A 71,296-nucleotide genomic window follows, 5' to 3' on the forward strand; every position below is an offset into this window, starting at 1 on the left:
ATCATAGAAATAGAAAGTTCTGTTTGGCAGTGCTTCTCTAATGTTTGCCAGGGACATTCCAAAATGTCAATTCCACTGACTGTAGGCCACCACCGAGTCCAGGTTTCAACTGGCCAACCTAGCAGATTGTATGTACTACTTCTATTTGCTCAAGCCAATATATTAAATTCAGAATCTCAGGGAAGTAAACTCATATCAAGAAATGTGGTTAAGTCAGCTCTTCAATTTTACCTTAGATAGTCAAATAGCTTTAGGATTCATTCATAGCCATGCTCCCCAAACTCTGGCCAAAACTGATTGGTAAAGTCTCATAATTATTGTAGTGTATCAGTTTCCTCTCCCATCTCAGACTAGGTCTTGTACATCGTTACCTTGGACCTACTCTTGTTATGGTCCTGGAGGTACTTAGAGAAGTGGGAGTGGATCCTACAGAGGTCAGCATCCCACTGGGATGGCATTCTCCCAGGTGCAGTCATTGAAAGGTGTTTATTCAGAGAAAGGTGCCCTCTCTGGTGGGAAGATGGGTTTCCTCAATCAAAAAGGAGGTCATATGGAATTGGGGAGTTCAAAGTTTTCAGCCTGCCCAGGCGCAGTGGCTCACACCTATAATCCTAGCATTTTGGGAGGCTGAGGCAGGCAGATTGCTTGAGGTCAGGAGTTCGAGACCAGCCTGGCCAACATGGTGAAACCCCGTCTCTACTAAAAATACAAAAATTAGCTAGGCGTGGTGGTGTGGGCCTGTAGTCCCAGCTACTCGGGAGGCTGAGGTGGGAGGATCACTTGAGCCTGGGAGGTGGAGGTTGCAGTGAACTGAGATTGTGCCACTGCACTCCAGCCTGGGTGACAGTGAGACCCTGTCTCAAAAAAGCAAAACAAAACAAAACTAAAAAACCAAAGTTTTCAGCCTCACCTTTTCCCCCTCTCATATCTCAGGATCTCACTCCTTCTCCCACCAATGCCCTTAAGTTAGTCTTAGAGACTGGCAGGGGCAAGCATTTAATTGGCTCTGCCACTGTACAAGCCATACAACACAGCACTTGATGTCATCTTTGCCATATCTGCCATGAAACTAGAAGAAATTAGGGATTCCTTTAAAGTTGGCATAAAAGTGCTTTCATTTCCCACCCATCTTCTGAATTGAGTATTTAAGGCCTTCAATTTTTCTTTTCACTCTGTACACTCTCTTGGGCAGCACTGTCCAATACAACCTTCTGCAGGGATAAAAGTGTTCTCTACCTGTGCTGCCCTATAATATAGCAGTCACTAGACACATGCAGTTTTTGAGCACTTGAAATGTGGCTAGCGTGACTGAAGAACTGAATTTTAAATTTTATTTAATTTTAATTAATCTTAATTTTAATGTAAATAGCCACATGCAGTTAGTGGCTACCAGAGTGGACAGCGCAGCTCTAGGGCACCAAAAGGAGTTAGGTGACCCAAAATTTTTATAATCATTATTGTCATCGTCTTACCAATTTGCCAAAGCCACTTCCTCTCCCAACCCCTTGTCCTCCACTTGCACTTCAGTCCATGCAATAATGGTGTAATTGCGATGCCACCATAACTTAGAAATGAAATGTCTCCTTTTCCCTGGCAAGGAGGTTATCCATGCATTTCTCAAGTGTGAGAGCAACCTAGCCCCAGAATTCTATCTTCAGGGCCACTCTTGATATCTGTTACTCTATCAATCATTGATCTAGAATTGCACACTCAAATGGGGTAAAACTGTTAAGTGTTAACTAAAGGAGTCATTTAAAACAGTGTTGGCAGGAAAGCTAACATACCCAAGGGTTAGCGACAGTGAAGAGGCACTAACCACACCTAGGCACAGGGAAGCAGCTGACCAGACCTGAGGGGTAGCTCTAGCTATAGAAGCTGGCCTCCTGCTGGAGCTGGGGCCCTCTGTAGGTGATGCAAACAATCTCTGCACTCAGCAGAAAGGCTACCTGGGAATGGATACATCAGACCCACTCTCCTCCTGCTCACCACCCTCCTTCCGCCTTCCTGTGCCTTCCTTTAACAAACCAACCAGAGGCCAGAATGTGAAGAAGGTTGTTATTGCCATCCATAAAGTACAGCCTCCAGAGGCATAGAGGGTGGGTAAGGGTGGAGGGTGGTTCTAGAGTAGCAAACAAAACATTTCTCTGTTTGTGCTACTACAGTAGCTCACCCATGTTTGAACTATTAAGAAAAAAGTCTGGACAGATGAGGCCTGGACTCTGACCTTGTGCTGATTCCCCACAGAAATGCCACCTGTGAGTTCCTGATGAAGGCAGCTGGTCTTCCCTCTCCTGGAGCTATTTCCTAATGAAATCAAATGAGTTATAAACATTAATGATGACAAACACAGTGAGGAAAACTTAAGCAACCAAAGTGGGACAAATTAAAAAGGTGATTTTGAAAGAATCTTATAGTAAAACATAGTAACAGGCAGTTTTCTATGACATGTCTAGAGATGATTCCTTGTACCTACCCCACAAAAAAATCTTGTTATTGAAATCCTCTAAAATGCATTCTACACATCACTCAGCATGATACTCTGTAATTCTAAATAATTCTTTAATACAGGTTTGTATATGTAGTGTGTGAGTATGTGTGCTACACTTTTAGCAATATTGTAAGTGCTGTGAGGACAAGATTACGTCACCACAATTAGTAAATTCATATTTACTGGATTCCTGAGGGCGTTCTTGCTCACTGGAGCATTTCATGATGCTAGACACAGTGGTAAAGGCTGTGCCTGGGGCCCCTTGGGACTGTGGGATGGTGCATCGGGGAGACAGGCTTTGGGGGAGTCTCACCATGGAGTAGATAGGCCACAAAGGACCTCCTCGGCTCTTTTGGTCAGTCTGAGTTTCCCCCACAAAACAGCTTTCCTGGTACTCTGTGTCCAGATTCTGGAGCTGTCTGGCAGTTCTGCTAATCATTCACCACCTTTGGCTTCTTTCTCAGCTACTGTGGGCAGTGTGTCTGGTTTGGGATGGGTGATTCCTATCTTCAAAGTCCTGGGATCAGGATGTTCATGTTTTAAATGAACAACACGTAGCTTTGATGCCTGGCCAAGGAGGGGGACTGGACACTACAGATAGAAGGTTATTTTGGGGCTATTCATTCTGCATCCATATCATTTTCAGCCTCAAACATCTGGTGTTCCGGTGCACACTTCTGCCCTTCTCCTCCTCTGACTGTCGACACGCCTGTTCCAGTTGTCAGGAGTTAAATAGGGTAGCCAGAAGATGAATGGTATTTGTTTGTCCCCCACATCTACTGCGTCCCTAGACCCACTGTCCCAAAGGCAGTAGAAGTAATATTACTAGTGAACAAATTCAGCCCACTTGCATGCCTGCAGTCCATTCTAGGTAGAACTAGGTTACTCAGAAGCAGGCACTGGTTCTTTGCTGATGGTAAACACTTATGGGAGCATTGGAGTTCACTGCACCAGGGGCCACTTTTCCTCAGGGCAGTTCAGTGATTTCCCAGAGCAAAGGCAAGAATCAAAGAGAATCCCAACCATTTCTCCTCCCTGGTCTGCTCCATCACAAAGTCACACCCACAGCTTCCCTTGTACCTCCTCTCCCTAAGCATGCAGCTCTTTGAAGTTTTCTGGATGTTTTGACCACTAGCTAAAAGAAGACAATTGTGGGGTAATAAATACTCTCTTTTTATGCAACAACCCTGTTCTCTCTCTCAATTTAGAAAACACATTTCAAAGCCGTTCCTTCCTCTAATAGAAAAAAGGCTTTGCTAATTAAGAGAAAACTGGGATCAAAACCCTGATCTCCTAATTTCCAGTCAATCTTTTTTTTCCATTTCATCACCCTGTCTTCCTAAAGCTGGGTTTCTACAACAAAATGTCAACAGCGGTTATCATCAGGTTATGGGATTGCAAAGTGTTTCTTTTTCTCTCAGTTTTGGCTTCTGTATTTTTCCAGATTTTTCTATAAGGGTTATGCATTAGCTTTGCATTAGCTTTGCATTAGCTTGGATGAACTAGCTGCACTAACAAACAAATGCAATAATTTCCATTCCTTAATTTTAAAAAAGTTAATTTATTTTTATATTCATGCATAGTCCACAATGAGTGTTCATGATCTGTGTATAAGCCTCCTACAATGAGTAATCCAGGAAATCTGTCCCTTACGTCTTGGAGCTCCTCCATCCTCAACAAAATATGACTTTTAACTAGGCTGGGATATTCTGTATTAAGCCAGAAGAAAGAAAAGTAGCATAGAAAAGTATGTGAGGGAGGATTTTATGGATAAGAACAGAAAGTAATATATATCACTTCCTTCACACTTCATTGGCTAGGACTCAGTTACAAGCCTGCATCTAACTGCAAGGAAGGATGGCAAACAAAAGAAGAAAAAGAAACAAATTCTATGAATTGCTAGTCAGTATATGCCACACTTGTATATAGATTAAAAAAAGGTTGAAGTTAAAATGGAATAAGGAAGTCAAGTCCCTCTGGAAAGCAACCTTACGCTCTCTTCCCTACGGTATTTTCACATGCAAATCTCCATTCTCCCACTGGCAAAAAGTGGCCTCCACCCACCAGGGTATAGAGAGATTGGATTTTCCTGATACAATCATGTGTCACTTAATGATGGGGATATGTGCTGAGAAATGTGTCATTAGGTGACTTCATCATTGTGCAAACATCTTAGAGAGTACTTATATAAGCCTAGATGGTATAGCCTCCTACACACCTAGGCTAAAAGGAATAGCCTATTGCTCCTAATCTACAAACCTGTACAGCGTGTTACTGTGCTGAATACTGTGAGCAATTGTAAAACATGCTAAGTATTTATGTATTTAAACATACCTAAACATAGAAAATATACAGTAAAAATATGGTATAAAAGATTAAGAAAAATAGTATACTTGTATAAGGCACTTACCATGAATGGTGCTTGCAGGACTGGAAGTTGTTCTGGGTGAGTCAGTGAGTGGTGAGTGAATGTGAAGGCCTAGGACATTACTGTATGCTTTTATAGGACTGGCAGTGCAATAGGTTTGTTTATGCCAGCATTACTGTTACAGGACCAACAGGTTCATTTGCCCACTGTGCAGCAACAGATCAATATGCCAAGACAGCAGGGTTTGTAGCAGAGAAAGAGTTTAAGGATTGCAGGGCAGCTGAGTGAGGAGATAAGAGAAACCCTCAAATCTATCTTCCTGAGGAATTTTGGGCTGAAGTTTTAAGGAGATCATGGAGGGCAAGAGGCTGGAAAATTGAGGTAATTGATTGGTTGGGGTAAAGGTGATGAAACCATCAGGATGTAGAGACTGAATTCTTTAGTGAGTCGGTTCTTTGTGGGGTCTTTTGGACTAGCTGACGTCAGTAGTTTCACTGATATATAGGACCTGAAAGAATATCTCAAATGAAAAAAGTAATGTTTCACAATGCTCAAGTTGTTGCTTGTAGAGCAGTTAAGGAGAACTACAATCTAGGCTCTGCATGATTCTGGGGCAATAGACAGCAAAAAACTATGAGGAAGCAGGTCAGAGAGCAAGCTCACCTAATGATTAATGCTGAATGTGCTGCAAGCTTGGTTTATTTTTATTTCTCCCCCTTCCTTCTTCCCTGATTAAATTTATAAAATTTATATGGATGGTTTCATCACCACAAACACGTGAGTAATGCGTTAAGCTATGATGTTGGACAGCTATGATGTCAATACATGACAGAAATTTTTCAGGTCCATTATAATCTTATGGGACCATGGTTGAATATGTGGTCCATCATCATTATGCAGCACATAATTTTATTAAGTAAGTGTGAGAAATATTTGGATGAGATGGGATTAAGTGGGCACATACTTGGATGGGAGAGAGAGCTCAGAGGCAGCGCTGTGACCTAGGTGTAAACTCTCCTTGTCTCCACTGGGGGTGTCAGCACAGAGATGCTGTCTCTTTGCCCTACAGCATTGCTTGTATCCTGAGGACAGATGATACAAGATGTGGAGGATCAAAGTCAGCATGGTTCATGTTCTGTGATGAACTTCCTCTCCCCTAAGCACACTTATCACCCTCAGAGAAATTCCTATTCCATGTACCCTCTGTAATAAACCCAGAAATACTTGTGTGCCTAGGGATGCCTCACATTCCCCGTACCTTGTTCTCCACACTCTCTAAATGAAGACTTTCATATATTTTGGAAATTTGCCTCTTACCAAATATATGGCACCTTAGTCCATTTCTTGTTGCTTGTAACAGAATACCTGAAACTGAAAAAGAATTTATTTCTTATAGTTATGAAGACTGGGAAGTCCAACAACAAGGGTCTGCATCTGGTGAGTGTCTTCTTGTTGGTGAGGACTCCCTGAGGAGTCCTGAGACAGCACAGGGCATCAAATAATGAGGCAGCTGTGTGTGATAGCTCAGGTCACACGTCCTCTTTTTTTTTTTTTTTTTTTTTTTTTTTTTGAGACAGAGTCTCACTCTGTCACCCAGGCTGGAGTGCAGTGGCACAATCTCGGCCCACTGCAACCTCTGCCTCCCAGGTTCAAGCAATTCTCTTGCCTCAGCCTCCCAAGTAACTGGGACTACAGGCATGTGCCACCACGCCTGGCTAATTTTTTGTATTTTTAGTAGAGACAGTCTTCACTATGTTGGCCAGCCTAGTCTCGAACTCTGGACCTCAAGTGATCACCTGCCTCAGCCTCCCAAAGTGCTGGGATTACAGGTATGAGCCACCACACATGACCACCCACTATGTTTCTTATAGGGGTTATGGTTTCAGGTCTTACATTTCAGTTTTTAAACCATTTTGAATTAATTTTTGTATATGGTATAAGATGAGGGTCCAATTTCATTTTTTTACATGTGAACTTCCAGTTTTCCCTAAGACATTTATTGAAAAGACTATCCTTGCTGGGCGTGGTGGCTCACGCTTGTAATCCCAGCACTTTGGGAGGCCGAGGTGGGCAGATAACGAGGTCAGGAGATCGAGACCACGGTGAAACTCCATCTCTACTAAAAATACAAAATTAGCTGGGCGTGGTGGCGGGCACCTGTAGTCCCAGCTACTCGGAGAGGCTGAGGCAGCAGAATGGCATGAACCTGAGAGGCAGAGCTTGCAGTGAGCCGAGATTGTTCCACTGCACTCCAGCCTGGGCGACAGAGTGAGACTCCGTCTCAAAAAAAAAAAAAAAAGGCTATCCTTTCCCCACTGAGTATTCTTGGTTCTCTTGTTGAAGATCAGTTGAACATATATGCATAGGTTTACTTTCTGGGCTCTCTATTCTGTTCCATTGGTCTATGTGTCTGTTTTTATGTGAGACATAAAATGTTTTGATTACTATAGAGTTGGAATATAATTTGAAATCAGAAGTGTGATGCCTCCAACTGTGTTCTTCTTTCTCAAGATTGATTTGTCTATTTGGGATATTTTGTGTTTCCATTTGAATTTTAGAATTACTTACTCTACTTCTGTGAAAAATGCCACTGGAATTTTGATAGAGATTGTGTAGAATCTATAGATTGGTTTGAGTGGTATAGACATATTAAACATTTTAATTCTTCCAATCCACGAGTATGGGATATTTTTCCATTTATTTGTGTTTTCTTCTATTTCTTTCTTCAATGTTTTATAGTTTTCAGCATACAGATCTTTCGCCTTCTTGGTTAAATGTAGTCCCAACTCAAAACATCAAAACAAATAACCCAGTTTAAAAATGAGTAAAGAGCCGGGCACGGTGGCTCACGCCTGTAATCCCAGCACTTTGGGAGGTTTGGGTGGGCGGATCATGAGGTCAGGAGATCGAGACCATCCTGGCTAACACGGTGAAACCCCGTCTTTACTAAAAATACAAAAAAACTTAGCCGGGCGTGGTGGCGGGCGCCTGTAGTCCCAGCTACTCGGGGGGCTGAGGCAGGAGAATGGCATGAACCCGGGAGGCAGAGCTTGCAGTGAGCCGAGATCGCGCCACTGCACTCCAGCCTGGGGGACAGAGCCAGACTCCGTCTCAAATAAAAAAAAATAAAATAAAAATAAAAAAATAAAAATGAGTAAAGAACCTGCATTTCTGGACATTTTTCCAAAGAAGACATAAAAATGGCCAGTGGGTATGTTAAAAGGTGCTCAACATCACCAATCACAGAAAAATGCAAACAAAAATCACAAAGAGATATCACTTCACATCTTAGAAGAGCTATAATAAAAAAGACACAAGATAATGAGTATTTCTGAAGATGTGGAGAAAAGGTAACCCTTGTACAATATGGTGGAAATGTAAATTGGTTCAGCCATTATGAAAAACAGTATGGAAGTTTCTCAAAAAATTAAAAAAGGACTATCATATGATCCAGCAATCCCACTCCTTGGTATATATCCAAATTAAATGAAATCAGTATCTCAAAGAGGTATCTGCACTCTTATGTTACAATAATCAAGATACAGAAACAACCTCAGTTGGGGCCAGGTACGGTGGCTCATGCCTGTAATCACAGTACTTTGGGAGGCTGAGGCGGGTGGATCACTTGAGCCCAGATGGATCCACCAACAGATGGATAAGTGAAGAAACATATATATAATGGTATATCATTCAGCCTTAAAAAAGAAGGAGGTCCTGCTGCTTGCAACAATATGGATGAACCTCAGCCGGCGCGGTGGCTCATGGTTGTAATCCCAGCACTTTGAGAGGCCAACGGGTAGATGGCTTTAGGTCAGGAGTTTGAGACCGACCTGACCAATATAGTGAAACCCCGTCTCTACTAAAGTATAGAAAATTTAAGCGGTGTGGTGGCATGCACCTGTAGTCCCAACTATTCGGGATGCTGAGTCAGGAGAATTGCTTGAACCCGGCAGGCAGAGGTTGCAGTGAGCTGAGATTGTGCCAAAGCACTCCAGCCTGGGCAACAGAAAGAGACTCAGTCTCAAAACAAAAAACAAAACAAAAAAAAATGTAGTACACTTTAAATACAGTAGTCCCCCCTTACCTGCAGTTTCATGTTCTTAGGTTTCAGTTACTCACAGTTAACTGCAGTCTGAAAAGATTATAGTATTTTGAGAGAGAGAGAGAGAAATTACATTCACACAACTTTTATTTCAGCATCATTTTATAATTGTTCTATTTTATTTTGAGTTATTATTACTAATCTCTTGCTGTGCCTAATTTGTAAACTAAACTTTATTATAGGTATGTATATATGTATGGGGAAACCAGTATATGCAGGGTTTAGTACTAACCTATCCCAGGTTTCAGGCATCCACTGGGAGTCTTAGAAAGTATCACCCATGGGTAAGGAGGGGCTATATAGACATTAATTTTTATTAAAAAAAATGAATGAGGGCTGCTTTGCCTATGGAGTAGCCAGTCTTTTATTCCTTTGCTTTCTTAATAAATGTGCTTCCATTTAAAAAAAATAAAAAATAATGAATAAATAAATAAATGGGGCCAGGTACGGTGGCTCACGCCTGTAATTCCAGCACTTTGGGAGGCTGAGGTGGGTGGATCACTTGAGCCCAGGAGTTTGAGACCCAGCCTGGACAACATAGTGAGACCTCATCTCTACAAAAAATAGCTGGATGTGGTGGCTCATGTCTGTTGTCCCAGCTACTCAGCAGCTGAGGCAGGAGGGTTGATTGAGCTCAGGAGGTTGAGGCTGCTGTGAGCCGTCATCAAGCCACTGCACTGCAACCTGGGCAAGAGAGCGAGACACTGTCTAAAAATAAAAATAAAAATAAAATAAAAATAAATAAATGAAGACTCTTGCCTTGGATGCAACCCCTCATATGCATCTGGCTGCTACCTAGTGCCTAGAACTCTTTCTGCCTATATGTGTTAGACACATAGTAAATGATAATTAAAGAGAGAATAAAGTTGAGGATCTAATTCACATTAAAATATAAGCAGCTTGTTGGATCTACTTATCTCAACATATCTGCATTTTAATAAAAAATTACACCTTAACATTCCAAAGTTGATCTCAAAAGGTGACATTTTACGTTCATCTACTGTTCTGTGGAAAGATAATTTGGGGCAATTGAGTGGCTTTCTTTGTGATCCCCAAAAACTGTTACAGAAGAATGAAGAGGACAAGAGCTCAGTATCTATATATATGAGCACACATCCAAATGTTTATAAACTTTTATGTCTGGGAAGAATGTATTTGCTCTTAGTATATGACCCAACATATGAGTAAGGAGTCTTTTTTTGTTTTTGAGACAGTCTCGCTCTGTCACCCAGGCTGGAGTGTAGTGACATGATCTTGGCTCACTGCAACCTCCGCCTCCCGAGTTCAAGTAATTCTCCTACCTCAGCCTTCCGAGTAGCTGGGATTACAGGCACTCTTTACCATGCCCAACTAGTTTTTGTATTTTTAGTGGAGATGGGATTTCACCATGTTGGCCAGGCTGATCTCTAACTCCTGACCTTGAGATCTGCCTTGGCCTCCCAAAGTGCTGGGATTACAGGCTTGAGTCACCATGCCTGTCCGAGTAAGGAGTCTTAAAGGATGCATTAAGGTTTGTGAGTAACCCAGGTCTTCTCTGGATAATCTCCGTGCTCAGGCACCTCTCTTTTCCTACTCTGAGCATTGAACGGGGCAGAAGGAAGCAAGCCATGAGAGAGAGGGACAAGTGTGACCAGAAGGTCCTCAGGGGCCCAAAAGCAGAGCTCCTGAGAGCACAAATTCCCACAAGTGCATACTAAAAAATATTTATGTTTCTACTTTGGCAGAACTCGATTAGTTCCCAGTGTACTGGAATGAAATGGAACAATGAGACCCACCTCACTAAAAACCTAGGCTCCTGCCCAGAACTTTCCATTCTGTGAGAGAGCAGTGCGCAGAAGGAGATGATAAAAGTAGGTATATATAGACCCAAAACTCAAAAGGCCTGTGAGGGAGAGGAGAGCAGAGAGGTCCTGAGTATTGTTGTTCATGCCTCAGTCAGACAGGCCTCTATTCCATGGGAAAGTTCATTGGTCATTTTTACCTGGGGCTATTTCTTTTCTCTTATAGACTATATCAGGCCACAGTGGTCTCCAAGGGCATGATACTCAAAGGTTGTCTCCTGTATCCTTTGTGCCCTCCCAGGAATAAGCAAAGATGTGCCAGGCTGTGGAAAATAGCCTATGGAGGATTACTAAAGATAGTGACTGGCTCCCTCTTAACATTTTATGTGGTCTTCTGTCTTGATGGCGGGATGGTGCTAATGAGCAAGCAGGTGCCATCAAGGTTCATGTACCCCAAAGAGTGGCAGCACTCACCGTGTTCATCCTCCTGACTCTCAATGGCTGTGTGGACTTCATGAGCAAGAACATGCTGCCTCAGAGGTGTGTGGGCCTAGAGAAAGGTGCCCTGGTCCTGATCATCTACAAGCTCCTGCTGCTGATAGTGTCACATGTTAAAGACTCAGAAGGGGTGCAGCTGCACGTTCAATCTCTGCTCATCTTGGTGGTGTTCCTGCTGTTGCTGGTGTTGACTGCAGAGCTGTGGGCTCCCAACATGTGTCATCTCCAGCTGATGGAGACCTTTCTGATCCTGATGATGGGCTCCTGGCTGATGCAGGCAGGCTTTATTCTATACAGACCTGTCTCTGGCTATCCATGGCAGGACGATGACATCAGTGACATCATGTTTGTCACCACCTTCTTCTGCTGGCATGTGATGATCGATGCCTCATTCCTGTTGGGAATCTATGGCTTCTCTTTCTTTTGGTATCATTGTTTCAGACCCAGCTTGAAGCTGACTGGGCCCAAAGAAGCTCCGTATTACGCAAGCACTCCAGGACCCCTCTACAAGTTGCTACAGGAAGTGGAGCAGTCAGAGAAAGAGGACCAGGCTCTCCTCCTTCCAAAGAGCTCCCCCTGAGACAGCGCCTACAGTGGCTGGCACATCATCCACCTCATCTTCCTCCTGTGGGGTCCTTAGCCACGAACATGGCACCCTCTTTGGTCCCCAGTGAAGGGAATGGCCCTGAAGGACAGTAATTGGCCCCGACTGTTGTCCCTGTAGGTGGGCCTCAGATTGCTGAGTAGATAGGGAGAGAGAAACCTGAAGAGGGGGCACAGATGGAGTTAAGTGGGAGAGGAGGAAGAGGCCCAAAGGGGTAGGAATGTGGCCAAGAAATATCCATAGCGGGAAGAAAACAATCAAAGGGAGGCCTCTGAAAGGAGGAGGGTGGAGCCCAGCAGTGATGCCCTCACCAGCTGCCTGGCCCGGTTTTTACCTAAGGAATAAAGACTTCTCACAAATCAAGATTGCAGTGATGGGTATTTCTGTTGGCCAGCTAAGGTGAAACAATGTAAACAGATGGAGTACCATTCACTTAACTCACCTGATTGAAATAAGAAGCTCACATGCATTTTTAACTTGGGTGGATTAGCATAGTTTCAAATTCTGCACATAAAGTGAAAATTAAAACTGTTTACATCATAGTTTTTCAAGTCTCTATAAACCAAACTTTCACTAAATGCCACCACATCTCTTACTCCTGACCTCTAATCTAGACAAAGCAAAGTGTTTTTCTACTTGTTTAACCACCACTAGCCCCAGCAGCAGTTTACTAGATCCAGATTTACTATATCCTACACTTGAGCCTTTCGAAATAACACTCTCTACAAAACCCATTGGCAGTCACATTTTTACTACACAGTGTCATTCTACACTCAGCCATAAATTTCCTGCACCACTTCCACCAAAAAGTCCTCCTCCAGAAAAATTCTCATAGACTCCTTGGGTCTGGAGATCTTCAGCAACTCGTGTAAATCTGCGTTGCTATTTGCCCGTGCTGCTGATACACTCTCCTTTGTTCTATATCTCATATTGCTCCTCTCCAGGAAGTTTTGCCCCACCAACTACAAGGCAGGCTCCTGAACAGCAGGGAATTTATCATGTCCTAGTTACCCATTTCCGCTGCATGTTCCAGAAGAATATAACATTGTCCTCCACACAATTGATGCTTAATAAAGTCTCATTTGCTTCAAGCACCTCCCTTTCCTGTCTCTTCTAAATGTAGTGTCTGCTATGTGAACTCTCGGAGAGGCAGCCACAGGCTAAGACTGCATCACATAGCAGTGGGTCTGTGTATAAAACAAATTCCACTGACCTGTTTAGGAGATCAGTTTACTCTGCGTATCATCCTTTACTGGACCTCTATGAGGTATGCCCTGTTGGCTTCCCAGATGTCTCCATTTTACATATAAAAAACTGAAGACTTCCATGGGTGTCTGTGCCCAAAGACTCATGGCTGGCCCGAGACAGGATAGGAGCATACACTCTGAAAGTCAAGCCCCTGCTTCTGTTGTCTGGGCTCAAATGACTTCTCTGCAGAGAAAGGTGGAGGAGTGTGACTGATGTGGAAAATAAGATGGGTAGAAAGCAGGGGGCAAGAAGCCCCACTGTGCATGAATAGAACACTGCAATGATCCTCAGGCCTCCTAAAGAGTATGTGCACGTCATACTTTCTGTCTCCATCCTAGGCTGCCCTGGGTGTGCAGAGGATGCTGGGCTTCCATACCCCTGGCAGGGCTAATGTTTTGGGTACAGGTCAGACTGGAGCCTGACACAAGATGCTTCTAATCATTCTTGTTTCTTGGGTTATGTCTAATTACTGGGCTCTTTTTCATTATTTATCATCTGAGCTCTCATTTTTTATTGCTTTTTTTTTTTTTTTTTTTGAGACGGAGTCATGCTCTGTCATCAAGGCTGGAGTACAGTGGTGTGATCTCAGCTCACTGCAACCTCCGCCTCCCGGGTTCAAGCGATTCTCCTGCCTCAGCCTCCCAAGTAGCTGGGACTACAGACATGTGCCACCATGCCTGGCTAGTTTTTGCATTTTTAGTAGAGACTGGGTTTCACCATGTTGGCCAGGCTGGTCTTGAACTCCTGACCTCAGGTGATCTGCCTGCCTTGGCCTCCCAAAGTGCTGGGATTACAGGCATGAGCCACCACGCCCAGCCTTATTGCCATTCTTGAATACAGTCATGGTAAATAATGAAGAAACCCAGAAAACACTTCCTTATTGATCTTATCAAGTCATTCATATCCTAGTTCTAAACTGCTAAGCAAATCTCTGATAATTAGTGAATTTCTCCCAACATAATACCTCATAAAATATGTCTTGCAACTAATATACCTGCATTTGTAGAAACATATTTAAATTGAGTGTACTCCCCTCCAAAAACATTCCCAATATAAGTTTAACAAAATTCAGCAAACCTATTGTAAAATATACCCGAGAAAGAAACACTGAGACAACTCAAGCCTTTTTTTTCCCAGAAGAAAAAAATGAGGGAGAAAATTGCTTTGCCAGGTTTCATAGTCCATTGTGAAATTAATTCAAGAATTAAAACAGTGTGGTATAGGAGCAAGCAAGTAACATAGGTCCATAAATGAACATGGTATAGCTTAATAGAGGCTCCAGAAACAAAAATATGGAATGTGAGAATTAAATACATATTATGAATGGTTTCTTCAATTAATGTGAGGAATAACTGGCTTTTTATTTGTAAAAACAACAACTTTGTTTCAAGGTATAGGCAGGGTTTGTTCCTTGTAGATGCTCTGATATAAAATATGCTGTGCATCTCCCTCCTAGCTTCCACTGACTGCAGGTAATCTTTGGCATTCCTTGGCTTATACCTGCATCACTCCCGTATATGCCTCCATCTTCACATTGTCTTCTCCTGTGTGTATCTCCGTGCCTTTAATCTCCTTCTGCTTTTCTCTCATAAGGACACATGCCATTGGCTTTAGGGCCCACCCCAAATCCAAGGTGAGCTCATCTTGAGGTCCTTAACTTAATTATATCTGCAAATACTCTTTTCCAAATAAGATCACATTCACAGGTTCTAGCAGTTAGGACTTGGACCTATTTTTCTGGGTGCCACCATTCAATTCACTATCCTTTCATATATAAAGAAGTCTCATGTCCCATGTCCTACCTCCGTTTGGGGCCTAGAGGCAGTTAACAGCTCCAACTATTACTCAAGTATCCCTTATGGTTTCCTTATACTCTGTCCACATCTGTAAAAGAAATACCTTTATTTATGTATTTTATTTATTTATTTTTGGGACAGATTCTCTTTCTGTCACCCAGGCTATAGTGCAATGGTGCAATCTCAGCTTGTTGCAACTTCTACCTCCTGGGTTCAAGCAATTCCCCTGCCTCAGCCTCCTGAGTAGCTGGGATTACAGGCGCCTGCCACCACACCACGCTAGTCTTTTTTGTATTTTTAATTGAGATGGGGTTTCACCATGTTGGCCAGGCTGGTCTCGAACTCTTGACCTCAGGTGATTCACCCACCTTGGCCTCCCAAAGTGCTGGGATTACAGGTGTGAGCCACCGCGCCCAGCCCAGAAGTACCTTTATTAAACCCTCTTTGAACTATCCCAATTTGGGTTTCCATTTATTTCTAATTGAAACCCTACCTGAAACACCAGTAGAGGAATTACACCGCAGGCTGAAACCTTAGGAAGAGTTCACCCTCAGACGTTGGGAAGAGTGAAAAAAGAAAACTTTCACTACTGAATTTCACAAAAGTGAAGATCCAATGAAGGACACTTATTTGTAAACATGTGGTTAATTAATGGAGAAGATTTTTCACCTCCAATCAAAATGACCAAGGGATTAATTAATATATTTAGGAATCCTAAAGAGCTACTATTTTCAAGGAACTATGCAAGGATTGACAATAAAATAATGAGAAAATGCAAATAACAATATACATAATTATATTGTAACTATGGTAATGGATGAAAAGGATAATTAGATGGTTTGGTAAGCAGAATTCTAAGATGGTCCCCAAGATTCCTGCTTTTGGTATACATATTCAGGTTAATCCCCTTCCCTTGAGTGTTGCTGGGACCAGTTCATGTAAGGAAATATCAAATCTAAGCTTAGTTACTAATCAATTGACTTTGAATTAATCAGGAGGAAGATTGTCCTGGATGAGTCTGACCCATCCCTAATATATTTAGGATTCCTAAATATATTAATGAGCCCATTAGAAGAAGGTGAATCATCAAGGATTCACTCCTGCTGGCATGGAAGAAAACTCACAGCCATGTCGTGATTTGCCTATGAAAGCCATGTGCCAAGAACCAAGAGCAACCTCTAGAGCAGAAGACTCAGTTCACTCCTGTTGGATTCCTGACCCGTGCAAACTTTGAAATGGTAAGTTTTCATTGTGTATGTTCCTAAATTTGTGTTAATTTGTTACAAAGCAATAGGAAACTAGTAAAGGTGGTGTTAAATTTTAGTAAAGGTTTATCCAGCACTGTGAGCGTAGAAAACACTGTATCATACTGAGACTTGCGGCCCTGTAACTGAGAGATTATATCCAAAATGAAGTAGGTGTACAAAGAAGAGCTAGTACTATTCTTACTGAAACTCTTCCAAAAACTGTAAGCGGAGGGATCCCTTCCTAACTCATTCTACAAATCCAGTAGTACCCTAATAACCAAAATCAGGCAAGGATACAACAAAAACAAAAAGAAAATTACAGGCCAATATCCCTGATGAACACAGATGCAAAAATCCTCAACAAAATACTAGCAAACCAGATACAACAGCACATCAAAAAGTTAATTCACTGTATTAAATTGGGCTTTATTCCAGGGATGCAAGTGTGGTTTAACATACACGAATCAATAAATGTGATCCACCACGTAAACAGAACTAAGAACAGAAACCATATGATTATCTCAATAGATGCAGAAAAAGCATTTGATAAAATCCAACATCGACTCACGATTTAAAAAAAAAAAACCCTTAAAAAAATGGCTGGGTACAGTGACTCATGCCTGTAATCCTAGCACTTTGGGAGGCTGAGGTGGGCAGATCACCTGAGGTTGGGAGTTCAAGACCAGCCTGGCCAACATGGTGAAACCCCATCTCTACTATAAAAATTAGCCAGGTGTGGGATTACATGCCTGTAATCCCAGCTGCTCAGTAGGCTGAGGCATGAGAATTGCTTGAACCTGGGAGGTGGAGGTTGCAGTGAGCCAAGATCGCATCATTGCACTCCAGCCTCATGACTCCAACAGAGTGAGACCCTGACTCAAAACAAAAACAAACAAACAAAATCTAAACATGGACAGAACACATGTAAAAATAGTAAGAGCCATTTAAGACAAACCCACAGCTAACATCATAACAAATAGAGAGAAGCTAAAAGCATTTCCCCCTAAGAAGCGGAAGAAGACAAGGATGTCCACTCTCACTACTACTATTCAACAAATACTGGAAGTCCTAGCTATCGGGCAAGAGAAAGAAATAAAACGCATCCAAATTGGAAAAGAGAAAGTCCAATTATCTCTGTTCGCCGACTCATGATTGTAGACCTAGAAAACTCTAAAGACTCCTAGATCTGATTAATAACCTCAGTAGTGTCAGGATACAAAATCAATGTACAAAAATCAGTAGCATTTCTATACCTTAAAAATATTCAAGCTGAAAATCAAATTAAGAATTCAATTCTGGCTGGGCGCGGTGGCTCATGCCTGTAATCCCAGCAATTTTGGAGGCCGAGGCAGGTAGATCACTTGATGTCAGGAGTTTGGAACCAGCCTGGCCAACATGGTGAAACCCTGTCTCTACTAAAAATATAAAACAATTAGCTAGGCGTGGTGGTGGGTGCCTGTAATCCCAGCTCCTTTAGAGGCTGAGGCAGGAGAACTGCTTGAACCTGGAAGGTGGAGGTTGCAGTGAGCTGAGATCATGCCACTGCACTCCAGCCTGGGTGACAGAGCAAGATTCCGTCTAAAAAAAATAAAAAGAAGAATTCAGTGTCATTTACTATAGCCACACAAAAAAATAAAAACTAGAAATACATTTGATCAAAGAGGTGAAAGATCTCTACAAAGAAAACTACAAAACACTGACAAAATAAACTGTAGAAGACACAAATAAATGGAGAAACATCCCAACATCCCATACTCATATACTGGAAGAATCAATATGGTTAAAATGACCATATTACCCAAAGCAATCTACAGATTCAATGCAATTCTTATCAAATTACCAACATTATTTTTCACAGAATTAGAAAAGCAATCCTAAAGTTCATATGGCTCTAAAGAAAAGCCTAAATAGCCAAAACACTCCTAAGCAAAATGAACAAAGCCAGAGGCATTACATTGCTAGAATTCAAATTATACTACAAAGCTAAAGTAACGAAAACAGCAAGGCATTGGTACAAAAATAGATGCATAGATCATGGTACAAAAATAAAGCCACATAGCAACAACCAATTGATCTTTATTGATAAAGTGGAGAAAAATAAAGAATGGGGGAAAGAGACCCTAAATAGTGCTGGGTAAACTGGCTAGCTATATGCAGAAGAATGAAACTGGACCCCTATCTCTCACTATATACAAAAATTAAAAGGAAATGGATTAAATACTTAAATGTAAGACCTGAAACTATAAAAAAAAAAAACCTAGAAGGACACCTAAAAAAAAAAACTCTTCTGGAAATCAGCCTAGCCAAAAAATTTATGATAAAGACTCCAAAAGCATTTATGCAATAAAAATAAAAATAGACAATGGGACTTAAACTGAGATGTTTTTGCACAGCAAAAGAAATCAACAAGATAAACAGACAACCTACATAACGGGAGAAAATATTTACAAATTTTGCCTCCAACAAAGGACTAATATCCAGAATCTACAAGAAACTCAATTCAAGAAGAAAAAAATGAACAATTCCATTAAAAACGAGGCCAAGGACATGAACAGACATTTCTCAAAAGAAGAAATACAAGTGATCAACAAACACCCGAAAAAATGATCAACATCAATAATCATCAGAGAAATACAAATTAAAACCTAACCGAGATACCAACTCTCAGCAGTCAGAATGGCTTTCATTAAAACATCAAAAAAAAAACAAAACCCAGATGTTTCCTTTTCTTTTATTTATGTTTTTATTATTATTAGTTTTGAGACAGGGTCTCACCCTGGAGTGCAGTGATATGAATACAGCTCACTGTAGCCTAGAACTCCTGGGCTTAAGTGATCTTCCTTGCCTCAGTCTTCCTAGTAGCTGGGACCACAAGTGAGCATCAACACACAAGGGTATTTTTTATTTTTTATTTTTTGTAGAGGTGAGGTCTTGCCTTGTTGCCCACAGCCAGTTTCGAATCCTATGCTTAAACTATCCTTTCACCTTGGCTTTCCAAAATGCTGGGATTACAAGTGTGAGTTACCTCGCCTGTCCAAGAAATAACAGATATTGGTGAGGATGCGGAGAAAAGGGAACACTTGTACACTGCTGGTGGGAATGTAAATTAGTTTGACTTCTATGGAAAACACTATGGAGATATTTCAAAGAACTGAAAACAGAACTACCATTCAACCCAGCAATCCCACTACGGGCTATCTACCCAAGGAAAAGAAAGCATTATATAAAAAGACACCTGCACTCGTGTTTATTGAAGCACTATTTACAAAAAGCAAAGTAGTGGATCCAACCTAAATGTCTACCAACAGTTTATCAGAAAATGTGGTATATATACACCATGGGATACTATGCAGCCATAAAAAAGAACAAAATCATGTCCTTTCCAGCAACATAGTTGGAGTTGGAGGCCATTATCCTAAGTGAACTGACACAGAAGCAGAAAATAAAATATTGCATGTTCTCAATTACAGGTGGGAGTTTTCTCCATCTTTATGTCCATGAGTACCATTGTTATTAAACAAATGATACTCACGGACATAAAGAGAGAGAAAATAGACTCTGGGGACTCCAAGAGATGGGGGGTAGGGAGATAGGGTTTAAAAATTACCTCCTGGGTATGATGTCCAATATTAGGTGATGGGTACACTAGAAGCTCAACCCCCACCATGATGCATGTAATACCCTTGTCTGATATAACAAACAAGTACCCCTGAATCTAAAATTTAAAGAAAAATAATAAAATGAAGCAGATACTGTTGAGAAGCAGCAGCTTCACAGCCATTTACTTCTTGTGCTCTGGGTCTATAGTCATGAGGAAGCCTTTGTGAACTTAGGTTCCTGGGCCCCAGAAAGCAGATGACTTAGACAGGGCACATAAATATTGTAGACCTGAGATAGTGAAGGCAGAGGAGAGGATTGGGTGGGAATAATTAGCTTAACCCTTCAGGTAGTTGGTCATAATTGATGGCCAGGAGTTGCATTTATACGAGCTTCCCGTGGTCCTCTTAGAGAAACGGTAGACAGCATGTATTAACTAACTGATTTAAAGAGATAAACCTTTCCATCTTATTGGCTTAACACAATAGAAGGTTATTAATCCCTATACATAAAGTTGAATGCCAGCATTCCTAGTTGGCAGAGAGCCTTCCACATAGTCTTTCAGAAGTCTTTCAAAGACCCATCCTGTGTCTTTGCCCTTCTGCAGAGCCCCCCAGTTCTCTATGTTCAGCCAACAGATATGAAAGAAGAAATGGGGATCAGGAGGGAGGCCTCCATGGGCCATTCCTTGAAGTGAAATACAGCACTTCTACACACATTCCATTGGCTCAAGCTCAGTCTCTGAGAGGCTGGGAAATGTAGTCCCTGCCTGGGCAGCCCCCTTCCACCGCTCTACCTGTGGAAGGGAGTGAGACTTTTTGGTGGTCACATAGCTGTGTTTTCCACATGAAACTTGAAGTTTAGGGGGATTCCCAAACTGCAGAATGAAGAATCCTGAACAAAAGGAAGTAAAGGTTAACTCCTAACTAGGGGATGCATATTCTGGTTTGAAAGAAAAATGATCTTGGAAAAACAGATTCAGGGAGCTTGAGTTCTGTCCTCAGCCACGGGTTATGAGTCCATAGCATGGTCATAAGAGAAGACATAGGAATAACAGAGGTAGGGGTCAAGTGCAGTGGCTCACACCTATAAACCCAGCACTTTGGGAGGGCAATGGGGTGCAGATCACTTGAGGTCAGGAATTCAAGACTAGCCTGGCCAACACAGTGAAACCCTGTCTCTACTAAAAACACAAAAATTAGCTGGTGTGGTAACACATACCTGTAGTCCCAGCTACTTGGGAAGCTGAGGCAGGAGAATTGCTTGAATCCAGGAAGCGTAGGTAGCAGTAAGCCGAGATTGCACCACTGCACTCCAGCCTGGGCAACAGAGTGAGACTCCATCTCAAACCAAAAAAAAAAGGAATAACAGAGGTAAGGTGAGTATGTGCTTCCATCTTGCCAAAAGTTTCCATAAAAAAAGAAGTTTGCAGCTATTGAAATGCAATTGTTGAAAAGCACCTGAAACCAATTATACAAATGATGAAAACGAAGTCGTGGTTATGCAATGGAGGTATAAAGCTCACATTATACACAATTTTGAAGAGAAAAATTATGAGCTAGTGTGCCAGGTGAAATCAAGGATATATGACTCTTTTTTTTTTTTTTTTTTTTTACAGAGTCTCACTCTGTCGCCCAGGCTGGAGTGCAATGGCACGATCTCAGCTCACTGCAATCTCCACCTCCCAGGTTCAAGCAATTCTCCTGCCTCGGCCTCCCAAGTAGCTGGGATTACAGGCACCCACCACCACGCCCAGCTAATGTTTTGTATTTTTAGTAGAGACGGGGTTTTGCCATGTTGGCCAGGCTGGTCTCAAACTCCTGACCTCAGGTGATCTACCCGCCTTGGCCTCCCAGGTGTGAGCCACCGTGCCCAGCCAAAGGATATATGACTCTTGAACTAAAAAATTAGAATGTTGCTTTCCATATCTTTTATTTTTTTCTCTTTGTCTTTTCTTTTTCTTTTCTGATTTAATTTTTTTGCTGTGCCTCCACCTGAGTGCCCGGGCCAGTGGTGCAGGCGCAGGCAGCAGCAAGTTTTCCAGCTCTTACAAGCCTTGTTTTGGTAAGTCAGTGACAAATCCCAAGGCTTAGTAACCCTTACTTGAAACAAGATGAAAGTTTGAAACATGAGCAGATGAGCTATCTCTGACCTTGTTCTGATTTCCCTGGACCCACTCTATGTATGACCCTCTCAAGCCTCCAGCCTTCTGACCTTGTCTTCCTAAGGTGTACTTGGCTTTGCCGACGATGCCCCTCCTAAACAGAGTTAAATTAAAATATGCCTTTGAAAAACATCATAGTCTGTGGGAAAAATCCCAAGGTCATTAAGAAGTTTATAGTATAGTGCTCTAGATGCCATTTCTGATCAAACTTCTACCTCTTCAATGAACTGCTTCTTTCACTGAAACTTTAAAATGGATATTTCCCTCAATAGGTCATTCGATCCCATCCAATATCTGTGTAATCCAACATGGTAGTCATTAATCACACGTGGCTATTGAGAACCTGGAATAATATTGAGAATAATAATAATATTAAGATGATAATAATAATAATATTGAGAACTTGTCTAAATTGACATGGGCTGTAAGAGTGAAGTACACACTGGAGTTTGAAGATTCTGTATGAAATAAGAAATACAAAATACTTCATTTAGGCTGGGCATGGTGGCTTATGCCTGTAATCCCAGCACTTTGGGAGGCCAAGGTGGGTAGATCACTGGAGGCCAGGAATTTGAGACCAGCCTGGGTAACATAAGGAGACCCTGTCTCTGCACAAAATTTTAAAAATTGGCTGGTGTGGTGGTGTGTAACTGTAGTCCTAGCTATACAAGAGGCTGAGGCTCTTGAATAGCTTCAGCACAGGAGTTTGAGGCTTCAGTGAGCTGTGTTCGCACCCCTGCACTCCAGCTTGGGTGACAGAGTAAGACCCTGTCTCTTCAAAACAAAACAAAATAAAACAACTTGTGACTCATGCCTGTAATTCCAGTGCTTTGAGAGGCCAAGGTGGGTGGATCGCTGGAGGCCAGGAGTTCGAGACCAGCCTGGCCACCATGGTGAAACCCCATCTCTACTAAAAATACAAAAATTAGCTAGGCGTGGTGGCACATACCTAATCCCAGGAGTTGGGAGGCTGAGGCACAAGAATTGCTTGAACCTGGGAGATGGAGGTTGCAGTGAGCTGAGATTGTGTCATTGTACTCCAGCCTGGGTGGCACAACAAGACTCTGCCTCAAAAAAAAAAAAAAAAAAAAGTAATTCGTAACTTTTATATTAATTACATTTTGAAATAGTATTTTTGATATATTGGGTCAAATCTCATTAAAATCATTTTCACCTTTTTTATACTTATTGAATGTGGGGGTTGGAAAATTTAAATTTACATGTGACGTTTGATTTCTATGAAACAGAAGTAGCCTAAAAAGTAGTCTAAATAGTTCCCTAATGTGTGTGTGTGTGTGTGTGTGTGTGTGTGCATGTGTGTGTAGAGGTGTTGTGCCTTTAACTAAACAGTAAGCTCCTAGATGGAAATAATTTGTCTTTATACTCCTTTATAAGCCCTGCAGACTCAGAAGGGTCCACAGCAGTTAGGAAATCCAATGTTTACTGGGTTCCTGAGGACATTCTTGAGTACTCTGGCATTTCATGATGCCAGACAAAAGGCAGTGGTTGTACCTGGGGTCCCTCAGGAATGTGGGGCGGCAAGTGGGGAGGCAGGTCTGGGGGGAGTCTCGCCGTGGAGCAACTGGGCAAGGAGGGACCTCCTGGACGCCCATGGTCAAGCAACTTTTTGGAAACTCAGTTTCCCATTGTTTAGGAAAAACTTTTAAACTGTGTTTTTCCTCTACTCTCACACCACAGAATTCAACACGAAAGACTTCTGTAAGCAAATTTGGGGGTTTTCCTTCACACATATCAACTGGCAGACACCAGCAGGGTGTTGGTAATTAAATTCCAATACTATTTACCTGGAGATAGCGTCAGATCCCACAGAGTGAGGGTTCAATCCCCAAAACTGCCCCCTCCAACAGCAGTTGCAAGTACTGGCTTTCAGAACTTCTGACGACCAACTTTAAGTTGGGGTTCCCATAACCCTCTCTTTGGATTTGATTAATTTGCAAGAGCAGCTCACAGAACTCAAAGAAACACATTTGCCAAGTTACTATAAAGGATATTGCAAAGAATACAGATGAAGAAATGTGTAGCGTGAGGTATGGGGGAAGGGGCACAGAGCGTCCATGCCCTCCATAGGTGTGCCATTCTCTAGGAACCTCCACCTGTTCAGCTACCTGGAAGCTCTCCCAACACTTCTTTGGCTTTTGAGTTTTGTTTTTTTTTTTTTTGAGATGGAGTCTCACTCTGTCGCCCAGGCTGGAGTGCAGTGGCATGATCTCAGCTCACTGGAACCTACACTTCCAGGTTCAAGCAATTCTCCTGCCTTAGCCTCCTGAGTAGCTGGGATTACAGGCATGCACCACCTCGCCCAGCTAATTTTTGTATCTTTAGTAGAGACGGGGTTTTACCATATGTCCAGGCTGGACTCGAACTCCTAACCTCAAGTGATCTACCCACCTTGGCCTCCCAAAGTGCTGGTATTACAGACGTGAGCCACCACTCCCAGCCCTTTGGGCCTTTTAAGGAGACTTCATTGATTGTCCATGAATGATGCATGGACAACTATGTCAAAATGTGATTGGACAAAAAGGGTATGATGGAAATCCAGGAAGGCCTGTCTGTTCAGATTCTTCTTGGTCTCTCCATGCAGCATTCCTTCCTCCAGAGTATGGGGCACGACCCTCTCTGGAATGAAGGTCTTATGACCTGCAATCAGATTAGGGTCCTGCCTTGGGCAAGTGAAAAGAGAGGAGGAGAAGGTCAGAGAGAGAGAGTCTTTTTCCTGAGGTCTGCTTCTGAAGCCTAAAATGCTCCCAATATTAAGACAAAAGACTGTATCAGGGTTAAGGGAGATATGAGCTAGGAGCCATGGACAAAAACCAACATGTATATAATCATAATATCACACCCATGAAACAGCTTTCCAGGTACTTCGTGTCCACAGACTCTGGAGCTGTCTGGCAGTTCTGCTAATCATTCACCACCTTTGGCTCCTTGCTCAGCTGCTTGTGGGCAGTGTCTGGTTTGGAATGGGCGATTCCTATCTTCAAAGTCCTGGAATCAGGATGTTCATGTTTTAATGAACTATGTGCAGCCTTGATGTCTGGCCAAGGCAGAGGACTGAACATCCCAGACAGGAACGTAAGTGGGGCTGCATGTCCTGCATTCATGCCACATTCAACCTCCCATTGCTGTTGAGTCAGTGCTGCTGTTCTCCCTCCTCTTCTGACCACTGGTGCCCAGCTCTCAGCTGCCAGGAGCAGCTATAGAAATGAGTGTGAGAGCCGGAATAAGCTCTGCTACTTCCACCTTGTGTGGACCACAAACCTGAGATTCAAGAAGCAATATTAAGAGTAACCATTGTGATAGATGCCATATACTGCACCCCCCCCCCACCACATCACCAAAAAAGAGTGACCAAATGCATTTATTCTTGAGGCCTGAACACCATGACTGCCTGCTTCTCCCAGGACAAATCCAAGAACCAAGGAGAGTCCCTGAGATTCTCTTCTTTGTGATTCATTCAGAAGTACTGCTCTTAGATTTTCTCTTTGAATCTCCTTCCTCTGAGTATTCAGGTCTATAGTGCTTCCATGTATTTTGATAGTTCACCAAAAGGGAGAAGGAGACAGGAGACAAACATGCTCACCTCTGTGTCACAACATCTATGCCTTTTTATTTTCACTGTAGGAAAATAGATAAGGGTATGAAACTCAGGAAATCAAGAGAAAACTAGAACTAGAACCCAGATTCTGACTTCACATCAATGTATTTTCTGCTTCCTCATGCTGCCTTCTGAAGACTGTCTCTACACCTCACTGGTGACAATGGTCACCTCCAGGTTGTGGGATTACAGATTTTTTATTCTTTTGAGATGGAGTTTCACTTTTGTTGCCCAGCCTGGAGTACAATGGCACGATCTCAGCTCACTGCAACTTCCATCTCCCGGGTTCAAGCAATTCTCCTGCCTCAGCCTCCCAAGTAGCTGGGATTACAGGCATGTGCCGCCATGCCCGGTTAATTTTGTATTTTTAGTAGACACGAGGTTTCATCATGTTGGTCAGGCTGGTCTTGAACTGCTGACCTCAAGTGATCCACCCACCTTGGCCTCCCAAAGTGCTGGGATTACAGGTGTGGGCCACCACACCTGGCCTTACAGGTGATTTTTAATGTTCTTTTTGCTTATATAATTTATGTTGTATTGACGGGATGTGGAAAGAAACAAAACGGAGAGAAAGAAAAAGAAAGAAAAAAGAAAGAAAGAAAGAAAGAAAGAAAGAAAGAAAGAAAGAAAGAAGGGAGGGAGGGAGGGAGGGAGGGAGGGAGGGAGAGAGAGAGGAAGAAAGAAAGAAAGAAAGAAAGAGAGAGAGAGAAAGAAAGAAAGGAAGAAAGGAAGGAAGGAAGGAAAATAAAAGAAAGAAGAAGGAAGGAAGGGAGAGAAAGAAAGAGAAAGAAAGAGAGAAAGAAGAAAGAAAGAGAGAGAAAGAAAGAAAGAAAGAAAGAAAGAAAGAAAGAGAAAGAAAGAAAGAAAGAAAGGCAGGCAGGTAGGCAGGAAGGGAGGGAGGGAGGGAAAAAAGGCTGGCACAGTGGCTCATACCTGCAATCCCAGCAGTTTGGGAGGCAAGGCAGGAGGATCACTTGAGCCCAGGAGTTCAAGACCAACCTGGGCAACAAAGTAAGAATCTGTCTTTAAAAAGAAAAAAAGAAGAAAAAAACCTGATTCTTCTACAATGACTCTCTATTAATTCTATAAGAACATCTAAAAATTAAAGTTTAAGCAAAGTAAATTACTTCAGAAAGCAGAATTAAGTTTTGTTTTTATAGCCTACCTTCACATTCCACTCCCCAGCCACACCAGATCTCACAACTGCAAGAAGTATGAATTATTGCCACGCTCAACTGCAGAGAGAGAGATATCTAATTTTTCTGGCATAAAGTGGGCTTGAGAAAGTGTAAGGTAGGCATTTGGATGGGAGAGTGGGCTCAGAGGCAGCACTGTGCCCTGTGTGTAAACTCTCCTCCTCCGCACTGGGGGCGCCATCAGCACACAGGTGTTGCCTCTGCTTTATAGCATTGCTTGTAGTGTGAGCATGGATGATTACGCAGAGGACTAAGTCAGCAAGGTTCATCATCTGCGATGAACTTCCGCTCGCCTCAGCACACCTATTTGCCCTCAGAGAAACTCCTGCTGCAGGGACCCTCTGCAATAAACCCAGAACCACTTGTGTGCCTGGGGATGCTTCGCATTCCCTGTACCTTGTTCTCCACCATTCCCCTTTCTCAGGCTCAGAGGGCTGTTACCTAATACCTAGAACTCTGTCCTCCTAGATGTATTAGACATTCATCAAGTAATCACTGAGAAAGGAAGCTGGTGGCTATTTCACATTAAAATATCAGTGGCCAATACCAGCTCACTAGGGTGATTCCTCTCAGTGGTATCTCCATTTTCAGGACTCATCTTACTTCCTTGTATCAGTTAGGGATGGCTGATGGAAGCAGAGCAATGGGATATGGATGCCTGATAGAAACTAGACTACACATGGGATCTGGTGACAACATCTACGGAAAGCTGTTTTCTCTCTGCTGTGTGGGGGACCTGAAGTCATTTCAGGTTGAGGTGGCAGCAGTCAGCAAGAGCCATATTATATGAACGAGGGAAGACCAAAGACAAACCAAAACCAGAACCTACCAGGACAAACTGGAGACCACGTCCTCCTCTCCCTATCTCATACCTCAATGGCAGGCAACCTGCAGAAATAGCTCGGGGCAGCTCTAGGCCTGGCTGCTGCTCATCTGGGAGGTGAGCCCGCAGAACAGTGACACAATGCATGAGCTACAGCAGTACCCAGCATCCTACGCCTTCAGAGTATTCTTAGGTTGCTGCTTCACTTCCGCCTTCAGATTCTCATGTAAATTCCACCTGTAGACATACCTAATTTGGAACCACATTGGGAAGGAGATTCCGGGTTTCAAGCTCAGTCATGCTGACACTACTACAAAATCACCACAGCCCCTACAATCAATACCCAGGGGTGGCTTTTCAGATTCATCTCCTGGCCAGTAGAAATTTTGAAGTGGTGGTGGTTGGCAGAATGTGAGCGGGTAACGGGGGGATGCTGAAGGGGGTTTTCTTGGAGGTCTTCAAGATGTGTCTATCACAGATAAGTAGAAAAGCCAGATGGGTGCTAAATATACTATATATCCAAATGTTCAAAAGTATGTATCCCTAAAGAAAATGTCTGACTTTACAATTGGACCAAAATAATGTGTAAGAAGGACTGAAGCATACTCAAGAGTTTCTGAGTGTCCATGTTGTGCTAGATACCGTCATGGCAACCCACTCCATTTTCCTCTCCTTTTCTCCTCCAAGCTCTCAGCAGGACAAGAGGAAGGAAGCCATGGGACATAGGGATGAGTGTAACCAGAAGCACCTCAAGGGCTGTAAGAGGGTCCTCTGAAAGCCCATTCACCAACTACTTTGGCAGAAGCTAGTGCATTCCCAATGTACCGGAATGGAATGGAATGGAATGATAGGCCATATTCCACCGAATGTGTAGGCTTGTCTTGAGAAACATTTCCTCTTTGTGGGGGAGCAGTGGGTGCGGTGAGACGATAAAAGTAGGTGGAAGGCAGTTCTTTCCAAAGCCCAGCACTTGAAGTGGCTGCATAAAGTAAGGCTGTGCCTGAGTATCGCGCTTCTCTCCTTCAGTGGACAGATTGATGGTTCCATGGGAAACTTTATTGGTCATGTGTATCCAGGGCTGTTTCTGTTCTTATATGGACTGTATCAGGCAGTAGTAATCTCCAAAGCTATAATATTCACTGACTCTCTCCTGTATCGTTCGTCCCCTCCCAGGAATAAGGGAAGATGTGCTAGGCTGTGGAAAATATCCTATGGAGGTTTGTTGAAGGTGGCGACTGGCTCCCTATTGACAGTTTATGAGGTCAGCTGCATTAAAGGAGGGTTGATATTGATGAACAGGGAGCTGCCACCAAGGTTCATGTACCCCAAAGAGTGGCAGCACCTTACCATGTTCATCCTCCTGACTCTCAATGGCTGTGTGGACTTCATGAGCAAGAACATGCTGCCTCAGAGGTGTGTGGGCCTAGAAAAAGGTACCCTGGTCCTGATCATCTACGAGCTCCTGCTGCTGATGGTGTCACATGTTCAAGATTCAGAAGGGGTGGAGCTGCACGTTCATTCTCTGCTCATCTTGGTGGTGTTCCTGCTGTTGCTGGTGTTGACTGCAGAGCTGTGGGCTCCCAACATGTGTCATCTCCAGCTGCTGGAGACCTTCCTGATCCTGATGATGGGCTCCTGGCTGATGCAGGCAGGCTTTATTCTATACAGACCTGTCTCTGGCTATCCATGGCAGGACGATGACATCAGTGACATCATGTTTGTCACCACCTTCTTCTGCTGGCATGTGATGATCGATGCCTCATTCCTGTTGGGAATCTATGGCTTCTCTTCCTTTTGGTATCATTGTTTCAGACCCAGCTTGAAGCTGACTGGGCCCAAAGAAGCTCCGTATTACGCAAGCACTCCAAGACCCCTCTACGAGTTGCTACAGGAAGTGGAGCAGTCAGAGAAAGAGGACCAGGCTCTCCTCCTTCCAAAGAGCTCCCCCTGAGACGGGGCCTACAGTGGCTGGCACATCGTCCACCTCATCTTCCTCCTGTGGGCTCCTCAGCCACGAGCATGCTACTCTCCTTGGTGAAGGTAATGGCCTTGAAGGCTAGCAATTGGTCCCGTCTGCTGGTTCATTTTCTTTTCTTTTCTTTTCTTCTTTTCTTTTTTCTTTTCTTTTCTTTTTTTTTTTTTAGACAGAATCTCACTCTGTTGCCCAGGCTGGAGTGCAAGGCACAATCTCAGCTCAGTGCAACCTCCGCCTCCCAAGTTCAAGTGATTCTCCTGCCTCAGCCTCCCGAGTAGCTGCAATTACAGGAGCCTGCCACCATGCCCGTGCTGGTGCATTTTCTGTCCCTGAGCCTCTAATTACTGAGAAGATAAGGGGAGAGGGATTGAAAAAGAGACACTGATGGGATTTGCAGGAGGGAGGGAAAAGGACCAGGAGAACACCTTTTCTTAGTGTGCAAGAAAAGCCACTGGGGGAAGAGAATGCAACAAAAGGAAGAGCTGGGAAGGGAGGAGAACAGAGTCTAGCAGTTATGCTGTCACTAGCTTCTTCGTCAGCACAAGGGATTGCCTTTTACCTGAGGGAATAAAGACTTCTCACAACTCAAAACTGGACCCATTCAAATCTCATCTTGATAAAGAAAAGTGGGTACTTTATGTGCTCACCAAAGTGGTGCCACCATGTGGAAATAGCATGATAGAATTTATAATTAATTCATACAGGCTGAAATTATGCTCGTTTTTGCCTCCTTCTCTCCCCGCAGCTTTCAAGAATCGGCTTCATTTCAAACTTTACACATAAAGTGAGACTTTTTAAATACTTAATAACATTTCAAATTTCCATAATTTAAATTTGTATAGAATTCAAATGCTACAGCATTTTTATAGAATTCAAATGCTTGGTACTTTCCTGACTTCTCATTTTATTACTCTTACTCTAGCCCAAACTTTCCTATTTCACCATGACCACCCTTGCACATGCAATTTAGCAGATACCATTCTTGGGTCTTTGCAAATTTCTTTTCCTTGCATATCACAGCCAGTCATCCTACAGTCACATATTTACCACGTTATTCGATTCCCAGAATAAACCTACATCTACCCCCCATCGCACCAAGTATCCCCAAGGTGGCCTTCTCCAGAACTCTTATTGATTCCCTTGTTTTGGAACTCTTGGGCACTTACATTAAATCTGCCTTGTTAGTTTGCTCATACAGGTGACACACTTTCTTTTATACTGCTGCTGAAATTATTTTCTTTCAGAAGATTCTTCCTCACCCACTAAAGTACAGGCTCCTAAAGGGAAAAGACTTTGCCTTACCCAAGTTACCAAATTTCCTATGTATACTCCAGCTATGGATCATGGTTATGTTTAATAAAGGCTTCTTTGCTTCCAGAGTCTTCCCTAATCCTGTTTCTTCTAAATGCGTTGCTGGACAGGTTGGAGGCTTTCTGAATCTCTCTGGGTGACAACAACAGTCCTGAACACTGAGTCATTGCCTTAGTAATGCGCCCACTCTCTTCCTTGTTTTGGGGTATAATAAAATCCAGTAACTTGTTTCTGAAGTTGACTCTGTTATTGTTTTTAATCCTCACAAATGTTTCTATAAGGAGTCTCTAGAAAACTGAGACTCCAGCAGGTTGACTTGCCCAAGTCTCACAGCTGGTATGAGGCAACACAGGAATTTAAGTGCAGGTGTGTCTGACGCAACTGTGACTGTGTCCTCTGGGCCACAATGACTTTGCTAATGGCAATGGAGAAGCGAGTTATCTCAAAATGAAAAAAATGAAATTGTGAAAGAAAGAAGAAAGATGGCTGGCCGCTGTGGCTCACGCCTATAATCCCAGCACTTTGTGAGGCCAAGGGGGGCGGATCCCTTGAGGTCAGGAGTTCGAGACCAGCTTGGTCAACATGGTGAAACCCTGTCTCTACTAAATACACAAAAATTAGCTAGGCGTGGTGGCCTGCACCTATAACCCCCAGATACTCGGGAGGCTAAGGCAGGAGAATCACTTGAACCTGGGAGGCGGAGGCTGCAGTGAGCTGAGATTGCACCACTGCACCCTAGCCTGGGTGACAGAGTGAGACTATGTCTAAAAAAAAAAAAGAAAAAAAGAAAGGAAGGAAAGAAGGAAGGAAGGAGGGAAGGAAGGAAGGAAGGAAAGAAAGAAAAAGAAAAGAAAGGAGAAAGAAAAGAAAGCAAGCCAGAAAGCCCAGGTAAAGCAAACAGCACAGTGTAAACACCCTAGACCTCCCTTAGGAGTGTGTTTATGCAACACTTTCTGTCCCCTACCCTGACCCCCATCACCCCCAGGGGGTGAGAATCTGGCAGACTCTCAACTTCTGGCTGGATCTTACACTGCTGGGCTCAAATCCAAAGCAAGGGCTGGGGATAAGACTTGTTTGTGACCAAGGCTTCTAATGTTTGCCATTTCCCCTTTACTCTTGGTTCCTAGCCTTTTTTCAATTACTTTTCTTTGGGAGCCTTCCTTTTCTCTTTACCTCTCTTACACGTTAATGGGAGGTGATGAAAAAGCACAAACACTTAGCTGCCTGTTTCCTGTAATGAGGCCTAATTCTATAACAATAAACCTCTGGTAATCAAGTGATACCCCCCAACATAATAGCTTTCAAATATTCAGTGTAGGCAATAAGCCTGCATGTTATTAACTTACTAGATTTAAGATGTAACAGAAAGGTCCTCCCACTAAAGGCTACCCAAGAAAAAACTCAAAACACTCAAACTTTTGGGGAGAAGTTTGTCATTCTCACAAAATTCCACCAGAGGGCACTAGGTTCACACCACCCCGGCCAAGCTTCTGATTCTCCAACCCCAGTAAACAAGTCTCCGGAGAACGGGTTTAAAAGAAGTGGGAGAGGAGAACGGACAGGAAAAATCCAGAACCAGACTAAGAATTGCCCAAGCATCCAGAAAACATACCCTAGGGCTGTTTGTTTCCCGTTAAAATTTGGCGAGTGAATGTGAAATAAACAGGGATCCAAATTAACTAATGAGGTGGGAGGGGAGGGAGGAAGGGCTGTGGATCCCATTGAGGATTTCTTTGGGAATGGTACCAACTAAAGCACATACTTTGATCTAAATAATTTTTTGATCAGAATGCCAAATTCTCTAAATTTTCTAATTAGCTTCAATAATGTTCCAATCAATCTACAGAACAAAGATCTGTACAGTGTAAATTGAGAATAAAGGACAAAATGTATCTACAAAAACCCCAGATTCACAAAACAATGAAACTGGAGGCAGATTATCAGATGTGAAAAATGATCTCCAAAGAGTCCTTCAAAGAGAATCTGTCCTACGGTGTTGTTTTTTTCTGCTAATCTAGTTATTCACAAAGAAAATATATACTGAGTGTCTGCTATACAGAAGTCACTGGGTAAGCATACCCAGGATTGAGAGGTAAACGGTCGCTCCCTGTCCTCTGCACCTCCCTCAGTGAGGACTGTAGGAATTACGGTATTTTAAAGATGGTGGCCCTGGAACAGATCACACACAGACTGTAGGAATTACGGTATTTTAAAGATGGTGGCCCTGGAACAGATCACACACAGACTGTAGGAATTACGGTATTTTAAAGATGGTGGCCCTGGAACAGATCACACACAGACTGCAGGAATTTCAGTATTTTAGAGATGGTGGCCCCGGAACAGATCACCCACAGACCAAAGAGACTAAAGGAAAGGGAACAGAAAAAGAACAGCACCTCGAAAGCTCATTAGGCTCTAAAATACTAACCTAATGTGACTTCATCAAGTTACTATGAGTTATCTAAGACTCAGTTCCTCATCTTTAAGATAGAATGATGTGAAGATCTAATTCTAGAATTGTATGGCTTTAATTTTCTCAATAGGACATATTTCCCCAGGTTGTTAACTAAGATGAACTTCATTCTTCCCAACTTTCCACGTAGTTTCCTGCTAGAGACATGATTCAGGGTAGAGCTCAAACAGACCCAAACCTTCCATCATAACATGCAGTTGGGGAAATGAAGTGTTCCTTGTATTTGACTGATTTCAGCACGCATCCTACAAAACTCAAATCAGGCTACAGATATGGCTGAGACGTGAATTTCCAATTTCCTGTCTTGAACTGAAAAATATCAAACAATCAAAAACTATAAAGAACAATTCCTCCATTCTCAGTGCTAGTTACTGAACTGAAGTATAATGTAAATGTAGTCTTTCCTTCTCTAATTGTATAAAGTGAAATTTGAAAGCTTGGCCAACTACAGCTTTTCCCTAAATTATGGTTTAAGAATAATGCTATCGACTTCCAGAGCTGTTTCTTTTCTTCTTCATTTTTATTATTATTATTTTGATTTGGTTTAAGATTCTACTATGGTCCATTCTTTTGGAAAGAATTGATGTTGGTTTATTACATAACAATAATTTTTAAAAGAATATTTTACAATTCTGGGTTGGGTTTCCAGGGTGTTCCCCAACCCTGAGTCTCAATTGTATCTCTTTAACATGATTTAAAGGTCTCACTGAATGCCGGTTGAATCATTCATACACAGGGTCAATGTGAGCCCTACCCTAAATTTTGTGTCTAATGTGTATACGGCAACCACACAGGCCCTGGGAAGGCACTCCAGATCCCCAGGTAAAGGACTTCATACTTGCAGAGGGAGAATGGATCCTTTAAAAGACAGATAAAGGGCCGGGCACAGTGGCTCACACCTGTAATCTCAGCACTCTGGGAGGCCGAGGCAGGCGGATCAGGTCAGGAGTTCAAGACAAGTCTGGCCAATAGGGTGAAACCCCGTCTCTACTAAAAATACCAAAAAATTAGCTGGGTGTGGTGGCACACACCTGTAATCCCAGCTCCTTGGGAGGCTGAGGCAGGAGAATTGCTTGAACCCGGGAGGCAGAGGTTACAGTGAGTGGAGGCTGCAGTGAGCCGAGATTGTGCCACTGCATTGAGCCTGAGCAACAGAGTAAGACTCCGTCTCAAAAAAAAAGAAAAAAGAAAAAAAAGAAAAGTTGTTTCCTAATAGAGATAAGATTTGGGGGTAGAGCAAAATCTTAATACAAAGCTTTTATTTAAGGCAGCAGAACAATATTGAAGAAATACTTTTAATCTCAGTCTATTTCTGCAGATTTGGAACAAAATCTTTCCCTGTAATTGCTCTCCCACTCCACCCACCCCTTGGACATGGCAATTCTACTCTAAGAGAGAAAAACATGACTTCAAAACACATGCAATGGAACCCCTTGTCAGCACTGATATGGTGTGTACCAAGAAACAGAAAAGTTCATGGGTTCAAGCATTCTAATGCTCTTTTTATGGTGGGGGTGAAGAATGGGGGCAGGTGGCAATTTAGAAAAGAAGGGGAAGGAGAAGAAAGGGCAGCAGACACAGCAAAGTCAAACTGGATGAAACAGGCTGTTTTACTTTTAACTTCTCTAAAAGTACCGTCTGGGTTTCTGGGGGTGAACCAGTTAAGGGTTTTCTTCTGCTTTTACTTCTTGCCTATGCTCAAGCCTCCCTGGTCAGTTCTTGGACTCATCTGGGCCCTAATTTCATCATTTTAAGTAAATGTGGGGCTGGCCAAGGAGGACAAGGCCTCTCGTTCACTCCTGAAAGAGTCAGTGGTCATGCATTATGTTCCTAACCCTCACAAAGCGTGCCCCTGGTCACATGAATGGATCAAAGCAAATCCATTTCCATTCTCGGAAAAGCAGCTCAAAGCACATGTTCTCTTGATGGTGCCCATGTCACTTCTGCGTGGTTAACAAATATCATTTATTGAACACTCACCCTGGACACTACTGGGGGATATGACAATGAATAAACTGCTCAATGAGGTCAAGACATCTAGCAAGGGAAGCAGGCACTCAAATGGCAGAAATACTATAAGCCTGCAGAACCACACTCGCACCTTACCATTCCATCCTCTGTTATGTTTGCCATCCCCACCTCAGGTGCTGGTGGTGTGTGCAGCAGAGGCTCTGGCTTATGGTTCGGTAGTTTGGTATCTGGAAATGATTAATAACATCTTTTAAAATAAAAACATCACTTTTCTCCTCCTTTGCTCCCCTTCTTCGACCATTTAAACTCAAACCTTTACAGAAAGAAATGAAGACAGCTCACTGTGTTACCAAGGTTAAGTCCAGTTTGATATAATGAATGGTAAAGCATTACACTGAGTCAGAAAAGTTGTATTCAAAAGTCACTATGGGGAAAGAAAGAATCCAATCACCTCAGATTATAGAACTTGGCCTAAGATAATTATAATTGCTGTTTTCTAAACATTTACGATGCACCAGGGACTACTCAATCTCTTCTGCATGTGCTATCACAATTAATCCTTTGATAAGGTAAAAATGATTATCCCTCTTTTATTATAGACAAAGAAACAGGCTTCATGTGGCTAAGTGATTTGGCCAACACAAAGCTGGTATGAAGGGAAAGCCCAGATTTGAACCCAGGTTTGCCTGACCTGCAGCCGTGCCTTTAGCCACCACAATGTAATGCTTCAAGGGGCAGCACTGAAATTTAACAAGGAATTTGTAAGGCACCTTACACAATCCAAAATGTCACCAGTCTGAAACATCCCAAAAACCCCTGTTTGAGATGAATGCTGCATCTGTCATGTAAAAGCACTACAGTGTTATACACTCTTAAAGGAAAGGGATGTTGACCGAAGAAGCTAAGTTATGTGTGTGTGGTCGCAGGCAACATTTCTTTTCCACATTTGCGGTACAAAACATAACCAGAACAAACTTCTTCCCTTCCTCTTCCAAAGGCACTGGAAGCATAAATTCTTGCTCTTTAAACTGAAAGAACCAATAAAAGCTGGACACCATCAGGTGGATTTCAGGCACTAAAAACAGAATGATCGAGTAATAGTACGGGTAGCAATATCTACCTACCTACCTATCTACCTATGTTGTGTCTCTAGGTACATTTCAAGATTGTGTTCACATACACATTTTCCCAACCATCACGGCAAGCTGAGAGGAGAGGTATGTATTCCCATTTTCCAGATTAACAAGAAGCCGCACTTGATTAAGCAAAACCAGGGAGAATTCGTTTAAGGAATTTCTTGACAATCCCTGGACTTCAAAAAGGGCAAGTGAACACCTCGATTTCCTTTCAGCTGCTCCGGGGGCAGTTTGCACACAGAATTTCAAATCTAGTGGGCGGCTCCACAGGTCATTTTCGACGACCACTTTATTTTGCAGATGAGGAAACTTGGGCCCTGAAAGACCTGCCTAGGGTCTGGCCAGCGGCATGAGACAGGTCTCCAGACTTAGTTTCTACCGCCCTCCAGAATCCTCTCTGTGAAATAAGAGAAACAGCACGTTGATTTCAAATGTGAAATGGCAGAGTTCTGTTTATTTCCCCAGACTCAAGAGAGCCGGAGCGGGCGGCTCTTCCAGGCCTTGGGAACCTGGGCCTGTCCCCAGGCCCGAGCGGCACCCGCCCTAGCCCAGGCCCGCCCAAGGTTCCCTCGGGTCCCGCGCCCCGCGCTCCCTCTCAAGCTAACCCCTGTCCGCAGGAAGCGGGGCTCGGAGGCTCCCTCGCAACAAAAGGCTAAATTCGGTTTCCCTGGTTCCTCATTTCCCCAGGGAGCTCTCCTCGTAAAACTATTCCCCGTGAAGGCTGCAGGGCAGAGGTCCAGGGCGCTTTGCTGGGAGCCTCGGGACCCCGGGCTGGGGGCCGTGGGGCGGCACCTTGCAAGCGGGCGGGCGGCGAGCGGAGGCTTCCCGGCCTGGCAGCAACTCGCCCCTCCGCCCTCAGCCCTCCCGGCTCCGCTCCCCTCCCCCACGCCGCCCTGCCCCTCCCCCACGCCCCTTTCTCTTTCTTTCTTTCCGAGCTCGCTTGCCCCCACCCCAGTGGCGCCCGCCGGGCTCCTCGCCCAATGGCCGCGGGGCCCGGGAACGCATCAGCTGATCGGCCCGGGCTCCTGGCCGCTGGGAGCCAATCAGGGCACCGGGGGCGGCCCCGGGCCGCGGATAAAGGGTGCGGGGCTGCTGGCGGCCCTGCAGAGTCGAGAGTGGGAGAAGAGCGGAGCGTGTGAGCGGTACTGCGGCCTCCTCTCCTCTCCTAACCTCGCTCTCGCGGCCTTCCTTTACCCGCCCGCCTGCTCGGCGCCCAGGTAAGTCCCCGGACGGCCCGGTGGCACCCAAGCGATGCGCGCCGCCCCTGCTACCCCGCGAGGCGCGCCGCCCATTCTCTTTTTTCTGCCGCCTGCCCCTCCAGTCCCAGCCCTACGCTGCGGCCTCTCCCGCCCGGGCCTGAGGTCCGGCACGAGTGCTTCTCCCGCGTGCTTCCGCCGCCGGTGGCTTGGACCCGTCGGGGCCGGCGCTGGTGGGGCGCGCCCTTGGCCAGGCTCTGGGAAGGGCGGGGTGAGTTGTTTTGATCTTCTTTTCACTACTTGCGGCTGAAGCGCCGCCCCTGGAGGCCGTTGGGCCGGCCCGCGCCCTGGGGCTCGCAGTGGTGTTTGTGCTGTGGATGGAGTGGCGGTGCGGTCCCCAGTGGAGCGCAAACAAGGCGCTTGGTTGGCGCGGGCGCCTCGCTGCCTTCCTCGTGGTGGGGCGTTCGGAGCAATCGTCGTGGTTCTGGCGATGGTTGAGACGCCACGATTGCGGCGTGTAACGGTGAGCGTTGTTTGCGCGGCCGGCTCCCGCCTCGGGGTCCCGGGGGCCTTCCAATGTGACCGAACAATGGAGAGCCCGGGCCTCGGCGCAGTCAGTGGAGAAGCCGGGCCGAGCCGAGGCAGCAGCAGCAGCGCGCAGTCCCTCCGGACTGCGCCCCCACCCTCCCCCGGACCCCCCAACCCCTCGGCGGCGGGGTATGGCCACCTCCGTGAGGCCCTGAGATTCGGACGGGGGCCCGAGGGGCGGGGCGCCCACTTTAGGGACATTTCAGTGAGAAGGGGCTGCTTTCAAAGTGGATAATTATAACTCCCTCGGGGGCGGGAAGCGGGGATCCTCCCCCAGCCGCAAGTCCACGAAGAAAGCAACGAATGAAAATGATGAAGACGACGAGAAGTCGGACTCCTCGGGGTCGCGCTCCAGCTGCTTCGGCTTTGTCGCCTACTCCGTGAACTCCGGGGAGAAATCTCGAGTCAAGATTAAGACCTTAACCCACCAACCTGCCTGTTCCGACACCCCCCGGGCCGGCCGCTGTCTGTCCCCTTCTCCATCGCCCTCTCCCAGAAAGCTCCGGTGCTTGCAGCAGCTAGAGTCTGAGAAAGAGGAGAGGCGCGAACGCCGCTCCAAAAAGAGAAGGGTTAAAGAGGGCATCCCTAACAATACGCTTGACTTTCTGTGGCTGGGGTGAGTGAGGGGGCAGGGAGGACGACCTCGGAGTTGGTGGGAGCTGCAGAAACGGCTGAAAACTTCAGAATCCATTCCCCCCACATAAACTTGGCACCGCGGCAGCAGCAGTTGATAGAGTGGCACTAGGCTGCTGGCATCCAACTCGGCTCACGGAAAAGAGCAAGAGATCCGAAACTGAGGCTTAGGACAAAGTGTGCATGATATTGGTGGTGTAACATGTTGGAGAGGACAGCCGAGAAATTGGGTTGTAGCTTTTTTTTTTTCAACAGAGTCTCGATCTGTTGCCCAGGTTGGAGTGCAGGGGTGCAATCTTCCAGCTCACTGTAACCTCTACCTTTGTGGTTCAGGCGATTCTCCTGTGTCAGCCTCCCGAGTAGCTGGGATTACAGGCGTGCACAACCACGCCCGGCTAATTTTTGTATTTTTAGTAGAGACGGGGTTTCACCATGTTGGCCAGGCTGGTCTCGAACTTCGTACCTCAGGTGATCCGCCCGCTTCGTGGGTTGTAGCTTTTAGCAGGAGCTAAAGGGCTCTGGGATGGAGGTGGGAAGTAGGATTTGGCCAGCCGAGTCTTCTAGAGGCAATATTGGGGTGTTGGTCTTCCCCAAGGGGAAGGGTGGTGAGGCTGTCAGGGAGGAGCAGTTATGTTTTCAGCTGGGCAAACATGGACGGTTGCCCATAGAAACTTTACCACTGTACTTCAGAACGTTGCCCTAGTCGTTGGAGGAGAACAATGTGTTCCCTTTCTAGCCATCCTGGGCCACGGAGGGAGGAGGGAGGGAGAGAACGTTTCCTCTTCGGCTGTTGTGGCTTCTTTCAGAGGTTTTGTGGTAGTGGCTGGCAGTTATTAGTATGCCTCATGGCTTTTAAATTTCCAGACTTTTTTGATTTAGAAGTGGAAATTTCCTAATTACTTGAAGTCTTCTTGTAGAATTCCATAATGTTGTGATTCTTACCATCTTAAGTGAGACTTTGCATTAGACCTATGGAAATTATGGCAGCATGCCCCTTAGAATCTGGCTTGAATCAGCTTTTGTTGTAGGAAACTGCTAGCCTTTTTAAAAAATATATTGTAACCTTGTTTCATCCTTGAATCTAAATGTGTAGTAAGCTTTCTTTTGGTGGGGAGGGGCGGTGGGTTTGAGTTTAAGACCACAGCTAGGATGAAAGGCAAAGAGAAAAACAGAAACTGTGGAAGCCAAGCCTGTTCTGTGGCTGGATTTTACTTGTATTGGAAGAAGTTCTATGTTTTGTAAATTTGTATATTGGTTTTGGTTTGCTTCCTCTGATAGCTTAGTATTTGGATAGTTTAGTGTTACCTCAGCTACACTGCGGGAATAGACCTTAGTCCTCACAAGTATAAATTCTAGCTTGGAAGCCTGGGTTCTGCAGTAGCTGTGGAACTTAAGCCTCTGAGCTCAGGGATGCAGAGGCATTGAGTTACTACCAAGGGCCTGATCTTTTCTTTAGCAGGCATCTGTGTTAATTGTTTTGAAAGGTGGTGATCAGTTTTACAGCCTATTATAAAGGAGATTTTTGCCTACTATAAAACTAATCCCCCTGAAAGAGTGAGTAAACGTAACTTTTTGTGTGTTGACTTCCACAGGGGAAGGAGTTGGCACTTACACTCTGACTTTTGATTCAGTCATCCCTCTTGAGCCATTTTTGCAGGGGATCAGTTTGGAGTGGGCGTTAACAATGTTATTTTTTTTTTTCTCTCCAGAACACCTTCCACCATGACCACCTCAGCAAGTTCCCACTTAAATAAAGGCATCAAGCAGGTGTACATGTCCCTGCCTCAGGGTGAGAAAGTCCAGGCCATGTATATCTGGATCGATGGTACTGGAGAAGGACTGCGCTGCAAGACCCGGACCCTGGACAGTGAGCCCAAGTGTGTGGAAGGTGAGAGAGCAATGTGGAGTGGGGCACACACTGGGTGGGATCTGCAGAGGGGTGGGCAGCAGCCTTTGACTCAGCCTCTGGATTAGGCCTCTTTCTTCTGTTTGTAAAGGTTTCCTAAGGCAGGGCTTTTCAGACTTCATTCAGTCAACATTAAGCTCCTACACTGCCTCAAAGCAGAGCGACAGTGGAACCCTTGGTTTCAATGGAATTGTGCATGTAGGCCAGTGTATTGAAGAAAAACTAAGTCTGGTTTATGGAGAGTTGGCATGGGGCTTAGAGATTGCCGACCTGGACATCCCCACTTACCTGGCTCTAAGGCACCCTCAGAAAACCACTGCTCTAACCTGAGAATACCATCTAGTTTACAAACTCTTAGAAAACTGTGTTTAATACTCATATCACTGGCTTCTAGATGTGAAGCAAATGCTCTATGATGGTTTTTAAATACGACTAATTTTTAGTTGATGCCACTTTTGGAAATTCTTAAACTAATTGCTTATCCCTCTAGGAGCTACAGTTAGATTATAGTTGTGACCTTCATTTTTCAGTCTAGAACAAGCCATAGTCTTCCCTCTTCTGGAAAGGGGCCATAAGAAAGTATCACCTCCTACCTAGTTTAGGATAGCTTACTTTTCCTTTTTGAGTAAGTGAATGATCATAATACAAAGTCTATATTGTGTACTTGTTATGTGGCAGATAGTGCACAGACACTGAAGATATAAAGTGAGAGTCTGGTCTCTTCCTTCAGAGAACTCAGTCAGCTAGAGAGACAAAGCAGCCTTTAAAACAGTGGGAAAGGTGGATAGGTGATAAGGGAGCATCCTTGAGTAAGTCATCCTGCTAGTTGTCTGTTCCTTCATCTATAAAATAAGGACATAACTTGCCAGAATACACTGGGGGCATGAGAAGAAGGAAGCGACACATTACCTAAAGGAAGAATCAGAATCCTTCACTATCTCAATATTTTAAGTGACTGATAGGATGGTAGTGATAACAGAATGCTTCAGTTTGTCTCCTGGAAGACATCTGGGAAGGGAGTATCTGGTATATTTCTTTTAAGGAATTGGTACAATGGTCTTACTTTGGAACTCAGATAGGAAGGGCTATAGGATCCAGGTACAGGTGCCAGAGTATACATATTAATGATGGCATTTATGCCTTAATGAATTCCTGGAAAAGAGATCTTTAGAGATGGGAAGGTGAGTGAAGGGGTGGCTGTATTTGCATTGCTTGGAAAGCTCCTGTATGTTTTAAATGTAATTTTCCCTCTTTTTGCCCCAGAGTTGCCTGAGTGGAATTTCGATGGCTCTAGTACTTTACAGTCTGAGGGTTCCAACAGTGACATGTATCTCGTGCCTGCTGCCATGTTTCGGGACCCCTTCCGTAAGGACCCTAACAAGCTGGTGTTATGTGAAGTTTTCAAGTACAATCGAAGGCCTGCAGGTGTGTATAGCACAGCTATGGATGCCCCTCCTCAATCTGTGAATGCTGTGAAGGGGAGGGAGAAGACATTCTGAAATCAGTATTGGGAAGACTAGGCTATTTCAGGACTATTTTAAGAATCTGAGTGATTCTCTTCCCTGAACTTCTGCTTTGAGGAAGAGATAATATGGCCCATCTTTCTATGGTCTTCTCTGTTGGTGGCATAAAATAGCATTGAATTTGTCCAGATCTGTTTGCCGGTCTTGGAGTCCCCAGTAACAGCCTTCCTGCCTGGAATGTAGGCCAGGACAAATGTAAACCAATGGACAAATGTTTCTCAAAAATTAGAGAATGGCTCCAAGTGCCTGAGAAATGAAGAATAAATCTGACAACCAGAAGCAGCTGTCTGGTGAATAGAGGGTTAAGTGCCTGGCATTTGGTGCTTGGGAGGTGGCCAGAATGCAGATAAAGTGAAAGTTGCCCTGTTCTAAATCCACTCCCATATGACTTGGTTGTAACTGAGTTTAGTTAAAACTGAAGTCTTTCAGAGTCTTCCTACAGATGTACAATTAACAGCTTCTCTCATTTTTCTGACTCAGTGATCCCAAGAACGCCTGTACTGGCTCAGTTCGTACCATAGTGCACACCTCAGTTGTATAGAATTCAAGGACTATTCTCCCATCAGCATCGGTATTCAGCATCTATGTCTTTAGATCCCTGATGGCGTATTATTGACTCTTTTTTTCTAGAGACCAATTTGAGGCACACCTGTAAACGGATAATGGACATGGTGAGCAACCAGCACCCCTGGTTTGGCATGGAGCAGGAATATACCCTCATGGGGACAGATGGGCACCCCTTTGGTTGGCCTTCCAACGGCTTCCCAGGCCCCCAGGGTAAGTCTTCTTGGGTTAGCGGTGAAATTCTCAGAAGTGTCTAACTGTTCAGGAATGCCCCTTCCCAGGGATGGGAGTGACTTTCTGAATCAAGAAGCAAAATAATACAGTAAAGGCGAAACAGTCCTCACATCACCAAAGTCCAAAAATGGATATAAATATATAAAGTAAGGTTTTAGGGGGAAACTTTGGCCCCACTGAAGCTGTAGTGAAGAGGAACTCCCCTATTGCCCCTCCCCTGCCCTGCACCTGCAGATGAAGGCAAGGATAATGATTCAAGAGGGCAAGGCTTAAGGGCCTTCTGATCTCTGACTTTGGGATTCTCTGGATTTCTTGACTCTTAGCGTTTTGTCTTGATGCTTCTGTAGGTCCATATTACTGTGGTGTGGGAGCAGACAGAGCCTATGGCAGGGACATCGTGGAGGCCCATTACCGGGCCTGCTTGTATGCTGGAGTCAAGATTGCGGGGACTAATGCCGAGGTCATGCCTGCCCAGGTAAATATAGCTCCAATCCATCAAGAAGGGTAGGTAGGCGCACATAGGACTTTTGCTAGTAAGGGCTGCTGATACACCACTCACTAACCCAAAATCTAAGAACAGGTTGGAGTACAGGTGAGAAGAGAACAGGTTTAGGAGCTTCTGGGTTGGAGTGAGCAGTTGGCTTTGTTTTAATGGCCAAGCTTCTCGTTTCTAGTGGGAATTTCAAATTGGACCTTGTGAAGGAATCAGCATGGGAGATCATCTCTGGGTGGCCCGTTTCATCTTGCATCGTGTGTGTGAAGACTTTGGAGTGATAGCAACCTTTGATCCTAAGCCCATTCCTGGGAACTGGAATGGTGCAGGCTGCCACACCAACTTCAGCACCAAGGCCATGCGGGAGGAGAATGGTCTGAAGTGAGTACCTTCTGCCGGGGCCATCTTTAATCTCTTGTGGCAGAAAACTTGGGAGGAGACTTAGCAATCTCTCAGCAAAGTCTCCTTTGCAGGATGACTTGCAAATATTTGCTAAAGATGAGTAAACTTGACTTCTCAGTCTGGACGTATTTTAGCTGTTGACACTTGCCTTCAAATTCTCTCATTTTGTTCCTATTTGAAAAATACCAAATAATACTTCTGATTCACAGTGATAAATATTTGTTATAATTTATATAATATATATTAGTCATATATCATTATATAAATATATATCGATATATGTATTTGTGACATATGTCATGGTGACAAGGAAAAGCTGACAAATTCATGCATTTGAAAACCTTTTAGAACTAAATTAGTAACAATACAGGCATGTGGATAAGCTTAATGCTTATGAGGGGGAGAAAGTTTCAGATGATTAGTCTTTTCAACAAATAGTAACTTTCTACTGCTTGTCGGGCACTGTTCTGACCACCGAGACACACAGGTAAGAAGACGCAGCCACTGCCCTCATGAAGTATTTGTTCTACTGGTATAGTATTTTGGTGCACTTCATTCTTGGCTCCATACCTGGAGACAAGGTTGGACCGCCATCTTTTCTGTTTCCTCTAGGTACATCGAGGAGGCCATTGAGAAACTAAGCAAGCGGCACCAGTACCACATCCGTGCCTATGATCCCAAGGGAGGCCTGGACAATGCCCGACGTCTAACTGGATTCCATGAAACCTCCAACATCAACGACTTTTCTGCTGGTGTAGCCAATCGTAGCGCCAGCATACGCATTCCCCGGACTGTTGGCCAGGAGAAGAAGGGTTACTTTGAAGACCGTCGCCCGTCTGCCAACTGCGACCCATTTTCGGTGACAGAAGCTCTCATCCGCACGTGTCTTCTCAATGAAACCGGCGATGAGCCCTTCCAGTACAAAAATTAAGTGGACTAGACCTCCAGCTGTTGAGCCCCTCCTAGTTCTTCATCCCACTCCAACTCTTCCCCCTCTCCCAGTTGTCCCGATTGTAACTCAAAGGGTGGAATATCAAGGTCGTTTTTTTTCATTCCATGTGCCCAGTTAATCTTGCTTTCTTTGTTTGGCTGGGATAGAGGGGTCAAGTTATTAATTTCTTCACACCTACCCTCCCTTTTTCCCTATCACTGAGGCTTTTTAGTGCATTAGTGGGGAGGAGGGTGGGGAAACATAACCACTGCTTCCATTTAATGGGGTGCACCTGTCCAATAGGCATAGCTATCCGGACAGACCACGTCTGCAGGAGGAGGACTTTTCTTCCAGGTAGCTGAAAGGGGAAGACCTGACTACTCTGGTTAGGTTAGGATTTGCCCTCGTGGTGGAAACTTTTAAGAAGTTATAACCAACTTTTCTATTAAAAGTGGGAATTAGGAGAGAAGGTAGGGGTTGGGAATCAGAGAGAATGGCTTTGGTCTCTTGCTTGTGGGACTAGCCTGGCTTGGGACTAAATGCCCTGCTCTGAACACAAAGCTCAGTATAAACTGATGGATATCCCTACCTTGAAAGAAGAAAAGGTTCTTATTGCTTGGTCCTTGATTTATCACACAAAGCAGAATAGTATTTTTATATTTAAATGTAAAGACAAAAAACTATATGTATGGTTTTGTGGATTATGTGTGTTTTGCTAAAGGAAAAAACCATCCAGGTCACGGAGCACCAAATTTGAGACAAATAGTCGGATTAGAAATAAAGCATCTCATTTAGAGTAGGGAGCGAGGGAGGTGGTTCTTAGAAAGATGGTGATCTGGGGTTAGGCCCTCATGACCCTTTTGGGTTTCTGCCCTGCCCACCCTCTGGAGAAGGTGGGCACTGGATTAGTTAACAGATGACACGTTACTAGCAGTCACTTGATCTCCGTGGCTTTGGTTTAAAAGACACACTTGTCCACATGGATTTAGAGATAAGAGTTGGCTGGTCAACTTGAGCATGTTACTGACAGAGGGGGTATTGGGGTTATTTTCTGGTAGGAATAGCATGTCACTAAAGCAGGCCTTTTGATATTAAATTTTTTAAAAAGCAAAATTATAGAAGTTTAGATTTTAATCAAATTTGTAGGGTTTCTAGGTAATTTTTACAGAATTGCGTGTTTGCTTCAACTGTCTCCTACTTCTGCTCTTGGAGGAGATGGGGACAGGGCTGGAGTCAAAACACTTGTAATTTTGTATCCTGATGTCTTTGTTAAGACTGCTGAGGAATTATTTTTTTTCTTTTATAATAAGAAATAAACCCCACCTTTATTCCTTCATTTCATCTACCGTTTTCTGGTTCTTGTGTTGGCTGTGGCAGCCCAGCTGTGGTTTTCTTTTGCCATGACAACTTCTAATTGCCATGTACAGTATGTTCAAAGTCAAATAACTCCTCATTGTAAACAAACTGTAACTGCCCAAAGCAGCACTTATAAATCAGCCTAACATAAGATCTCTCTCATGTGTTTGTGATTCTTTCAAATCCCTATGTGCCATTATATTCCTTTATTTCCTAACACAGGCAAAATAAGCTCAAGTTTATATATGAGTTTTTAAAACACTGGAGTGATGTTGCTGACCAGCCCTTTCCTGTACCTCTCTAAGTTGGGTATTTGGGACTTCAGGGATTAAGTTTTTCACCTAGTCTTAGTAACACACAATCTTGGCATTTCCTAGCCTAGAGTTTTGTAGCAGGGTACAAGCCCCACTCCTCCCCCTTCCTGTGCTCCCCCGAGTTTGGTTTTGGCTTAGCATAACATTGTTTTGACCATTCCTGGCCTAATAGAATAGCCTAACATACTTAATGTATGATTAACTGGCTTTACAATTTCTACTCTCTGCTGTCAGTGATTCATTTAAATAACAAATATTAGCTACCCTGCTACCCTGGTTGAAGCCTTTCAAGGCTGGCTATGCCCTAGGCATGGGCTCGTCCTTGGGTGTATCTTGCCTTGCAGGAGCACCAGTGGACCGATTGTGATTCTCAAAAGCTCTGTGTTGTCACCTGTGCCCTTGCCTCTTGCTCTATCTTGGTCCGTATATCTGGGAGTTCTTCCACCTTATCCTGGCCAATTCCTACCTTCATTCATTCCTCATGAGGTTGGGTAAAAGCTCCCTCCAGCTCCCATGATGCTGTGCATATACCTAGCAAAAAGCAATTATTGGACACATTGGCGTGCAATATTATTAATAGCACTAATACTACTAATAATGTGGGCAGTACTGATTGTTTTTAAAAGGCAGTATACTCTATCAGTGTGAGGTAGCTGGGGCCTGTGATAGTCTTTAGAGATAACACAAGTTCTTCAGGCAACTATGTATTTTACACTAGTCAAGTAATCCTAGGTATCCACGGTTTTTCTTAAGAAAGTTGGCTCCTAATATGATTTAATATTCAAAGTAGAGTCATCTACCTATTAGCTTGCTGGTGCGGTCCTAGTTTACGCCTGTTGTTTCAGCATGATTGTTGAGTACCCTCTTTCATCCTTAGCATTTTCTTGATTTTGTCATTAAATGATGTATACCCTTATTTCCATTCAATCTCTACTTCCACCTCCCCAACTGAAGTTGTCTTCCCTTTGCTTGGTCACCCTTACAGCCTCTTGGATGGTGTATCCTACACAGTATAAGCACTAAACTGAAGAGGCAGTGACCTGAGCACTTTGGATTTTGTTCATTGTAATCAATTGCCTGACAAAATGATTGCATGAGAAGGAATTTTAAATTCATAGGATCAGAATTTAGGTGAAAACAACCAGCATATTTGTTTCTTCACCCTCTCACCTAGAATTAGCTTTGACCTACAGGTCACAGTGCAATCCCCTTGTATTTCTAAGGTGTTTTTTATAGTTCATATGCAGACAATGGGTTATGTGGTAACTTTTATCAGTGATAGATTAAACAGAATAATGACCAAGCTTTCAACCTTAAGGAGTTAGGCCAGTATTTACAAAAGGAGGTCTCCATGAACTCCTTAAATATGAGTTCCCCTAATATCATCTTGCCAGGTACTAGATAACAACTAAGTGATAGCACAAGCTGTAGGGAATTTGAAAGAATTCCATGGATGGGTGCTGTCTAGGGCCTTTTGTTGATTTTGAGACGGGGTCTCACTCTCGCCCAGGCTAGAGTATAGTGTGGTGCAATCTTGGCTCACTGCAACCTCTGCCTCCCAGATTCAAGCGATTCTCCTACCTCAGCCTCCCAAGTAGCTGGTACTACAGGTGTGTACCACCATGCCCAGCTAATCTTTGTATTTTTAGTACAGATGGGGTTTCACCATGTTGGCCAGGCTAGTCTTGAACTCCTGACCTCCCAAAGTGAGGTCTCGAACTGGTCTTGAACTCCTCTGTCTCCCAAAGTGCTGAGATTACAGGCATGAGCCACCACGCCCGGCCTAGGGCCATTTAAAAAGCCAGATCTGTGCTGCTGTGTAGAAGGGTAGACAAATGGATGAGAAGTTCCTGAACTATTCCTGGCCCTTTTACCACTAAGTGAAAGCAACTTGCTGCCCCAAAGAAAGATGTCTCATCATTCGATAGGACTTTCTAATTGAACTTCATGAAAGCAAGAGATCCTGTTTTTCTTGCTCACCACTGTATCTTGAGACCTGTTGTAGTGCCTGCAATACTTATTTAATAAATTATTTTTAAGTATCAGTTTTGTGAGCTTTAACTCTATGAGGTCTTTGTTGTTTGACTGTATTTTAACTCTGGCCATGAAAGCAAGACAAAGTTCCATTTTTATTGAGCTTAAAAAGAATCAAGGCCAGGTGAAGTGGCTTACGCCTGTGATCCCAACACTTTGTGAGGCTGCAGTGGGAGGATCTCTTGAGCCCAGGAGTTTGAGACCATCCTAGGCAACGTAGTGAAGTCCAGACTCTACAAAAAAAACTTTTTTTAAATTGCCCGCCTCTAGTCTCAGCTATCAGGAGGCTGAGATGGGAGGATCGCTTGAGCCCAGGAAATTGAAGCTGCAGTGAACTGTGATTGCACCACTGCACTCCAGCCTGGCTGACAGATCAAGACCTTGCCTAAACAAAACAAAACAAAACCCCCCCCCAAAAATTGAAAATGTTGATTCTTTTTACTACAAACATTATGGCAGGACTAAAAACTTCGTGGGAGTGTACTGTGGAAAATAGTGTACTTAATTAATTCTCGTTGTAATCAGGCTACCAAGAGCCTTGTGTTGCTTTAAGAGTTACAACTGCCAGGCACAGTGGCTCATGCCTGTAATCCCAGCACCTTGAGAGGCCGAAGCAGGTGGATCACCTGAGGTCAGGAGTTCGAGACCAGCCGGACCAATGTGGTGAAACAAACCCTGTCTCTACTAAATACAAAAAATTAGCCAGGTGTGGTGGCACATGCCTGTAATCCCAACTGCTTGGGAGACTGAGGCAGGAGAATTGCTTGAACCTGGAGGGTGGAGGTTGCAGTGAGCCGAGATTGCAACATTGTACTCCAGCCAGCCTGGGCAACAAGAGGGAAACTCCATCTCAAAAAAAAAAAAAAAAAGTTATAACTGAGGCCGGGCATGGTGGCTCATACCTGTAATCCCAGCACTTTGAAAAGCCGAGGCAGGTAGATCACTTGAGCTCAGAAGTTCGAGACCAGCCTGGGCAACATGACAAAACCCCATCTCTACAAAAAATACGAAAAATTAGCTGGGCGTGGTGGCATGCACCTGTAGTCCTAGCTACCTGGGAAGCTGAGGTGGGAAGATTACTTGAAGCTGCAGTGAGCTATGGTTGTGCCACTGCACTCCAGCCTGGGCAACAAAGTGAGACCCTGTCTCAAAAAAAACCAAAAAAATTATAACTGATATAAACTGGCAGTTTAGGCTGGGTGTGGTGGCTCAAGCCTGTAATCCCAGCACTTTGGGAGGCCAAGGCAGGTGGATCACCTGAGTTCAGGAGTTCGAGACCAGTGTGGCCAACATGGTGAAACCTTGTCTCTACTAAAAATACCAAAATTAGCAGGATGTGGTGGTGGGTGCCTATAATCCCAGCTACTCAGGAGGCTGAGGCAGGAGGATCCCTGGAGCCAGGGAGGCAGAAGTTACAGTAAGCAAAGATCACTCCACTTTCACTCCAGCCTGGGCAAAAGAGCGAGACTCCATCTCAAAAAATAAAAATAAAAATAAATAAATAAATAAATAAATAAATAAATAAATAAAGTGGCAGTTCATCATTTAACTCCAAAGACTTTGTGTACATTTCTACTGTAAACTGAGCTGATTAGAGCCCTGCCATTTTATAGCCTTTAGCTCGATCTCTGACCATTAATTAAAAAAAATTCTACTTCAGGCCGGGCATGGTGGCTCAAGCCTGTAATCCCATCACTGTGGGAGGCCAAAGTGGGCAGATCACTTGAGGTCAGAAGTTTGAGACCAGCCTGGCCACCAAAGTGAAACCCTGTCTCTACTAAAAATACAAAAATTAGCTGGGCTTGGTGGTGGGCACCTGTAATCCCACCCTGCCTAGTGGCAGGCTGAGGCAGGAGAATCGCTTGAGCCCAAGAGCCAGAGGTTGCAGTGAGCCAAGCTTGCACCATTGCACTCCAGCCTAGGCAACAGAGTGTGACCCCATCTCAAGAAAAAAAAATTCTATTTCATTTTACAATATGCAGATATATGTCCATACACATGCATAATATAAATGTATACCATATTTGTGAGAATATGCATATCTGTACACATTAGATACACATTACAAGCACAATACATATGCCTTTTGCCCAAGATACAGCATTTTGTAAAGGAGACAGGAATTTAGGAATATATGTTCCAGAAACAGTACACAAGAGAATTCGCTGAGATGAGAAAGTTGTCACTAGGAATGGGGAGTGGTAAGATGTAGAAGGTATAATTGTTCTTAAAGTTCTACTGCCAACGCTTTCCAATTAATTACCCACTCTACCATGCTTTATGGACAGGAGGTTGTCAGGCACTGTCAATAAATACTTGAGCATGATACACTGCTTGGAGCTCCTCTAACATAGGAGAGTGATATCCTAGTCCATGTTACAGAGGGAGTGTCCACACAGTTCCTATTGTCATTTGATGAGTTACTTTTCAGGGGCCTTGTACCTGAGCAAGTTGTCCTCTTTTTGATGGATTTCAGATTGACTTACCTGCATTGTCTTGAGATTGCAGCCTGTCTCCCCCACTATACGGCGTAGTCAGCAGATCTATTAGTTAAACTCCAGTGGGCCCTCAGTCACTAAATCTATCCTCTGTGCTGAAGCCTTTCTGCATTTGCCTTTCAACAAAGGTTTAGAATAACTCCTTCTTTGTGACTCTGTTTTACTCCTCTATTGACACTACATTGAATTGGCGTTTAAGATATGAAAAAATTAATAATCAAGTGAAATGGGGGTCAAATAGGCACTATTTTGGTGTGTTGGGGAAAGCATATGAATGAGGGGTGGTCAAGTGAATGGTCAAGTCTCCTTTATGACCCTCCACTTATAGCTAAAGGTTGTCACTGGCAGCACCAAAAGGAAGGGGACTCCTGGGCCCATTGCTATGTATCCCAATTGATTCTCAAATGATTTTGTGAGCTGTTTTGGTAACTGTTTAAATAAGGCTACACAGAATGAAATATAGTATCACATTGTGGGAGGAGAGGGAAAAGGATTCCTTTTTTCGTCTTTTGGAAGAAGCGAACACTTGCCTGGACTCTGGGAAGGAACCTGTGATCTCATTAGCTAAATTTAGAGAGACAGTACCGTAAGAGAATGCACTTTTCCAGAGCTTCCTTTGCAAGAGAGGATCCATCTCTCCAAACAATCTACCACCAGGCTCATTCCTAGGTGGGCCTAAGATCCAGAAAGTACCAATCTATTAACATTTTTATATAAATATCGCTATGGCATAGCACTTAGCCAAGGAAGCTTTCAATAAATGTTTGCTGAGTTACATTATCAGAGAAAGGTCACTACTATGTCACTGGCTAAAGAAAGTAGATAGAAGGCTGGGGTGTGAGGCCTATTAATCATAGCATTAATCATAGGTATTAATGATTTGTGTATGAGCTGCCTCACTCCTGCAGTAAATTCCAAATTACTTAGTTCAGAAATATCCTCCTCTCCCTGATGCCAAATGCAGGGTCTTTGGGGTGGTCATCTGAAATGCTATGTCCTGGAAGCTGCTGAGTTTCCAGGTTCTTCCCTTCTCTTGGAAGAGGATGGTTGGGAATATACTTAGATTATCTGTGTCATTAAATGATTCACTCCTCCAGGAATTGACACCATTCTTTACAAAATCAGCCTGAGATAAGCTATGACATCCCCAAAATTCCTTCCAAATTTGGAATTTTATGCTGTGAACCATCACACCCAACATTGAAGTTAAGCAGTTTTTGGTGAAATGTGCTATCTTAGAGGATAAAAGAGCTCCTCCAACCTATGATTGGTTATTTGTCATCAAGGTTCACAGCTGAATTAAGTGTTGGAGAAGTTCGAAAAAGATGAAAAAGCTGTTTTGTTTTGTTTTGAGGCAGAGTATTGCTCTGTCGCCCAGGCTGGAGTGCAGTGTCGTGATCTTGGCTCACTGTAATCTCTGCCTCCTGGGTTCAAGGGATTCTCTTGCCTTAGCTTCCCAAGTAGCTGGGATTACAGGTGTGCACCACCACACTCAACTAATTTTTGCATTTTTAGTAGAGACGGGGTTTCACTATGTTGGCCAGGCTGGTCTTGATCTCCTGACCTCAGGTGATCTGCCCACCTCAGCCTCCCAAAATGCTGGGATTACAGGCGTGAGTCACCATGCCTGGCCATATTTTAACACAGCATTTTGGTTTCATGGAGGGGTAGGGAGGGGCATATGAGGCAGCATTTTATATTAGTAGTGATAGGAATATGTAATCATAAAATGATTTAGCATACATTTATTTCAGGTTAGGAAGAACCATTTCTCTCTGTTCCAGGGCTCTGGCTTCTGTACTTTAGGAGTCCTAAAGCTATATAACCATCATCCTCAGGTAACTCAGCCCAGCACTCTCTATCCCTGAGGGTTTATATAGCATTTAAAAGCATCGGCCGGGCGCGGTGGCTCACGCCTGTAATCCCAGCACTTTGGGAGGCCGAGGCAGGCAGATCATCTGAGGTCGGGAGTTCGAGACCAGCCTGACCGACATGGAGAAACCCCGTGTCTACTAAAACTACAAAATTAGCCAGGCGTGGTGGCCCATGCCTGTAATCCCAGCTACTCAGGAGGCTGAGGCAGGAGAATCGCTTGAACCCAGGAGGCGAGGTTGCAGTGACCCAAGATCGCGCCATTGCACTCCAGCCTGGGCAACAAGAGTGAAACTCCACCTCAAAAATAAATAAATAAATAAATAAATAAATAAATAAATAAATAGATAAATAAATAAAAGCATCACGAGTGTACTATCTGTTGCTGCATAACAAATTACCCCAAAATGTAGCAGCTTAAAATAAGAAGTATGTATTATCTTATACAATTTCGAAGGATCAGGAATCTGGGAGTGACTTAGCCGAGTGCTTTTGCATTGAGGTTTCTTAGCAGGTTGCAGTCAAACTGTGAGGGCTGCAGTCTCTGAAGATCTGACTGGGTTCAGTTCCTTGCCATGTGGGCCTCTTCATAGTGCTGCCCATGCCATGTCTTTTTCCAGAGTGAGTGATCCAAAGAAAAAAATGAGAGAGAGAAGCCTCAGTTCCTTTATAAGCTAATCTTGGAAGGGACATCCCATTACTTTTACCATACTTCATTTGCTAAAAGTGAATCACTAAATTTCATCCACATTCAAGGGGAAGGGAAAGCTCCATTTCTTGAAGGAAGAAGTATCGAAGAATTTGTGGAACTATCTTTAAATCTACCACAAGGAGCAGTTTGACCCCGAGAAAATAGTCAAAGTTAAAGTGTTACCCCAGGGAGAAAGGTTTTGGTTTCCTTTGATTCCTTTAATATCATAAGTCCTTTAATAATATCCTCTTGGCTGGGTGTGGTAGTTCATGTCTGTAATCCCAGCACTTTGGGAGGACAAGGTGAGAGGATCACTTGAGCCCAGGAGTTTGAGACCAGCCTGGGCAACATAGTGAGACCCCATCTCTACAAAAATTAAAAATGGGCCGAGCATGGCAATCCCAGCTACTTAGGAGGCTGAGGCAGGAGGATGGCTTCAGCCTGGGAGATGGAGGCTTCAGTGAGCTGTAATCCCACCACTGTACGACAGTCTGGGCAACAGAGTGAGACTGTGTCTCAAAAAAAAAAAAAAATGGGTGGGTGTGGTAGCTCACACCTGTAATCCCAGCACTTTGGGAGGCCGAGGCAGGTGGATCACCTTAGGTCAGGAGTTTGAGACCAGCCTGGCCAACATGGTGAAACCTCATCTCTACTAGAAATACAAAAATTAGCCAGGTGTGGTGGTGGGTGCCTTCAATCCCAGCTACTCAGGAGGCTGAGGCAGGAGAATCACTTGAACCCAGGAAGTGGAGGTTGCAGTGAGCCGAGATCGTGCCACTGCACTCCAGCCTGGGCGACAGAGTGAGAGTCTGTCTCAAAAAAAAAAAAAAAAAAATTGAAATGCTCCCAAATCTGGGTGGTTAGTCTCAAGAGAGATCTGAAGTTTGGTGCACATGGAACATCTAAGCCCTCTTCAGCTGATCCTCCTCATAGCCCAAAAAATCCCAGAAGTGCCGCATACCAGTATTTTCTTTTCATGCTGGGTTTCACCTGGCATGGCAGGCAGCATATTATTTTGCTTTTGCTTTCATAAGCCGTGTTATATAACTAACATCTTGAACAATGATGCTGAGCCAACTTAGAGGTCACAGCAGAAGGGGAGGGGAATGGGGAGGAAAACAAAGAAACAGAGAATTAGGAAGCGGACAGAAAGACCAGAGAAGTGGAAGGGAAAGAGAAAAAAATGGAGGCGAGACTGGAGACAGAGTGAGATTATGTAATTTCTACTGCCTGTTCCTATGTTCTTGGGCTCTAGTGGACAGGATATGCTACCTGAAAAATTCTTCTTCTCTCATTTTAGCTGGGCATCAGGTCTTCAGCTCACACTACTGGGGGGAGCTAGCTGAGTGCCAGCATCCTGCAGGAATCCCTATTGGAGGCAGCAGCTGCCTGGCATGGTGTGGCACTGATAGTTCTTGGTGGAAGGCAAACAGACAAGAATGACATTGCCTCCATCCGCCCAGCCTTCATCACAACTCCATGCTGACTATATGAGTCTGGAGGCTGGTGAATGGGGAAGCATGAAAGAGTCTGGAGACCTGAGGCCTTTCTCCTATTCTGTATTTCAGAAGAACATAACCCACTATTTAATGTTCCAAGCATATAAAGCATCTTCTTTTCCCACCAGTGCATGCTCAATGGAAATTTCATTGGCTATTGGTGCTCAAAGATGTTGGTGTGTTAAGTTTTTTTTTTGGACGGAGTTTTGCTCTTATCGCCCAGGCTGGAGTGCAGTGGCGCAATCTTGGCTCACTGCAACCTCCGCCTCCCGGGTTCAAGCGATTCTCCTGCCTCAGCCTCCCGAGTAGCTGGGATTACAGGCACGTGTCACCACGCCCAACAAATTTTTGTATTTTTAGTAGAGATGGGGTTTCACCATCTTGGCCAGGCTGGTCTCAAACTCCTGACCTCAGGTGATCCACCTGCCTCGGCCTCCCAAAGTGCTGGAATTACAGACATCAGCCACCATGCCCGGCCTGGTGTATGAATTTTAATCCTAGAATCTCAGAATTGAAAGTCATCCTAGGTCAGTCACCCTAAACTTATTTTGGGTTATTCTCCTCTTTGATACGCTGGTTAAAACAAAACAGTCACAAATATTCTCTGTCGAAAATATGCTTTAAATATAATTTCAGTGTGTTTAAAGTCTCCCTGAAGCTCAACCAGGGATTGGGGTTAAGAATCCCTCGTCTCCAGGTCACTCTGTTTGTTTAGGAATCTTTTGTAAAGAATCTTTTGCTGTACGGTGCTGCACTATTAGGTGATCATCCAATATATGCTCAAACCCTCTAAGGCAGGGCGGTCAATATATAATAAGGAAGCCCTTTCCATTTATGAACTGCTTTATGATTTTCTTTATGATGAGGTCATATGTGTCTCTATGTAGCATTTGCCATTGTCCTTATTTTGCCCTCTGAAACTATACAGACCAAGGCTGATGCTTCTTTCATGTGACAATCCTTGAGAGAGTTGAAGAGAGGACTCACATCTCCACTGAGTCCTTTTTGTTTTTTCAGATTAAACGTTCTCAGTTACTTGTTTCATCATGACTTCAAGATCTTTCACCTTCACTGGGAACAGTAGCTCATTCTTGTAATCCCAGCATTTTGGGAGGCTGAAGCAGGAGGAGACCAGCCTGAGCAACATAGTAAGACCTCATCTCCATAAAAAAATAAAATTAACCAGGTGAAGCGGTGCACACCTGTAGTCTCGGCTACTCAGGAGGCTGAGGTGGGAGGATCGCTTGAGCTCAGGAGATTGAGGTTGCAGCAAGCCATGATTGCACCAACCAGGGTGACAGAGTGAGACCCTGTCTCAATAACAACAAAAAAAGATATTTCACCTGCCAGCTCAGCTCTCATTCCTCTAGATATTCTCCGGATTGTCAACCCAGTTCTTTAAAAGGCCAGTTCTCTAAGGCTAAGCAGATGTCTATTCAGAAGTTACACCCGTAAGACCAGTCTTAGGGAACTATTCTCTGGATTGATAATCCAAAAAATATCTACAGGAATGAGAGCTGAGCTGGCTGGTGAAAGGTCCTTTTTGCTGTTGTTGAGACAGGGTCTTTTCTGAATAGACATCAGAAGAAGCAGATGCCTATTCAGAAGACACCAAATTTCTAATCAACATAAAAATGTCACTGACTTATTGGAAGTCTTATCACACCTGTTCCGTTGTAGTCCTATTAAAATACTGAAAGAAAGGATACATTGCTCTTAAACCCAGCATCTATCCACTTGCACTGTTGATTTTTGGGACATCATAAGGATCTAAAGTTTATCCTCATTAAATTTTATCCTGCTAATTTTGTACATCGTTTTCAGGCCATTGTGATCTTTTTGAATTTACCTTGTTCTCTCTCTTTGAGTTACTGATAGATTATTAACTGCATTATTATAAATTATTAAATCAAGTAAATGACAAAAAGCTGAACGGGGGCACAGGTCAATAGAACATTCCGTTGCAAAACTTCAAAAGTCTTCCTTTCAGGTTGGAATCAATGTTCTACGAATAGTGATTGCTTCACCAGATACCATCTTTGTAACTTCCTTTATCCAGTTCATTTTTTTAGCTTGTTTAGTTTGCTCATAAGAGGTTTTATTTCAAATGTCTTACTGAAATTGATGCATTATGTCAAAATAAAATATTGTCCTTATCTGTTAGTCTAGAGACATTATTTGAAAAAAGAAAAAGAAAATCTGAGCTGTCATACCTTTCTCTTCATTAGCCTATTTGTTCATCATGATCACAATTTTTGTTTCTGATCACCACTTGAAACTTTGCTGTAATAATTTTTCTATAATTTTGCCAGTATTACAAAACTTGTCAGTCTCATTATCAAAATTGTATTTTAAGAAATGTAGGCTGGGTGTGGTGGCTCACATCTGTAATCCCAGCACTTTAGGAGGTGGAGGTGGGTGGATCACTTGAGCCCAGGAACTCGAGACCAGCCTGGGTAACATGGTGAAACCCCAACTCTACTAAAAAATACAAAAATTAGCCAGGCATGGTGGTGTGCCTGTAGTCCCAGCTACTCAGGAGGCTGAGGCGTGAGGACCACTTGAACCCAGGAGGCGGAGGCTGCAGTGAGCCAAGATCGTGCCATGGAACTCTAGCCTGGGTGACAGAGTGAGACTTGGTCTCAAAAAAAAAAGAAAAGAAAAGAAAAAGAAAAGAAAGAAAGAAAGAGAAAGAAAGAAAGGAAAGAAAGAAGGAAAGAAATGTGGGCAACGTTCACCCAGTGTACGGTATACTTCTGTTCTGAATGTTTCTGCGTGTTTAATGAGAATGGTTCCAGGATCTCATTAGCAGGTATTTCTCCTTTTCCCTAGTCTGGAGGGCCTCACTCCCTGGACCAGAGATTAGCAGGATTTTTGCTTCTTTGCCTCAAGGGAGGATTGGGTTACCGGGTGGAAATGCAAAGCTGCTGCAAGGCCGCTTCTCCAATAGTCCTTAGTGAAAGCTCAAATGCTGAATCTTATGGGGAATGGGAAATGTGCTACCCAAGAAAGGGATCCCCTGTGAATCCTTCAAGGAAATATTCCGCAAGACAGAAAAGACATTGACATTGCTTGTGGGAGATGAGAGGATGCTGGGAAGGTGAGAGAACTTTTTAGAAAAATGGGATGGACTATAGGACCTGAAGAGGCTGGTTCAAAGAACTGAGCAGGCCACCTGCTTCCAAGAGACCACAGGATCTTTAACCATATAGCTGCAGCCCCTTGCTACTTTTCCCTTGCTTTCTGGGCACTAGGTAATTCTCTTGAATTTATTTCCAAGTCTGGGCAGGGATAGGGACCCCAGCAACACTGCAGAATTTCCTGCCAGGCTGACCGGATGAAGGCTCAGAGTTAAGTGAGAGCTTCATTTTTAAAAAGAGAGACACAGGGCAGCCCTTTGGGTGTGAGAGCAGCTAGAAGACATATCAGGGAGCTGCATTTGCATAGCAGGGACACTATTTTTACTCAGTTTGTAAATCTATTTGGAATGGCTGGGTAGGGATTCTAATGGTATTATTAAAGCCACCAGGCCATGTCTCAGCACCACTATTATTGGCTTCAGATTTAATTTGATTAAAGCAAAGGAAATAAAGTGACATGGTGTGGGTGCAAATTCAGAACCCTCTAACCTGTTACTGGCATCTGCTCCTGGTGTCTAGCCAAGTTCCTAGAAGATAATCAGTAAATGTTGTTGAAGGAGTGGATGAATTCTTAGGGATCTAAGCTATTTGCTTGTATTCCTCTATCTTTTGAGCTTGTGCTTTAAAAAATTATAAGCTCTACAAAATTCTATATGATTAAAGACTTTATCTGAAAAGTCTATTGTTGGCCGGGCATGGTGTTTCATGCTTGTAATCCCAGCACTTTAGGAGGCCGAGGCGGGTACAAAAATTAGCCAGGCGTGGTGGCATGAGCCTGTGGTCCTAGCTACTGGAGAGGCTGAGGTGGGACAATCACCTGAATCCAGGAGGTTGAAGCTACAGTGAGCCAAAATTGTGCCACTGCACTCCAACCTGGGCAATCAGAGTGAGATCCTGTCCCCCGCCCCTCACCCAAAAAAAGGTCTGTTGTTTTTTTTTCCCCTGCATTGTAGTTGCTGCATGCTAAGTTGTGTTGACTCATTTAATTGCACAATAACTCTATGAGGTAGTGTTACTATTACTATCCCTATTTTATTATTATTATTATTATTATTATTATTATTATTATTATTATGTGTGTGTGTGTGTGTGTGTGTGTGTGTGTGTGTGTGTGTGTGTTTGAGACTGAGTCCCACTCTATTGCCCTTGAGTGCAGTGGCACCATCTCTGTTCACTGCAACTTCTGCCTCCCAGGTTCAAGTGATTCTCCTGCCTCAGCCTCCTGAGTATCTGGGATTATAGGCACCCGCCACCACACCCGGCTAATTTTTGTATTTTTGGTAGACATGGGGTTTCACCATGTTGGCCAGGCTGGTCGTGAACTCCTGACCTCAAGTGATCTGCCTGCCTCAGCCTCCCAAAGTGCTGGGATTACAGGCATGAGCCACTGTGCTTGGCCTTACTATCTTCATTTTATAGAGAAGAAAATTGAGGTACTTAAAGGTTAAATGACTTGCCAATGACCAAATACTGGTAAGAAGCAGTCAGGATCTGATCCCAGGTAGTGTAGCCCTACAGTTTGCTAGGACTCAGAGTCTTTTTTTCTCATCCTTAAAATGGCAGTGAGAACTGCCCTATGTATACCATTGTATGAATGTGACAACAACGTGTGTTTATTTTGGTTGCAAGAGTTATGGATCCCTTTCTGTTTTAACTTTTTGTGACGTGGCACCGTATTATCTTAGAAACCATATTCTTCTGCCAGACAACATGACTCATGCCTGTAATTTCAGCACTTTGGGAGGCTGAAGTGGGAGGATCCCTTGAGCCCAGGAGTTTGAGACCAGCCTGGGCAACATAGCAAGACCCCATGTCTAATAAACAAATAAATAGCCAGGTATGGTGGTGCACATTTGTCATCCCAGCTATTCAGGAGGCTGGGGTGGGAGAATCACTTGAGCTCAGGAGTTTGGGCTGTAGTGAACTTTGATCATGTCACTTCAGCCTAAGCAAGAGTGAGACTGTGACTCAAAAAGAAGAACAACAAAAAAGAAACTGTATTCTTTGTTTGTGCTCCTTTGCTTTCATGTCACAGAAAAGGCACATTTATAACTCAGGGAAGTTTGACTTCTTGATGCCTCTGTGTTCTGTCTTCTCCCTTGCAAAGTAGAACCGCCCAGTTTTTAATGAACACTGACTGGAAGGTGACTTTCTGCTGGGAGAGAAGGGAGAGAACGAGAGAAGATCCTGAAGGAAATATGTCATATCCTTTTTGCTTTCCTTTGTGATCTGAAAAGACTTAAGCATAACAAAGCTGGCTCTAATATATTTTTAAAGAACTGCAATGGGAGATAAAATAAATAGATGTGAGGGAACACAAACAGCTTGAATTTTCCCCTATGATTCTCGCTGTTCACTGGGCTCCCTCCATCTAAGTACTAGGGGATAGCAAACCTGTCGCAGCTTCAGGATATCCCTATAAGGCGGGTAGAAGGGGAGGTTCGAGTAAAGAAAGGAACACAGCATTTAAGGGTGGTGTCCCTGAAGTCTCTAAAATGCTTTCTAGATATGAAAGTGGCAATTACTATGCAGCGAGTATATTCTTTGGCCACATACGTTTTGCTTTTCAAAAGGCAAAGCACTTATTTGTATGCTATTTGTTTTTAACTGTCAGGGAGACACTAGACTAAGCTAGAAATAACCTTTCACCTTCCTTCCACCTTTTCCTCAAACATCACAACCATAGAAGAGTCAGTCCTCTGAAATTCCAAACTACCCAAGCCAAAGACTTCTGTGTTCTTAGCACCATTTCCTTTCTATACCTGCAGTATGAGATAATTGTAAACTTTCAAAATCACTCTAGACCTAACTCCAGAGGAAGGAGAGAGGGAGTATGTATTTTTATGAACCATCTCAAATGGTTCTTATTAGTTCAGTTCAGGAAATACCTAACAGCCGGCTTTAGAGTGCTGAGCAAAACCTTGATTTTGGACTCCAAGGACCTATGGTCACTCTCCATCTGGCACTGATTTACTTAAATTCATCCAGATTAATTTTTTTATACTTGTAGAGTGGGAATTATAATACTCCAAACTGCAGATGAGAGCTTGTTGCTAAAAGCCTAGTCCCCTCCTCCATACATTAAGACTATTCTGGACCATACTTTGAGCTGATTACCCAAGACCAATTCCATCAAGCCCCCTTCCCTGTTTTTCTGTTTTGTTTTGTTTTGGTTTTGGTTTTTGAGATGGAGTCTCGCTTTGTTGCCCAGGCTGGAGTGCAGTGGCACAATCTCGGCTTACTGCAACCTCTGCCTCCCGGGTTCAAGTGATTCTCCTGCCTCAGCCTCCCGAGTAGCTGGGACTACAGGTGTGCACCACCATGCCCAGCTAATTTTGTATTTTTTAGTAGAGACGGGGTTTCACCATATTGGATGGGCTGGTCTCAAACTCCTGACCTTGTGATCCACCTGCCTCGGCCTCCCAAAGTGCTGGGATTACAGGTGTGAGCCACCACACCCAGTCTTCCCTGTTTTTCTGAATCCAGCCAGAGCTTCAGACCTCAAATTTTATCACAGGGTCTTCACACCTACACTGCTCCACACAGTCCTTAATGTGGACCAATGTACTCTTCTCTTCCCCATATCACACCCTTCTAACCTTGCTCCCTGGGGCCCCTGGTTTGTGGCTTTGTTTAAAGTACTAATTTATTCTCTGCACATTCCCCCCATCTCATTGCCTTAACAGACAAGGCTTTCCTTCACGGCCTGCTGGACATATGAGTCCAGAGCTCTTGGCTTCCCAGATATCTCCATGGGTTCTTGTCTCTTCCTCATCCTCCACACCACATCTGGCCCTTCCTTTTCAATCTCTTTACCTGGCTTTACTCCTCCTTTGACTGGCTCCAACCTCTAAATTTTTGAGATTTTCCAGAGCTCTGTTCTAGACTCTTTTTAATGCACTTCTCTCCATAATTAATCTCACTCAGTTTACATGTCCCAATCTTTAGTTTCAGTCCATATCTCTCTCTTGGGCTCCGACTTGTACATCCCACTACCTACTTGATAACCCCACTTGGATTTCTCCCTTTTTTCCTTTTTTATGACACCATACCATTGAATGGATTTCTAACAGGAATCTAAAACTTGAATATGTCCAATATGGAACTCTTGATTTCAGAGCCCGCCCCTTCCTTCCTTCCTTCCTTCCTTCCTTCCTTCCTTCCTTCCTTCCTTTCCTTCCTTCCTTCCTTCCTTCCTTCCTTCCTTCCTTCCTTCCTTCCTCCCTTCCTTCCTTCCTCCCTCCCTCCCTTCCTTTCTCTCTCTCTCTCTTTCTCTGTTTTTGAGGCAAGGTCTTGCTCTGTCACCCAGGCTGGAGTGCATGCAGTGATGCAATCATGCCTCATGCCAGCCTTGACCTCCTGGGCTCAAGCAATTCTCTTACCTCAACCTCTTGAGTAGCTGGGACCACAGGCATGTATCACCATGCCCTGCCAATTTTTAAACTTTTGTGGCAACAGAGTCTTACTATGTGGCCAGGCTGATCTCAAACTCCTAGACTCAAGCAATCCTCCAGCCTCAGCCTCCCACAGCCTTGGGATTTCAGGTATCAGCCACCACACTTGGCCTCAAACCCTCTTTCTAAGACTTTTCTTCCTTATCTCTCTAGCACCTTCCATTGTTACCCTAAACCTGGTGGTGAACCTTGATTTCTCCTTTCCACTTATGACATGCTTTCTCCCCATCTTGTCCATCAGCAAATAGTGCACATTTTATTGACAATTATATTTTGAATCCTTCCATTTTTATCCTCTCTACCATCACATTTCTAGTCCAAGTTACCATCATCTCTCAGTCGTACTTATATTGTACGTCATAAATGGTCTTTCTTCTTCAACTCTAATCTTTAATTAATTTCCCAACAGCAACCAGAGTAATCTTCTAGAAACCTAAATCAGATTATGTCCCATCTTTTCTCAAAATTTTTTTTTTTGAGACAGAGTCTTGCTCTGTTGCCCAGGCTGGAGTGCAGTGGCATGATCTTGGCTCACTGTAACCTCCACCTCCCAGATTGAAGCGATTCTCGTGCCTCAGCCTCCTGAGTAGCTGAGATTATAGGCATGCACCACTACTCCTGGCTAATTTTTGTATTTTTAGTAAAGATGAAGTTTCGCCATGTTGGTTCAGGCTGGTCTTGAACTCCTGGCCTCAAGTGATCCACCTGCCTTGGGCTCCCAAAGTGCTGGGATTACAGGTGTGAGCCACCATGCCCAGCCTCCTCAAGCTTTCTAATGGCTCTCCGCCATTGTTGTAATGAAGTTCAAACTCCATTCTGTCATCTCTTAGACCCTGTACTGATCTGGACCCTCCCCACTTCTCCAGCTTCATGTCAGAGCAGGGTGCACTTATTCCTTGTGTTCAGCTCCACTGTCCTGCTTTCAGTTCTCAGGCCACTCCAAGACAATGACTTTTGAATTTGCTGCTTCTTCAGGACCAAGAGGATCATCCTGAAGTTCCAAGAAGAGCTGTCTGATTCTCACAGGTCTCAGAGAAGCCTTTTATCATCACATCATCTAACACCTCTACTCTTTCCTCTGTTAGATTCTATCACACCAACTTTAGGATTTCTTTGAGGACAAGTATTATAATTAGCACAATGTTATCATCCTTCTTATTCATTTCTGTGTTTGTTATCTATATTCTTTAGAATAATTATTATTTCCAATATGATATACTAGAAAGAGTTTGGGACTTGGAATCTAGATTAATTTTAGGTGTCATTATCTATTACATGATCTTGGCAATTTACTCTCTCTGTGCCTTGCTTTTCTCATCAGTAGAATAAGGTTAATGTAGAATTGTAAGGTTGTTGTTAGGACTGATGACATAACATCTATGAAATATTGGTAAAGAGAATTTTTCCTACTACTGAACACTGGGTGCGGCATTTCTAAAGATGTTCACATTCAAAAAATTACATCCCAATAAGGTCATTTTAAGAATGATTTAAGAACGCTTTATGGAATGTTTTTGCTATAGTTTCCTTCCCAACATAATGGCATGAATGAAGAAATGCTCTGGGCACCTTCAGTGTTCTGGGCAAACTAGTAGAATGGACAAGAAAGGAAGAAAAAGCTTTCTTCCTTTTTTTTTTTTTTTTTTTTTTGAGACAGGATCTCACTCTGTTGCCCAGGGTGGAGTGCAGTGGTACGATCTCGGCTCACTGCAACCTCTGCCTCCTGGGTTCAAGTGATTCTCCTATCTCAGCCTCCCTAGTAGCTGGGATTACAGGCACCTGCCATCATGCCCAGCTAATTTTTTCATTTTTAGTAGAGTCCGGTTTCACCATGTTGGCCAGGCTGGTCTCAAACTCCTGACCTCAAGTGATCTACCCGCCTCAGCCTCCCAAAGTGCTGGGATTACAGGTATGAGCCACTGTGCCCGGCCTCAAAAAAGCTTTCTTGACCCACATAGTGAAAACCCAGTGAGGCTCAGGGAGAGCATCAGGAGATCCAGTGCAGTCGATGTAGCATTTTAAAGCAGCTCCATGCAAACTCCTGACTTGGGAGGTTCAAAATAAGACTGGCCATTGGAGTTTTGGTTCCTTAGTGACTTTTATTCAAAAGTGTGCTTTCTTTTCTTTTTTTAAAATTTCTCTTTTTTTAAAATCTTTAAAATCTCTTTTAAAATTCTCTGTTTTTAAAAAATTTTTTATTTTATTTTATTTTATTTTATTTTTTTCTTGAGACAGGGTCTCACTCTGTCACCCAGGCTGTTATGCAGTGGCACAATCACGGCTCACTGCAGCCTCAACCTCCTAAGCTCAAGTGATCCTCCCATCTCAGCCTCCTGAGTAGCTGGGAGCACAGGTGTGCACCACCATGTCTGGCTAATTTCAATTTTTTGTAGAGATGGGCATCTCATTTTGTTGACCAGGCTGGTCTCAAACTGCTGGACTCAAGCAGTCTGTCTGCTTTGACCTCCCAAAGTGCTGGGATTACAGGTGTGAGCCACAGTGTCTGGCCGAAAAATTTGCTTTCTTTACTCCTAGAAGTTAAGCTCCAAGAGTAAAGACGCTACTCCTTCTATTTCATTTAAATTCTAACTTTCTCCCAGCTCCTTTAAATCATGTATGTGTGGAAGGGAACTTTTGCATAAAAGGAAAAATAAACAAACACTAGATTAAAAAACAAGGTTTGGGTCTGGGCACTGGTTCTGCTAGACACAATTTAGGTAGAGAAAGCTCCAAACCTTTCTGGCAGGTTGAAATATGGTTAACGTAAATTGAGACATCTTTTGGGGAGCGTAGTTTTACAATTTTAATATTATTTCCAATGGACATGTCATTTTGACCCAGGAACTCTCCTTCCAGGAATTTATCTATAGATGTACTTGCACATGTGCACAACGGCATATGTATAGGAAAGTTCATTGCCCCATTGTTTATATTAGCAAACTACTGGAAGAAACAACTGATTAGATAATATGGCCCATCTACATATAAACATTATGCAGTTGGTAACAAGAATGAAACAGATCTATGTGCATTGGTAAGGAAATTGAAGCTATGCCGTTCAGTGAAAAAAACAGGTGCAAAACAGCATATTGCATCCCACCATTTGTGTGTGTGTATATATGCGTATATATAAAAGCACACACACACACTCCAGATGCATATACTATCGCCGGAAAGTCTACAATTACTGATATCAGTGACTTATTCTAGGAAAGGAACCTGGAGGCAGGGTTGGGAGAGAATTGTGTGTTGTTGTTTTTCTCCAAGCTTAAAGTTTTTTTTTTTAAACCATGCATTTATGATCTTTTCATAAGATCATAAGATCTTATGGAAAGATTTCAGTGAAGGAGCAGTATCTGATCTTATTGCCTTTGGGCAAGTCAGTTAATCCGAGATTCAGTTTCATTGTCTATAAAGTGGTTACAGTGAGGTACAGCCCTCAGGATGAAGTAAGGCTGCCGCATTTACGTGACAAAGCACACTGTAGGGAACATAGCAAACATCTCCCTTTTTGTCCCCCCCGCTGGCGGCGGTAGAGCCAGTGGAACGTCATCTCTCACGGCTTGGGTTTCCTTTCTGAGGCCAGGAAAGTTGCTGTAGATGCTGTAGCTATTTAAATCGGCTGACCTTTCCTTTTAGGGCTCCAGGACACCTCTATCTTAGGCTGGCAGTGACTAAGGTTACTGATGACAGAGGTTGCTGGGGGTGTGTTGGGAGGTGGGGCAGGGGTGGGACTGCGCATTCATCAGATACGTATGACCCACTGGCTCACAGACTCTGCAACTTTCTCTTGATAGAGATGCCTGCCTGGAGACTGTTAATCTCAGAGAAGATAGAAATAGCAGGGCTCTTGGCTCTAAGTCCTTGCCTCTTCTTGGCCTGAAGTCTCTCCAACACTGTCAGAGCTTTCTTCTACTTCATTGCCTTGGCTGCCTGAAGCTCTATCCTGAGGGTAATAGAGCTTTGTCAGAGGAGCAGGGTTGGGCTGACAGGCCTTCCAGAGGACAGGATAGGGAAACTGATAAGAATGTTTCATTGCTGGGTGTGGTGGCTCACGCCTGTAATCCTAGCACTTTGGGAGGCAGAGGCAGGTGGATCACCAGAGATCAGCCTGGCCAACATGGCAAAACCCCGTCTCTACTAAAAATACAAAAATAAGCCGGGCGTGGTGGTGCATATCTGTAGTCCCAGCTACTCAGGAGGTGGAAGTTGCAGTGAGCCAAGATCGCCCCACTGTACTCCAGCCTGGGTGACAGAGTGAGACTCTGTCTCAAAAAAAAAAAAAAAAAAAAAAGAAAAAGAAGAACATATCTCCTTAAGAGGCACTGACAGTGTATCATTGTCCCACCTGGTTTCTTCAAGCCCAGTGATACCACCAAGGGACGGTCTAGGGGACTTTAACCCCCATCATGATCTTCATCAGCTCCACTCACCCCCATCCCCATCATACAATCTAAACAGCACAGTGTGCTTGGCAGCTCCAGACAGTAAACTCATGCCACATAGACTACCATGGCTTACCGGAAAACAAGTGCCTCCTAGAGTTAAGCTCAACCTGCTCAAGGTTGAACATCTGAGCTGCTTTCTACAGAGCTTTATGCAAATATTGTTCTGGCATGAGAAAACTCACACAGAGCTCCATAGCTTTTATTTATAAAAAGCTCTCACAAAGTGTTAGATATTTGATCAAATTTTACTCTGGATCTTCCTTCCTTCCCTCCCTCCCTCCCTCCCTTCCTTTCTTTCCTTTCTTTTTTTTTTTCTTGAAATGGAGTTTCACTCTTGTCACCCAGGCTGGAGTGCAATGGCATGATCTTGGCCCATGCAACATCCCCCTCCCAGGTTCAAGCGATTCTCCTGCCTCAGCCCATGTAGCTGGAATTACAAGGACCTGCCACCACACCCAGCTAATTTTTATATTTTTAGTAGAGACGGGTTTTGCCTCATTGGCCAGGCTGGCCTCGAACTCCTGACCTCAGGTGTTCCACCTGCCTCAGCCTCCAAAAGTGCTGGGACTATAGGCGTGAGCCACCCCAACAGCCTACCCTGGATATTTCTGAGATGTGGTCTTAGATGAGATTAACATTTAAATAAGTGAACTCTGAGCAAAGCATTTACCCTCCCTAATGTGAGTGGGCCTCATAAAATCAGTTGAAAGTCTTAGAACAAAAGACTTACAATAAAGACTTAGAACAAAGGGCTGGGCGCGGTGGCTCACGCTTGTAATCCCAGCACTTTGGGAGGCCAAGGCGGGCGGATCACGAGGTCAGGAGATCGAGACCAAGGTGAAACCCTGTCTCTACTAAAAATACAAAAAAATTAGCCGGGCGTGGTGGCGGGCGCCTGTAGTCCCAGCTACTCGGAGAGGCTGAGGCAGGAGAATGGCGTCAACCTGGGAGGCGGAGCTTGCAGTGAGCCGAGATTGTGCCACTGCACTCCAGCCTGGGCAACAGAGTGAGACTCCGTCTCAAAAAAAAAAAAAAAAAAGAACAAACGATTTGCTCCCTTGAGCAAGAAGAAATTCTGCCTGCAGAATGCTTTGGGACTCAAACTGCAACTCTTCCCTGAGTCTCCAGCCTGTTGGCCTACCCCATCAGATTTTGGACTCCTTAAACTTCCACGACTGCATGAACCAATGCCTTAAAATAAATTTCTTTGTTTCTCTTTTTCTCTCTTTCATTTTACCCATTTACGCAGATATAGATATAGATAATCTCTTGTTGGTTCTGTTTCTCTGAAGAACCCTGACTAATACAGGGAGTATAATTTTGTCCTATGATCAAATAAAACCTAATTAGATGATTTTTATCAATTATCTTACCAAAGTCAAAATAAAGAAGAAGCATGCATTGAAAAAGCTAGCAAAAGTATATTAAATGTTAAAATTAAATGGTGGAACTATGGCTGATTTTCCCATTTTTTTTCTTCCCAGAAAAAGGAAGCCTCTTACATTTTCTAAATGTTTAGTAATGAGAATTTACTTTTCTATAGGGACAGGGTCTTACTCTGTCACCCAGGCATGAGTGCAATGGTGCAATCTCAGCTCACTGCAGCCTTGACCTCCTGGGCTCAAGCGATCCTCCTGCCTCAGCCTTCTGAGTAGCTGGGACTATAGGCATGCACCACCATAGCCATCTGATTTTTAAATATTCTGTAGAGACAGGGTCGCACAATGTTGCCCAACCTTGTCTCAAACTCCTGGGCTCAATAGGTCCTCCAGCCTTGGCTTCCCATACTGTTGGGATTACAGGCATCAGCCACCACGCCCAGCTGAGAATGTATTACTTTATAATGAAAACATTTAAAGGTGCACTCACCCTCAGCTGGATTTCATCGGATTCCCACAACTCCTCTGCATGAGAGGTAGATTATCCTCACTTAAGTAACAAGGAACTGAGGCTCCAGGAAGTAGTGTGATTTGCTCAAGGCCACACAGCCAGGTAAGAGGCAGAGCCAGGATTTCAGCACTGATTTTCTAACTCCAGCCTCAGTGCTCTTGCCTCTACATAATGGCTGCATTTTATGGGATCCTAGACCTGAGAGAGGGCGGCATCAAGGGTATGGTTCTTTCTAGACTAGCTTTTATATTGGACAGAGAAAGATGGAGAAAAATGCACATGTTCAAAATTATTTTCTTAAAAACATTTTTTTAAATATATTTCTCCAAAAAAGAGAAATGGTTTTGTTTGTTTGTTTGGTTGGTTGGTTGTTTTAGATATGGGGTCTCATTGTTGCTGAGGCTGGAGTGCAGTGCAGTGACTATTCACGAGCATGATCATAGTACACTAAAGCCTTGGACTCCTGGGCTCAAGCAATCCTCCTGCTTCAGCCTCCTGAGCAGCTGGGATGACAGGCGTGCAAATGATGAAAATTTTGCATAACATTTCTTGGGGCTCATCGTCCCCACTTCACCAAGTATCTGTGAATCCCACATCATACTTCCTGCTTAGACTAAGAGAAAGGGAGATGTGGCCACTTCATCCCCTCCCCCTCTTTCTTGCACTCAGCAGACACTGTAGACTTTGACCCTCTTTGGCCCATGCTCAGCCCCTTCCTGGTTCCCATGGTGTTCACACGGAAATCTGCGTCTCCCTTTTGTTCTTCCTCTGCCATTATTTTCACCCCTAAAAAAACTAAACTTCTCATCTGCCCCTATCAGAGCGCAGGAGCAAGGCAAGGACGACCTGGTGACCCTGAGAGGCGGAGGCAGGGATAGAGGAGAGTCAGGGGTTGGTGGGAGGAAGTAGCTTGGGACAATGGAGACAAAGTGCTAAGGGATGAAAAAGCAGTGGTGAAGAGCACAGACGCTCTGAAGGCAGGATTATGTGAGTTCAAGTCTCAGCTCTGCCCCTGAGTGTCTATATGACCATAGGTGAATGATTTAGCCTGTCAGAATATCTACCTCAGAGGGTTAATGTAAAAATCAAATGAATTAAAGATATAAATGGTAAATTTCCTGGTATATGCAGTCCATGTTTACTTTTATAATCCCTAAACTAGCTGCGTGACTTGGGCCACTTATTTCCTCTCTCTGACCTTTAGTTTTCTCATTGATAAAGTAAGGGGTTTGGACATAAGTTCTTTTTCACTTTCAAGTTCAAATCTCCTGACCTCCTTTTAGTCGTTGGAAGATACACCCAAGTTTCTATCCAAGTGCTGGCTCTATGAATAGACAGCTGCCTATGGAGTGTAGTTTAAATGGCCACATTGCTCTTGCCACTTGGCATCTACCATTATAACTTTATGCTTTTGGATATTACAAATGCTTCACATTTTTAAGAGTGTCCAAGCCAGGCATGGTGGCTTACGCCTGTAATCCCAGCACTTTGGGAGTCTAAGGCAGGCAGATCACTTTAAAGCCAGGAGTTCAAGACCAGCCTGGGCAAGCCTAGGGAAACCCCATCTCTACTACAATAAAAAAATTATCCGGGTGTGGCGATGTGCACCTGAGGTCCTAGCTCCTTAGGTGGCTGAAGCAGGAGGATCCCTTGAGCCCAGAAGTTCGAGGCTGCAGTAGCCATGATAGCGCCACTGCACTCTTGTCTCACAGAAACAAAAAAAATAAATAAATAACAACAACAACAGCAAACATAAACAGTGTCCAGTGAAGTTTGTATCCTCTGGGAGATCCTGAAAGTAAAAAAGATGGAAGGACACTAACAGCAAAAAAGAGGCAATAGGTCCCCTGGGAGGTGGCCGAGGAGCGTGACGGTAGCCTGTCACAATCTAAAATTCTCACTCAGCTTGCTCCTTCAGTCTTATCAGATACTTCTTTGGCCTGGACAGGCTTATCTTCCTTTTTTCCTTGACTCCATCACTTATCAAGCTATTACCATATTTTTTTTCTTCTGTTCACTGCTAGATTTTAAGAGAGAATGGTCAACCCCAGCCACCTCCACTGGCAAGCCAGCTGGTCACACCCCCAACGTCCCTGCCTCTCTGAAAAGCTTGGCCCAGTTTTCTTCTCAAAATATTCTTCCCCTTAGTGTCAGTGACCTGGCACTCTTGTCTCTTCTGACTGCTTTTGACTTTCAAACAGCCTCTAACTCTAGTCTAGCCAAGCCCAGGCCCAAA

The 71,296-nt window shown here is 43.9% G+C and overlaps 3 protein-coding genes across 5 annotated transcripts; all 3 read left to right on the forward strand.

The window, feature by feature from the left end:
* The first annotated feature begins 10,996 nt into the window (after positions 1-10,996).
* Positions 10,997-11,817, forward strand: LOC116457407 (transmembrane epididymal protein 1-like). The gene is given in 2 exon segments (XM_032136605.1): positions 10,997-11,207; positions 11,210-11,817. Coding segments are annotated over 2 exon segments (819 nt in total).
* A 16,357-nt stretch (positions 11,818-28,174) lies between these two features.
* LOC116457992 (transmembrane epididymal protein 1-like) lies at positions 28,175-29,479 on the forward strand. The gene is made up of 2 exons (XM_032137503.1): positions 28,175-28,286; positions 28,605-29,479. The coding sequence occupies exons 1-2, from the start codon at positions 28,175-28,177 to the stop codon at positions 29,477-29,479; spliced, it is 987 nt and encodes a 328-aa protein (XP_031993394.1).
* Positions 29,480-37,467: 7,988 nt separating this feature from the next.
* Positions 37,468-46,373, forward strand: GLUL (glutamate-ammonia ligase). Of its 3 annotated transcripts, none has more exons than XM_032137534.2 (7): positions 37,468-37,611; positions 40,521-40,699; positions 41,981-42,142; positions 42,871-43,017; positions 43,386-43,513; positions 43,713-43,912; positions 44,546-46,373. In XM_032137534.2, exons 2-7 carry the CDS (start codon positions 40,534-40,536, stop codon positions 44,862-44,864), a joined length of 1,122 nt encoding a protein of 373 aa, XP_031993425.1. In that variant the 5' UTR covers positions 37,468-37,611; positions 40,521-40,533; the 3' UTR covers positions 44,865-46,373. The 3 variants fall into 3 exon arrangements, with proteins under 3 accessions (XP_031993425.1, XP_031993428.1, XP_031993429.1); XM_032137537.2 differs by lacking the exon at positions 37,468-37,611 and adding an exon at positions 37,948-38,113; XM_032137538.2 differs by lacking the exon at positions 37,468-37,611 and adding an exon at positions 38,315-38,794.
* Positions 46,374-71,296: the final 24,923 nt, after the last annotated feature.

The sequence above is a fragment of the Hylobates moloch genome, unplaced genomic scaffold, assembly GCF_009828535.3.
Source record: "Hylobates moloch isolate HMO894 unplaced genomic scaffold, HMol_V3 SCAFFOLD_18, whole genome shotgun sequence".
In the NCBI taxonomy this organism is placed as follows: Eukaryota; Metazoa; Chordata; class Mammalia; order Primates; family Hylobatidae; genus Hylobates; species Hylobates moloch.

Excerpts from the sequence above, each read along its gene's own strand:
- LOC116457992 (XM_032137503.1), top strand. The coding sequence starts at position 28,175 with ATGGCAACCCACTCCATTTTCCTCTCCTTTTCTCCTCCAAGCTCTCAG. Across the intron at positions 28,287-28,604 it reads CCAGAAGCACCTCAAGGGCT|GGCTGTTTCTGTTCTTATAT; the intron begins GTAAGAGGGTCC and ends ATGTGTATCCAG.
- GLUL (XM_032137534.2), top strand. The coding sequence starts at position 40,534 with ATGACCACCTCAGCAAGTTCCCACTTAAATAAAGGCATCAAGCAGGTG. Across the intron at positions 43,514-43,712 it reads CCGAGGTCATGCCTGCCCAG|TGGGAATTTCAAATTGGACC; the intron begins GTAAATATAGCT and ends TCTCGTTTCTAG. Across the intron at positions 43,913-44,545 it reads CGGGAGGAGAATGGTCTGAA|GTACATCGAGGAGGCCATTG; the intron begins GTGAGTACCTTC and ends TGTTTCCTCTAG.